Source organism: Pinus tabuliformis, chromosome 1_2, assembly GCF_031772625.1.
Source record: "Pinus tabuliformis cultivar Carrire ecotype Pingquan chromosome 1_2, CPIR1, whole genome shotgun sequence".
Taxonomy (NCBI): Eukaryota; Viridiplantae; Streptophyta; class Pinopsida; order Pinales; family Pinaceae; genus Pinus; species Pinus tabuliformis.
The window spans coordinates 413,988,923-414,061,011 of NC_142298.1; positions in this window are offsets into that span (position 1 = coordinate 413,988,923).

The window sequence follows — 72,089 nt, forward strand, 5'->3', positions numbered from 1 at the left end:
TTACAAGTCAATCATTGATATCCAGAGATATTTTGGAAAAGAATTGTAGGGATAAACTAAAATCAAAGGATATTGAAATATTTTTTCCTAAACTAGGTTTTATTGAAAATGACAATAGGACCATTTAATACAACTTAATAAAATTCTGTGAAGTCAAAAGATGGGGATGAATATATGTACGTCCCAAGTGAAATCCCGAATATTATAGGCACCATTATATAAAGATCATTGGGCCCTGTTAAAAATTCATAACCATATCAAAAAGTTCCATATACCCATCAAAACCTTTTCATCGCTTAACAAAGTAACATTTCTGTTTAATGCACGGGTGGTTTTATTAGTCCCTTCCGGGGACTATAAGCGATCGATAGATCGCTGACTTTGGGTTGACCGCCGCGATTTTTGCAAATATTTGGGATTTTTCCTAAGTTGAACTAAGGTTTACGGGGCGGAAGGGATTGGGGGTCTTATTACGCGCTTCGCATGGATCGAGGCGAATGGCACGTGGCGCGCGTGAGGGGCACGTGGTTGCATGCGCTCTGGTGGTCTGATCGGCGGCCAGGTGTCCGTCCTGGAGATTTGGGAATGTTCGGCCTATGTTTTACTGTCTTCGCGGCATTTGGGTTGGTATTGTTACTTGCTTGTTTGGCTCTGCAGTCTGTGCGATGTTTGGTCTGCGGTAGAGTTCCTGCCTGCCCGGGTATTGTTAGTTGCAGTCTGTGCGATTTTTCGTCTGCGGTGGAGTTCCTGCCTGCTCGGTGTGCCTTTGGTAAGTTCGGCTACTGTGTGGCCTGCATGCAAGAGTCGATGGTTAATTGAGCATTATAAGTTAATGGCATTCTGGTTGAATACTGAGGGTTTGTGTTGTGGTTAAATACTGAGGGTTTCTCTTACCTGCATGCAAGAGTCCATGGTTATTTGAGCATTATAAGTTAATGACATTCTGGTTGAATACTGAGGGTTTGTCTTAGCTGTGGTCGACATGCGCTGTGGTGATCTCATCGGCGGCCAGCTGTTCCTCCTCGAGATGCTGGAAAGTTCGGCTTGGGTTTTACTGTCTTCGCGGCCTTTGGGTTGGTATTGTTACTTGCTTGTTTAGCTCTACAGTCTGTGTAATTTTTCGTCTGCGGTGGAGTTCCTGCCTGCTCGGGTATTGTTACTTGCTTGTTTAGCTCTGCAGTCTATGCGATTTTTCGGCTGCGGTGGGGTTCCTGTCTGCTCGGTGTGACTTTGGTAAGTTCGGCTACTGTATGTCATTCTGGTTAAATACTGAGGGTTTTTGTTACCTGCATGCAAGAGTCCATTGCTATTTGGGTTTTACCCTGTTCGCGGCCTTTGGGTTATTATGATTACTTGGTTGTTTAGCTGTGCAGTCTGTGCGATTTTTCCTTTCTATTTGTTCTATTGTCTGCGGTGAAAACACAATGCGGTTCCTGCCTGCTGTGTTACCTGCATGCAAGAGTCCATGGTTATTTGAGCATTATAAGTTAATGGCATTCTGGTTGAATACTGAGGGTTTGTCTTAGCTGCATGGGTTTTATGCAAATTTGGGTAAATGTCTGCGGGAAGCTATGATTCTTAGTTGTATTGTTTAGAGGTTAAGTTCGGCTACTACATTATAAGTTAATGGCATTTGGATTATTATTGTGAATACTGAGGGTTTGTCTTCTGGTTGAATACTGAGGTTTTCTCTTACTTGCATGCAAGAGTCCATGGTTATTTGAGCATTATAAGTTAATGGCATTCTGGTTGAATAATGAGGGTTTGTCTTAGCTGTGGTCGGCATGCGCTGTAGTGGTCTCATCGGCAGCCAACTGTTTCTCCTCGAGATGCTGGAAAGTTCGGCTTGGGTTTTAGTGTCTTCGCGGCCTTTGGGTTTTACTGTCTTCGCGGCCTTTGGATTGGTATTGTTAGTTGCTTGTTTAGCTCTGCAGTCTGTGCGATTTTTCGTCTGCGGTGGGGTTCCTGCCTGCTCGGGTATTGTTCCTTGCTTGTTTAGCTGTGCAGTCTGTGCGATTTCTCGTCTGCGGTGGGGTTCCTGCCTGCTGGGTGTGGCTTTGGTAAGTTCGGCTACTGTATGGCATTCTGGTTAAATACTGAGGATTTTTGTTACGTGCATGCAAGAGTTCATGGTTATTTGGGTTTTACCCTATTCGCGGCCTTTGGTTGTTATTGTTACTTGGTTCTTTAGCTCTACGGTCTGTGTGATTCTTCCTTTCTATTTGTTGTATTGTCTGCGGTGAAAACACAATGCGGTTCCTGCCTGTTCTGAGGGTTGCTGTTACCTGCATGCAAGAGTCCATGGTTATTTGAGCATTATAAGTTAATGGCATTCTGGTTGAATACTGAGGGCTTGTCTTAGGTGCATGGGTTTTATGGAAATTTCGGTAAATGTCTGCGTGAAGCTGTGATTCTTAGTTGTATTGTTTAGAGGTTAAGTTCGGCTACTGCATTATAAGTTAATGGCATTTGGATTATTATTGTTACTTGGTTGTTTAGCTCTACGGTCTCTGCGATTTTTCCTTTGTATTTGTTGTATTGTCTGCGGTGAAAACACAATGCGGTTCCTGCCTGCTCGGTTAACTCTATCGCAAACGTTTGGTTGCGGTTCTGTTGTTCCAGGTGCGGCTTGTATCCCTCGACTGTGTGCTGTCGCTTTGGTAAGTTCGGCTACTGCATTATAAGTTAATGGCATTCTGGTTAAATACTGAGGGTTTCTGTTACTTGCATGCAAGATTCCATGGTTATTTGAGCATTATAAGTTAATGGAATTCTGGTTGAATACTGAGGGTTTGTCTTAGTTGCATGGGTTTTATGGAAATTTGGGTAAATGTCTGCGTGAAACTGTGATTCTTGGTCGTATTTTTTAGAGGTTAAGTTCGGCTACTGCATTATAAGTTAATGGCATTCTGGTTAAATACTAAGGGTTTCTGTTAGCTGCATGCAACAGTCCATGGTTATTTGAGCATTATAAGTTAATGGCATTCTGGTTGAATACTGAGGGTTTTGTGTGCAGACTTCGTTAACCAATTTCGTCATTTGCACATTTTCTCATGGTACTGGCATAGGCAGAAGGAATTCGAACGCTCGGCTTCGTTGCAGGTACGGTGTTATTCTACTAATTGCTTTTTGTCAATAAGTTAAACCTTAGATTAAAATGTCATGTTAGCTAGTTATAACCAGATTGGTTCTGATATGATGTTCAACTACCTTGTTCTCCTCAGAGAGAAAAAATTATTTTATTATGAAAACAAAATTACATTTATTATATATGTTTCTGCATTTCACAGATATCCTTAAGCATAGGAAGTGATAAAAGTATTGCTAGGAACATATCTTGTTTCATAAACAGTTTCCAAAAATGTCAATATGACAGCCCTATCATAGTCATTCTAACATATATCGGAGCTTTGAAGCGAGTTTTATCTCATAAGAAATTAGCTGCTAGATATGTCCATAAACAGTCCCATAAAAAATATAGATATAGAGATATGCTTAAGCATAGGAAGTGATAAAAGTATGGCTGAGAAGATATGTTGCTTCATAACCAGTTTTCAAAAATGTCAATATGACAGCCCTGTCATGGTCATTCTGACATTGTCTCATAAAGAATTAGGTCCTAGATATGTTCATAAACAGTGCCATAAAAATTATACATATAGATATTGACATTTAAAAGACATTCCATCAGCTCTCCTTCCACTCTCTGTTGAATGAGCCAAGCTCATGGTACCAAGTGTAATCTTGCTTTTGACAGTTCATCAGTTTCCATGTTCCTGTCTTTGTAAACATGTTCAAACATGATGTGTTAAATACTCTGTTTAAGCAAGTCGAATCTCCTGAAATATAGGTTGAAGTTTATAATTATCTAATCAATTTGTTCCATTCATCCAATTCACCACAGTTTGTGAATCATCAAAGATCTGTAATTTCTGGGCATCTTCTTTCACATGCCACAATTGCCAACAGTCTTGGGACAATTTGCTTAGGCAGATTGTTGTTGTGTTTGCCAAAGCTGTCCTTTGAACATATTACATGTTCATCATTTATATGGATCATACCTGCAGTGTCCCATAATGATGGATCTTCTTGAGAAGCGTTATGGAAGTATGCTTATGCACTACTTGTATCTGGTTCAGTTTCCAAAAATGTCAATATGACAGCCCTATCATAGTCATTCTAGCATATATCAGAGCTTTGAATCAATTTTTATCTAATAAGAAATTAGCTGCTAGATATGTCCATAAACAGTCCCATAAAAAAATGTAGATATAGAGATATGCTTAAGCATAGGAAGTGATAAAAGTATGGCTGAGAAGATATGTTGCTTCATAACCAGTTTTCAAAAATGTCAATATGACAACCCTGTCATGGTCATTCTGATAGGCTGATAACGAATAGCAGGAAACTTTTTACCTTGGAATATGTTAGAGTTGCAACCTAGCAGAAATCAGAGACAATACTTTTTATATTTTGACAGTTGAATTGGTGCACCACTTATGTAAAACTCATAAATAGCCTCATGGTCAATTTATTTGACAAATGCAATTGACAATGATGTTAACTTTCAGAAATATTCTTAAAGTTCTGTTGCATTTGTTCATTTTGTCTTTCCATTGCTTCCTTTTGTTAACTTCATTTTGTGTTTCGATTGTTCCCTTTTGTTAACTTGCAAAAATATTCTTAGAATTATGCTCCATTTTTTTCATTATGTCTTTACATTGTTTGCATTTCCAATTTCTTTGTTATTTACAAATATGGCTTGCTGCTAGAAATTTGATATTTGTTTACCAAGATAATGCAATAGCGTATTTTTTTAATATACATGCATTTTGTTCAAAACAGTCATGTTCAGTTTTTGCTAACTTCATTAATATTTTTTGCAAAGCTGCACAAGACAATTGCAAAAGCCAACTCTGGTAAGCAATTGCAAATGATGGAAGAAATAATAGATGTTGACAATTACAAATTCAGATTGCAATGCATTTTTCCTGAGAACATTGATATTGTATTAAAAAGAAATGGTCTTTTTAGACTAAATGCATTTTCACATACTGTAGGAGATTGTCTATTTGACTCGTTCAAAATGCTTCTACATTTTCGTTATACTTCAAATGAATTGCGAAATGGGTTAATAGACCACTTTCTTTTTTGCTTAAAGAACAATGACGTTGAAGCAATACAATCATATCAATATGAACTAGAACCTGAGTTCCTATACGAGTTACATGGTGTTAATGATATTGGTACATATCTTCATAAAATGCGTTATTCTACATCTACAAATATAAAGGAGTCTGAACGAGGTTTATGGGGTGATACCTTTTGCATACATTGGTTAGCTAAATGGCTAGATATATCAATTTCAGTTTGGTCATTGACAAGAAAAACGAGATATTTGCTCTTCAATCAACATGAAAATGCAATTCCATATTGCATTCTCTTTCATGATGCAAATCCTGTTAGTGGTCATTATGAACCATTGGTTTACCAAAAGTTTCCAATTTGCATTTGCAACCAGTCTAATATCTACCTATCACCTATTTGCAAAGATGTTGAAAGCAATTGGATGCACATTGCAAATAATATGCTTTTAAATGGACTAACAATTGCAAAGCAAGTGACATCTAATTGTGGTGACAGTCTCTTTAATGCAATTTGCTATTTAGTAGCAACAGAATTCAATGCAGAGTCTTTGCGACTTTACATTGTGCAATCTTTTTGCAATGCAGTTATGCATAAGAATCAAGAGGCATTGCATTGTTTAGAGCAATACCTAGTAGTTGATGCGATACACTATACAATGAATAGCAATTGGCAACAATATCTGATAAATATGGCAATGCCATATGAAAAAGGACAAGTGGAAGGCGAACCATTTTGCCTGCAATGGATATCTGTCATATTCAAAGTCAATATCCAAGTATGGTCCTGTGTTACTAATAGCTTTGTCAACTACAGTTGCGCTTATTCGAGATGCAATGATATTGTTAACATCTTGTCATTCATGACAAATACATCGCATATTCACTATCATGCAATGATACAAGAATATGTTCACAATTCTCAACAGTTGTCCATGGAAGCAAATGATGTTTGTAATCAATTGCATCATGAGCATGTACTAGAAAAAGAGCAATGTATATCTCAAGTACATTTTAGCAATAATATTGCATTTGAGATAGCATGTCATTTAGAGCAAATGCAACCAACTAAGGATTGTAGGCTGAATTATCACAAGCTAAAGCAATTCATACGTGCAAAACGCAAATGCAATGACAAATGCAAAAAACCATTTTCTAATAAGAAGTCAAGAAAGAAAAATGCAATACAAATTTATATGGAAAAAGTCGAAGACACGCCTAGGAATACATGTGCAGTTTGCAACAAATTGCATTTTGCAAAAAATATTAGTTTCTTCACTATAGATTTGCAAGAAAAGCATATGGATTTGACATTGAACGATAGGACCTTTAGCAATGAAAACATGTGTTTCTTGCAAAAAAGCACTCGAGAAGGGAAAGCTACCACAATTTGCAGCACCCGAACAAATAAGACGTAACATTTCATTGCCGACTGTAAATATATTTTCAGACCTAGAAGAAAGACTTGTGTCATTGAGAATTGCATTTGCAAAAATCAGACAATGGGGACATAGATGGTCACAAATTGGCTTAACACGATCAATTATCAATGTACCAGTTCATATGGACATTGTGCAAAAAGCATTGCCACAATATCTAAATGATACAATGACAATTGCAGTTGCATTGAAAAGAAGATTGCAATACAAAAATGCATACCAAACAGGTAAAGTACGTCCGATTATTGTCATGAAGGCATTGAATGAACTATGTTCTAGAAGTCTTTATAAAGCTAGCAACATTTGTATAAATGAGAATTGGGCCCATGTTTTACAAGAGGATAATGAATACATTTTACAAAATTCAAACAGTGACAATGAAAGTGATACAGATAGTGATGCAAATAATGAAACACCTACTGAAACATTGGTGCATGGATTAATAGAATCACAATGCATCTACGATCTGCAAGACAAGATTATTGAAGTGGCCCCTGCTGAAGGACAACGACCATTAGGCATCTTCAAGGACAAATATGCAGAAGAAATGAACTTTCAAACATTATTTTATGGCGATGCACGTGATCATGACATCACAAATAGGTTTAGTTACCAAAAAATTGTACAATGGGAATTGTTACAAGCAAGTGGTGACTTCCAATATCATACAACAAATTTGTTTTTCAAGACAATGCGAATAATAATTGATAAAGTGCTTTCTTGCATATGGGTGCGAATAAGAAAGGGACAACTAAAAGGCAGGAAAATATTAGCAAAAGATGTCAAGTATCGAGCAAATTTGGAAAAGTTATTGAAGTCTGACATTGGATACATAGATTTCAAAAACATTCGCATATCTTCTGACCATTTGGAACAAATTAGGAAAAACATATTTGCAATGATACGACAACTAGGCCCTCCAACTTTCTTTGTGACATTCACAAGTGCAGAACATCGATGGAAACCATTAGTAGATACACTTGTCACATTGTTTAGAAATAAAGCAAATAAAAATGCTATTGATATATTAGAAGATGATGACATTGACTACCTTATAAGAAAATATCCAGTCACATGTAGCCAATACTATAGACATAGAATTAATGCTATAAAGCGATTGATATCTCAAGATACTACATTCTTTGGAAAAATATCTGATTACTATTTTGTAACAGAATTCCAAAATAGAGGAACTAAACATGAACATGGACTGTTATGGATAGAGAATGCTCCAATATATGGAAAAGAAGGCAACTCAGAAATTGAGAAGTTTGTTGACAATTACATCACTTGTAATATAGATCATTTGGAGCCAGATGTTGCTAAATTGCATAAACATCTCCATACAAAAAGTTGTAAGAAGCGAAGAAATTCAAATTGTAGATACAACTTCCCCATGCCACCAATGAAATCAACAATGATCATTGAACCAACCAATGCAGAAAATACAAAAATTGTAGAGAAATCAATATCGTTTTTTGCATTCTTGGAGCAAACAAACTACAATGATTCAACAACACATGACGATTTCCTCCTAGAAATAGGGCTGCTACAAAATGAGTACATAGAACTATTGCAACATACAGTAAAGCAACCAACAATTTTCCTGAAACGAAAACGTTCTCACATTTGGAATAACAGTTTTGCAAATGGTATCCCTGCTTTATGGAATGCAAATACAGATGCACAATTTATGCTAAATGCATATGTTGCAGCATCATATTGTAGTTCATATACGACCAAAATTGACAAGTCTATGACAAATGCATTTAGAAGAATACGGAAAGAGCATCAAAAAGATGAAATTGATGCTATGCAAATGATTCATAAACTTGGAAATACATTACTCAATCTACAACAAATGTCAGCTCAACAAGCAGTGCATATAGCACTTTCATTGCCATTGAATTCTAGTTCAACGGAATGTATATTTGTGAACACGTCTGCAGTTGATGAACACACGTTTATGCTTAAACTGCCTATTCTTTTGAAACAAGAACCTGATGATTCAGAAGATGTTATGTGCCATTCCATTGTTGACTACTACATTGGACGACCAAGTTCCATTAGAAAAATCTGCCTTGCAGAATTTGTATCAAATTACAAGAAAAATGGCAAACCCATATCTAAAAGGAAAAAACCAAATGTTATACGATTTGTCAAATATAACAAACACAATGATATTGAAAACTTTTGTCGAGAGAAATTATTGTTATATATTCCATTTGAAAATTGTGAAGATACATTGAAACAAGAATTGCCTACATGGCTCTCTGCATATACATTACATGAAAAAACAATTCAAGTTAATGAAGCCAAATTTACATATAACATCAATCCAACATGGGGTGATTTAGAGACTGCAACAAATGAGCAAATTAGTTCTTTGAATACTAACGAAATGAATATGCAAAACCAAGAGAACAATTCCCATTATGAGGAATATGATTTGCAATCGGACTTGCAATTTCCAAAACAATTTGAAATGAAGAAAAAAATCAATATTGGATTTCAAATTACTGCCCATCCATTTTTAATGGAGAACAATGAATATTACAAACTTAGAAGAATCTTGAACAAAGAACAACAAGCAATTGTAAAAGACATTGCAATTAAAAAAAAAAAACCCCAAGGAACGAATTTACCTTTTTATTACAGGTGGAGCAGGTGTAGGTAAAACGCTCATAGCAAAAGCAATTTTCCAAATGCTTATACGAATTTATGATTCACAAAACACAACTGATCCTATGAAACCAAAAGGTCTAATATTAGCATACACAGGAAAAGCTGCATATAATGCAGGTGGAACAACAATCCATTCTGCATTGCTAATGCCTTTTAACAAGTCTCAACTGTTCTCGCTGAGCAAATAAGTATTGGACAACTTATCAAAGCTATATCAAGAATTGCAAGTAGCTTTCATAGATGAGATCTCGATGATTGGAAGTCGGTTCTTATATTCTATTGACAATAGACTCAGAAACATAAAACATGTCCAAACAAAATACTTTGGGAACATTGACATCATATTTTGTGGTGATTTCTATCAAGCGCAACCTATTCAAGACTCTCTTATTTTTGAACAACCAACAATCAACAATCAAACAATAACACATGATTTCTGGAAGGATAATGTCAAGTGCTTCCAATTGCATATGACGATGCGACAAACAAATAAGAGATTCATATCAGTGTTAAATAGAATGCGAACAAATTGTCAAACATCTGACGATATAACATACATGAATACAAGTTGCATGCGCCCTGTACCAAATGATCCAACATTTCCCTACTTATTTTACAAAAACAAAGATGTTGCAATGCATAACAAGAAAATGTTGATGCTAATGCCTGGCAAAGAAATTTTGATTGATGCAATTGATGAAAATGAGGAGAATAACGACAATTTCGCAGCTCATCAACATACGGCTATTTTGCCTCCACAGCTTTTGATAAAGTTGAACATGTTAGTTGAAATGTATGCTTGCAATTATGATGTAGCAGATGGGCTAGTGAATGGTGCAGATGGAATAGTTAAAGCATATACCCATACAAATAAGGTCGATGTTCTATGGATTAAGTTCCATGACCCTAATATTGGTCATCGACAATCTAGAAAACTAGGTCATTTGTACACTTCAGAGATAGCACATGATTGGACACCAATATTGCGAATATCAAAACCAATGCCAATGACATCAAAGATGGAGCCATTGAAAATACGAAAACAATTTCCAATTCAACTTGCATGTGCACACACAATACATAGATCACAAGGCTTAACCTTGGATAGGCTTGCATTCGACCCTACTAGAGTACAAGTGCATGGCCTAGTATACACAGCACGATCACGTGTCAGAAACATAGAATCATTGTATTTTCTTAATCCTCTTAAACATAGCAACTTCAAGGTCAAGCAAAAAGTAAATTCTGAAATGCAACGTTTGCAAACCACTGCAAAATGGCAACTAGAATATGACTGTTCATCAATACAATCATTGCGATCCATCTTTATTCTTTCATTGAACACTCGCAATCTTCATGCACATCTTACTGACATATGCAATGACTATGACACAATGCAATCTGATATCTTGTGCTTACAAGAAACACATATGTTGCTGCCTATGCAAAATGAATACTTCAAAAATTTCAATTGCATCTCAAGTTGCATTAAGCATGGAGTAATGATATTGATAAAGAAAAATATCATTATCCTTGAACATACCCATTTTGAAGACTGCTTTGTAGAACCATTGTTTGCAAAAATAAAAGTTCACACATTACAAATTGCAATACTCAATATATATGCATCGCCCCATGCAAACCTAAACAATATCCTCAACGTCATTGCAAAAGCCTTATACCAGTTAGATCTAAACAATATCACAGTTATACTAGGGGACTTCAATATTGATATGGTGCATTGCAATCAAAAAACAAAGCAACTAGAAACCTACATGCAAAACTACAATCTTCATTTCCTAGTTGACAAAACTAATAGCATGCACAAATCATTGATTGACCATGTTTGGGCAAATCTAGGCAATATAAAGTATAGAATTTTCGTATTGGATGCATATTGGTCTGACCATGATATAATATCTCTTGTCCTTGACCTATGATATACACATGAAACAGTTTACAAAATTCCAAATTTTGACATTTTTGCAATACCTCATTGGTTTTACCACATCTATTTTACTAAAGCAAACTACAATATCTTTTTGTGGTAAACAAAGTGATAACAACATACATACTATGGATTCTATTCTACATTTACATATATGGCGTTCTGTATTGATCAATGCAACTTGTGCCAAAGACAGCCTTTTCAATTAACCAACACAACTATCCTACCATAAATTTGCAGATATGACCTCATCTATTTATGCATGCAGATTCTGCTAGTAAAACCCTTTTCAATTGAACAGAACGACCAAGAAAAAAGAACAACAACATGCAACATAAACAAACAGAGTATATTCTTTTTTCCTTTCCTCTTCTATGGATCTTGTCTTCTTGTTCAAGTTTTACTTTTATTTGTTCTTTTGACTTGTACTAAATATGTCTTGCTATTCTATAACATAGCATAAATCTTGAAAAAGGAAATGAAACAATTGAAGAAATAGAATGCATAAGCCAATTAGAAAGCGCAAACCAACCACTTGTTTTCCAAAGGTATGTCTATGAGAACTACACAAAAATGGTAATCTGTATTTAGAATATTAATGTCTACTATATATGCATTCTACTTTTATTTTTACATATGTATGGTTCTATGGTTTTAATGTTCTTGTTCACATTTTACTTCTAGTTTGCACTAAATATATGTTACTATTCTATAACATAGCCTAAATCTTCAGAGACGAAACAAAACAATTGAAGAAATACAATGCATAACGCAATTAGAAAGGGCAAGCCAACCACTTCTTTTGCAAAGGTATGTCTATGACAACTATAGAAATATGTTGATTTGTATTTAGAATAATAATGTTCAGCAAGGCATGTTTATGACAACTATACAAATATGCCAATTTGTATTTAGAATGTTAATGTTTAGTATATATCCATTCTATCTTTACATATGTATGGTTCTATGCTTTTAATGTTCCTTGTTAACTGTTTACTTCTATATGCTCTTTGAAAGTGAACTAAATATATGTTCCTATTCTATAACATAGCATAAATCCTGAAAAAGGAAAACAAACAACTGAAGAAATAGACCACATCACTCAATTAGGAAAGGCAAACCAACCACTTGCTTTGAAAAGGTATGTATGACAACTATACAAATATGCTATTTTCTATTTAAAATATTAATGTTTACTATATATATCTCCTCTTTTTACATATCTATATTTAAATGTATATATGTCAGATTAGTGTTTACTATATATATCTTCTCTTTTTACATATCTATATTTAAATGTATATAAATTAGAAAATCTTGGACAAGTGAAGAAAGCACTAGTAGTAAGTCCCCCCAAACAATGCAGCAAGAAGACATGTACAGGTTACATATCACAATTTCTTTATTGATTGCTTATCACAAAATACATGTGATAATATCCACACCATATTGAACCACGCGTTTGCTTATGTTAGTCCAACTGAAACAATCAGAGCCAAACTTCATTCAACAAACGTGCAAAATGATACATCAAAAAGGTATGCATATGAAACACAACACTCTAATCTATTTCTAGTTATTCAGTCTTTAGGAGAAACATAGTATTCTACAAATGTTTATAGCAATTTCTAACTAGGCAATTTTAATAGGCAAAAACAGAAACTGCCAATTAAAGTATCAATTGAAGATCTCAATAGTCATGAAACTGGGCAGCTATTTGTTGGAGACATAATGGTTGTCTATAGTGCATTCCTTGATAAAGCAAACAAATCACGTCAAGTATTGCGAGCTGATTTGACAGATGCTCAAGGAATGATGACTATAACGTTGAGTGTACCTGCACATTTGGTGCAGCGACATGAACAGAAAATTTTGCAAGGCAACAACATCTCAATTACACACTTCAGGATATTGCCTAAAAGTGTTTATGATCGCGGTGACTGTGACAAAATAATATTGCTTAATGAATCAAGTATCATAGAAACTGTACCTGAAGTTTGCAAAGAATATCACTTCATTCCTAATACAACCATTAGGCAATTTGCAAACAAAAAAGAAATGTACGCAATTGGCACAATCGTTGCTGCCGTTACACTTGCCAAACGAGTTGGATTGCATTACATACTCCATATCAAAGACGGAGATTCTGAAAACGACAATGCAACTGTATGTATTCAGATGTTACTTATTCCTAATTGTCAGTAAATAACATGCATCACTTCAATAGATAGTTGTTGTAATTTGTCCATAGTTTTTGTAATTTGTCTTCTGCAATTGCAATCTTTCAATGCATACGAACAATGTAGTTGCATACTACTTTTTGTATTTTTCAATACATAGCAATTTCTGTTCTGCAGTTGCAACTCTTTGACACATATGAACAATTTTTCGTTTCAATGGAAAAACAATTGCAAAAAGGACACTTTCCGCTCATTCTTTTCAAAAATTTAACAAAAAAGGTAAACACAACAGAAATAATATTCAGAGCATCGAAGTCAACGTTCATGACTGAACTTAACACAGATGCACTCAACAATCTCACAAAACGAACTACATCTACCTATGCTATAAGTATAGCAATAATAATGTTTTTGCTGCATTTGCATTTGGCATGTAATAATGTAAATTAACGTTTGAATGTTTTATAAATAGGTCGAAGGTATTCTGACCACAACAAATCCATATTCAACTCCTTTCGAACCTGTTTGTGGAATATGTAACTGCCCAGTGAATTCATCCATAGCAATAGCCAATGCAACAATTTTCTGTTCACAATGCAATGATAATTGCCCTTTCCTCTACAAGCATTGTATAAATGCTGTAATAGAATCCATTACAAATAACTTTGTCCAGTGCATTATCAGGGAGCCCTTATTACATGAGTTACTTCCTGATTTAAAATCATTGTCATATGAGACATATTTGCAATAGAAAGCTACCACTGTTTACATCTTACGTGACTTCAAAATTCAGAGCAAGTTCACACTCAATGAAGATAGTGAACTATTACATGTCAACTAACAAATCGAAGGTATATCAACATATGCCTTAACATGTTTTCTCTCAAATATGTCCTCTCTTCAATTTACAGTGTTATCATTTTGTTCTAACTAACCGTTTGATATACAGATTACAAAATCCAGGAGCATGACAGCCTTCACATCCATAACAAATGCAAAAGTAATATGGACATGTTTCTTCATATTATGCTCTCACGATAATACAAGTATTTGACTTGCAATTTTGAGTCATTTACAAAGATTATGTAACGCAACAGTTGATGAAAAAAGGCTAGAAAGTCTTTATGCATATGTGTTTGCAGTGTTTCTATTTCTGTTCTCTATCTCAAATGGAATGCATTCTGCATCATGCTTCAAGCTTCACAACGAGAGATTGTCTTTTCAGCTTTTGTATGTATATTTTTGTCGCATCTTAAAAACTACCATGTTTGGTTTAAATTATATCATTGAATACAGCAAATGCAACATCAGATCAGCAATAATTTTGTATCTACAGCTGCTGACTACAAACACCAAAGATTCCATAGATTGATTAAATGACAAATTGTATATTGAATCGGCTAGTCATTTCTGTCTGCTCCTATGTTATGGCTGAATGCTATGTTAGTTTTTGTTTGTTTCATAGTGTAGCTAACGATTCAGGAAACAGGCCTAGAAAGTCTTTATACATGTCTATTTGTATTGTTTCTGTTTCTGTCTTGTATTTGAGATCGAACGCATTCTACAACATGCTTGAAGCTAGACTTTATAAATAGCATCAAACTATATGGACTTTAAAATGAATATATGTTGTTTGAAAATGCAATTATGACATAATGCATTTGTTATTGTTATTCCTTCCCCGGGACTATATGCAATCGATCAATTGCTAACCGTTGCTTGATCTGCATGATTTTTCATTATAATAACATTATAACCTTAAGCCAAATGAAAGTTTTGGGCTCGAAAGGTTTTGTTTTATATTACCTATGTTTCTGTTTACTGTTAGCTCTACAATTTGCTTAAATTTTTTCCATGTTCCTAAACACATCTGATTCAAAGTCCAACGTAGAGTTATATTTTTGAAACAAATGCTACAGGGTAACTGCTTTGCATAAAATCTGGTAACATTACGAGGAAAGAATTTATCCCACAGACCATCTGAATATGCCATATATCTGGAGACTGCTGACATGATTTGCAGTTTACAATCTGAACAATGCTCACATGGTTTCCAATCTACAACGCACAAAGGACACAATGGCTAATATACATTTCTGGTAGCTTCCACTCATTCCATTGGTATTCTTTCTCCGACTCAATGCTGAATTTCAAATCAGTAAGTTTATCTGAACCCATTTCATTTTTTATATGATTTGAAGTCCAAACCTTATTTCAGAAGTTTATGACTTTGTAGGTTCATGGTTTTGATCTCTCCTTGTGCATTGCCATGTTTAACTAGTTAGCATGAATATGAAGTTTGTGTTTTTTGTTGGTGGGGTTCCTGTTCTGCTTGTTTAGATTGACATTATTTTGAAATTTTGTTGTCTAATTAGCAGCACTGTTGCAATGACTTCTGAAATGAATCACAGAACAACTGCCAATATTAGAATATTACCAAGAAAACGCCTTGCTCAGTGTGCTTTCGAAACTAATCAGTTGGTTCAGGTATATACAATACTGACTTTGTAATAAATTGTTTTTGCAAATTAGAACAGATCTCGTCAAGATTGGAAAACTGGAACAAGCCATGTTAGAGATCTGTTTTACTCTTATACAGCCATAAGTATTGTAGAAGAAGCCTTAGTTTAGATAACTCCTTAACGTGTTTTCTCTCAAATATGTCCTCTGTTCAATTTACAATGTTATCATTTTATTCTAACCAACTGTTTCTTCTACAGATTACAAAATGCAAAAACATGCTGGCCTTGAAATTGTGTTGTTCCCTGCTCACATAAGGCAAGTACAATCTGCAACTATTTGATGGTTCTTTCTGTTTCCAACTATTTCAGGTTTTTTTGCAAATACCATATCCAGACATCTTTGTTTTATTTATGGATCAAGATATTATTAGATGTAAAATTGAGTTGAGATGTTTTAGGTTACACTTCCATGTTATTTCAGTCTTGCATAATTTGACTACTGTTTTGACTCAACTAGTTTATTTGCATCAGCAAGTGCAGTTGATGATATAAAGTGCAACTCGTGACAGAGCATCGTGATGATGTCACATGTGTTTATTCTTTCCCAAATATTTCTGTTAGCTTACCTAAGTTGTCAAATTTTTCCATCGCATGGAGCACCGCATCAAATTTTGTTGGATTTGGATATAGATAGAAATGACTTTTTTGCAATTCTTTATCTTCTAAAATAGAACGGCTCAGAGTTCAACGTGAAACTACGTTTATTTTCTGCTTCAGTTGATTTTACATATATGTCTCTAAAACTTTCCTACGTGTTAGTCTGGATTCTGTGTGCATTTTGTTTTAGTTTAATTGCATTCATTTGACTCGAGAATAAAAAAAGAAAGATCATGACACATAGTTATTTAGAAATAATAAATAAAATGATGCAAGCTTTTAAAATAAGCATGATAAAGAATGTCCAAGCAGCAAGTTTACCTCAACATATTTCATTTTTTATATCATTTGAAGTGCACTTCATACACAGTGTTGTATATGCAGAAGCTACCTTTGGAGTACTTGGGCAAGGGGACTTAAACCTTTTTATGAAACCCGTGCCTAAAATTTCTAGTCCGTTCTTTGCATTTAATTGCCTACATCCTCAGCATTGTGCCATATTTTCAGCCAATGTTTCTATTAGACCTCATTGAAAAGCACGTGCTACAAGCCTTGTTCCCAAAGTTTATGGCTTTGTAGCCTCACACTTTTGATCTCTCCTTCTGCATTCTCATGTTTAGCTAGTTAGCGTGAATCTGAAGTTTGATCGCAGATACAGTTCTGTAACCAGTAATAGGATTGCATATGATAAAGTACGTTTCAGCAACTTGATCTTATTTTGAAATTCTGTTGTCTAATTGGCAGAGGTGCTGCATTGACTTCTGATATGAGGCACACAACAGCTGCCAACAACCAATATTAGAATATTACAAAGAGAACAACTTCCTCGGTGTGCTTTCGAAACTGATCAGTTGGTTCAGGTATATACAATACTCACTTTCTAATAAATTGTTTTTGCAAATCAAAACAGATCTCGTCAACATTGCAAACCTGCAACAAGCCATCTTAGGCATGTGTTTTAGTCTTATACAGCTTTAGTCAACAAAGAAACCTTCCGTTCTAGGAGTAATATCAGAGTCGAATATTCATACATACATAACAGAATCACAAACTTAAAAAAACATTATGCACCAAAGTAAACATACACATAAATTATACAACCAAAAAACCTTGAATACACGCCATAGCTTCACCCAAGTCATCTCGCTCGAAATGCCGGTCGAAACCGACATTTACAGAAATTTCCATAAAACCCATGTAGCTAAGACAAGCCCACATGCCGCTCGAAACCAACATTTACAAAAATTTCCATAAAACCCATGTAGCTAAGACAAGCCCACACTATCACAGCAGGCAGAAATCACATTGTGTTTTCACCACAGATAATACAACAAATAGAAACGAAAAATAGGAGAGATTGCATAGCTAAACAACCAAGTAACAATAACAACCCAAAGGGCGCGAACATGGTCCGATTCATACCAACGTTACATAACCGCTTGGGAGTCACCGGACCACGTGCTCTTCACCTCGAACAATGCGAGGCCCCCAATAACACCCCAAAACCTTTCCACCCCCAAAACCTTGGTTCGACTTAGGTTATATTGCTCATAAAAGCCATGCAGGTAAGAGAAATCCTCAGTATTTAACCAGAATTAAATTAACTTATAATGCTCAAATAACCATGGACTCTTGAGGGAAACGAACAGACAATACTGCTGCACCTACGAACCAGGCAAGTCTGCAGAGCTAAACAACCAAGTAACAATAATAACCCAAAGGGCGCGAACACGGTAAAACCCAAGTCGAGTAACTTTCCAAGATCTCGACGAGGGACAATTGTCCGCCCACAAGACCACACAGACAAAAAATCGCACAGACTGCAGAGCTAAACAAGCAAGTAACAATACCCGAGCAACCAGGAACTCCACCGCAGATGAAAAATCACACAGTCTGCAGAGTTAAACAAGCAAGTAACAATACCAACCCAAAGGCCGCGAAGACAGTAAAACCCAAAGGCCACGAAGATAGTAAAACCCAAGCCGAACTTTCCAGCATCTCGAGGAGAAACAGCTGGCCACCAATCAGACCACCACAGCACATGCCGACCACAACTAAGACAAACCCTCAGTATTCAACCAGAATGCCATTAACTTATAATGCTCAAATAACCATGGACTCTTGCATGCTCAAATAACAAGCTCAATTGTTCATGCCTTGCTATGAACACACTTTATTTACTGATCATGTTTTGTTTGTATAGTCAAATTTCTCATGCCAAAGTTAATCTTCTTGAAGTTAGACCAGGAAAATCTGAATCACTGATTGAAATTTCAGGCAATCCACAGCAAACAAGTGCACCAATTTTGTATGCAGTTCTTGATCTCCCTCCAACATTTTCCAACATTTGCCAACAATTCGTCTGCTGTCCCTCTGTTACTACTTTTTGATTTCGATTTCTTAGAACAAAAGCAGATTCCTTGATTCAATTAAATTTCTATTTAAGATAATTAACCATAAATCTGTCTGCAAACACGAACCCCTGCAGTACTAACTATATGCTTTGTTTCAAAATTCAGTCAAATCGCAATATAAATAGTATTCGCAATTTCTCTGAGTTTGAGGAGCCAATTCTTCGTCAACGGACTTCTGCCAGATTTGAAAGGTACACAACATTTGCAAAATTTTGTCAATTGCTGCTATCATAGTGGTTTTGCTGATCACTATTTCTGTACTAATGTCCTTGGCATTGTATATCACCTTTGGCAGTGTGACAGCAGCTGGTCAGCTTATCACAAAAACTACAGTTGAAGTTGTAACATATGAACGCACAGTTGCAGCCATTCTAGGAAAGTCTGGAAATGATCTTGTTAAAATTTAGCAGTTAAGCTAGTATAAAGAAGCATAAATTTCTGCAAATTCCTTGGCATCCCCTTCAACTGAAATTTTTGAAACATGCAAACTTGGAATGAAGTGCTGTCATTGCTCACAAAATGAGATTGTATTGACAGAATGACAAAATGTTACAGCACAAATCCTATGTTCTTAAATGATCATCTTGTATCTGAACATTCATCTAGTCAAATGTTGTATTAATTATTAGTTGATAAAAATTGGCATTGGCAATTTTTATTTTGTCTCTATGGCTCTTGATTCATTATGCTAATGTTTAATGCATTAATTATTAGTTGATAAAAATTGGCATTGGCAGTTTTTATTTTGTCTCTATGCCTCTTGATTCATTATGCTAATGTTTAATAAATTGGCATCTTTATCTGTTATATATTTGATTTTATGTAGAAAACCAATGTTATAATTCAATTTGAACAAGTTCCATAAATATAAATTACTATCTGCTATATTTAGTTACTTGAAATCATTTATCTAATATTTGGGTTTGTTTGTTTCTAATATTTGATAGCCATGTTGCTCATGCTTTACCATCATTCACCATTTTCTATCTACTATATTTAGTTACTTGAACTCATTTCTTTAATAGTTGGGTTTGTTTATTTTTAATATTTGTTAACTACATTGGGCATGCTTTACCATCATTCACCATTTTAATGATGATTCACCATTTTGACCATGGATTAGCAAGATGACCATGCATTAGCATCACAACCATGTTAATTATGATAAACACTTTTTACTATTATTAATCATGATAAACATGCCAATTATAATTAAATTTCAATATCTCTGATCCAATATAAAAATATTATTATTATTTATTTTTATTTAATTATAATATCACACTCTATCTTTGATGTTTAAATAAATAATGCATTTTATAATTTAAATTAGCCATATAATATTAAATACTGCTTATCCATTCATATTTAATTATAGCTATTAAATTATTTATAGTTTTAACTAAGTATAAATTTCCTATAATATTTTTATTATTCAGTATTCATAATGCAAAGATTACACTTCCAATCACAAAGAAATAAAATTCCTTGAATAAAAAGATTCCCACATTGAAATGAACTCTTATCTATTTTTTAAAACAATATTAATTGAATATGACTTTCATAATTTATAACATGTAATATCATTTCTCCCAGTTGTGTTAACCTGCAATAATTAGCTTATGCCAAGGTAAGCCTTTCTTGTCACCACGTATAAAGTTTAATAACATAATAACTTTTAAAAAATCAAGCTGCCAAAACATTATTTCTAACTAAAAAATAGAGTAATTTGAAGTGATATAGTCAATCTCCATTCTTTTATTATTTTCAATTATCCCAATTTTCATCATTCTATATGTCATCATACCTCCTATGCTTATGCTATGCCAAATAAATGAATTATATTAAACTATACCCCCTTATTAAGATAATCACAAAATAGAAAAACAACTATGTTTAATGGCATATGTTTATCTGTGATGTAAGTCCTTTCATTATAGTTCGAAAAAATTTCAATAAAAAACTAACTTACTTAAATGGAACACAGATATTGCAGAAAGCAAGAGTACACAACACCAAAAGATAATGAATTTTTTCTTGCAGATCATGATCAATTTACATTTCAACTCGTAGAGTTTGAATGTTTTTTTAATTTTAATCTGTTTATTTTAGTTTTTAATTTATAAAATAAACTTATCAAAATTACTTTGCTATTGTACTTAGATCCTATATTTACTAACCCAAAACTATAAAAAGACCAAAAGTCATGTCCTTTTGCATCACAACAAATTATTAATTAAATGCAACAAATTACTAATTAGAAATTAGATGCAGGGTTTATTTTCTTTGCTAATTAGTAATTGGAGAAATTTAAAGTTCACACTAAAGTTATGATAAACAATATTTTTAAATAAATATATCTTTTGTTCTTTTGACCATGGAATAATTCCCCAATCATTGACATTAACCTGAATGGTATCACTTATGTCCAAACATGTTACTAGATATCTAATCTTTCAATCATGGGTCCAAGACTCCATAATTTTTAAATGCTTAAGTTCTTCTTTGACTTCCGACAATCGTTTATCTAAATATTGAACACTCTCCACCACGAATTTAATTAACAAATTTATATTCATAATAATGTTTATTTGCTCATTATCATTTTATGAATATTTCCATAATATTCAAATGTAAAAAAATAACAAAATTCTATCTTTTGTGCACCATGAATTCATTATTATGCATTTAAATATATTTTATACCCCATGCTTATTAAAATACATAACTTACTTTAACACTCTTTAATTCTTCATACATTATAATGCATTATTATTACCTTTTATAGTTTTTTCCCGTCAAGGTTTCCATGATTCACTCTTAAATTTCATTACATTTTAATTATTAATCTAAACATTTTCTAAATCATGACACATTGGAAAATTACATCTAAAACTAATCTTACATTTATCACAATTCTTACTTAACAAACGCAAAGTTCATTATATTTCACTCTTTGCATAAAGTCAAAAAGTCCATACAACAATTCGCTATTCAATTCACTAAATCTTAATACAAGTAAACATGCCTAAAACACACTAGTAATGCAAACTAGCTCTGATGATAATGCAAATTAAACACAAATTAAATCTCAACCGGCAGGGACTAGCGCCACAACAGTGGCTCCTTGTTTCATAACAAGAGGAAACAATGACATTTCTCTTTATTGCACGGGTATTTGCCAACCATAATTGAAGGAAGGAAGCTTTACGAAAGCATAACCTTGCATAGGGATAAGTATGAGAAGGAGAAAGGAATATGAAGTGTTTCCCACCACTAGTGCGTGGAACAAACAAGAGCATTATGTCTCAAGAATATACTTTTGTTTTCATCTATTTATCTCTATATTACCAAAGTTATATTTCACCATGTTCTAGCTTGAGGGATGAATATCTAATATGCTAAAGACCAACATAGCAACAATGTATAGGTACCATTTCCAAAGTTATTTGAACTTATTAATAAAAAAAATAAAGTAAATTTTAAATAAATTTTCAGTATTTTGTTTTTTAATAAAAAATTTATAAATAACTTTGTATTACATTTTCTTGGAAGATTTTAGGAAATTTCCATGTGCACAAGTTTTAAAAATTGAAAGAGAGCATATAAATTATGTTAAGAAACTTGTTGTATATATCATCTTTTCCATAGAGTTTTAAGGCTTAGGAATGTAAATTTAAATTGTTAATGTTTGGTATTCAAATATTTCTAATATTTTAACAATACTTCTCTATATATCCATTTATTATTAAGATAAATTGTTCTGAAAAATATGTTGAAAAGAGAGAGCTAGAGCTATAATGCAAAAAGGTAAAATCAATTTTCTTTTTTTTCCAATTTGAGTTTAAGTTGTTTGAAAATTCATATCTTTTTGAGAAAAATAATTTCTATATAGGTTTAATTCAATATTTAAGAATGTAAATTTGTATCACTTGTCTTGGAGTTCTAAGAACAAGTTCTAAGAAATTTCCATTTTTTTTAGTGTAAGGTTAATATGTGATGCACAACTTGTCAAAGCCCTAGGTCTTTATGTTATGGTTAGAATATGAATTTATTATTAGTTTATATCTTATGGATAGGTTAGTGTAGTGGAACCTACATCATGTCATTTATTTCCTATTTATAATAAAGAAGATTCATTTGTATATGCCTCATATTTTGTTTCATGTATTGGATTTATTATAAAAGGAGGTTTTATGATCAAAATAATCTATTATTCATTGAATTTTTATCATTTTCAAAGAGTTGATTCATAACATTTAGTATCAAATCTATAATTGTAGGGTTTTTTCCCTTCATTCATGGCATCTTTGCATTTTTTCTATATATATATTTTTACGGTAGTTTTCATTACTGAGATAATATGAAGGTATAGGCAATACAAATTTTAAGATTTGGTTTATTATGATTTTAGAGATATCACCTATGTCAGATAACCTTTATAACTAATCATAAAATCATCTTTAAATGAGTCACCTTGGAATTTTTAACTATAACTAAGTTTATGTATGATTTTAGATAGTGAAAATTTCAAAAGACTAAGGAGACATATTAGTGTGTTTGCATGAAAAAAATTAAATTTCCTTTTCATTATAATTTGGAAGATACGGTTTGTGGAGTATAGGGTTCATGAATAATTATGAAATCAATTTTAGAAGGGTCCTTTTGGAATTTTTTCTATAACAATTCTTTGGCAAATTATTAGACTATAATATTTCAAAAAAAAAATTGAAACATAGTGAGTTATGTGTGGAGAAATTTTCAAATTTCGAACCATTATATTGTATAAGTTATATCTAGTGCAAGTTATGCTTTTTTATTGAACCTAAAATTTGTTTCAAAGCAAGTCATTTTGGAATTTTCACTATGATTTCTTATAGTAACCTTCATCATATAAAATTTTCACAAGCGTAAGAAGACATATAGAAGAAATATAAATCAAAATTTTAGATTGAGAAGTACTCAAATTTCATATATACATTGGGACAAATATTTATCATCTAGACAAAGTCTAAATTAAGGTTTGAAAGGTACATAACTTACAATAGGCCTAACTTTCAATTAGAAGTCCCATTTCTTGGTGACTCAAAAATTGTGATAAAGAAAACAAATGAGATTATTAGTATTTTCTAATATGACCATAGAGGGTGCTCTAAAACTTGCTTCAACAATTAAACTTCCAAAAATGTCATCCATGTCTTATGACTAAAATGAAGAGTTACAAAGTAACTATCCAATTTGGAAAATCAGCTTAATCATCTCAATGAAAGGCCAAGTGCAAAATATTGAATTCATAAATACACCAATATAAATATAATAAAATATGGAAAAAATGATAGAAAATTTTTAATAGAAGATGAATCAAAAGTTGGAAGAAATGGAAAATGTTGAAAATGATGTTGTCCTTGATATCAAAGGGGAAGTATAATGAAGCAACAATGAGTCGAAGGATGTAATATGCTAACCCAATGATCTTGTTTTCACAACATCCTCATCAAATGGTGTCTATGTGCCTTGAAGTTTAGTGAGTTTTTGGAAAAGTTATGATGTTCAAATGAATCTATGGATAATATAGTTGTGTATTCCTATCTGAGAATTTCCCAATGGTGTATCATAGTTCAAAAAAATCCTCCTAGATGAGAAATTATGACAACATGAAATTGGAAGCTTCAATGAGGGTCAAAACACCAATTTTTAGTAGAAAACAACAAATTTATTAAATTTTGTGCATGTTTTGGAATGGATTGGGTTTTCCATAAGAAGTTCACAACATTGGAAACTTAACTAAGATGATGTTTAATGGATTAAACATCACACATCATTAAACGAATCTAAAGATAGTGATTGAGAGGAGGAAGATCTATAACAGACAAAGTGCAAACTTGATCACTACTTAATGACATGCGAACCCCCACATAGCTATGACACATCAAATCATTGATGGTGTTAACATGGACAAATAATAAAATGACATGTTAGCATGAATATGTCAACAAATAAGCATGTACCAATAATAACATAGCATATTGGCAATACATTTTCTGTTGGCCAATACAGGCGAATTGGCGACACATGGCACCACTCAAGGTGTGCCACATTGTAGTTGTTACGACATGGTCATGTTAGTGTAGGGGAGTCTAATGAACCTAGGGTCCAGGTGACATGGAATTATTTTATGAAGAGTTTGCCCCATTTTATATTAGCTCCCCCGCTCCTATATCTATGTCACAACCCCAAGTTAAAGTTTATGTAATAAAGGTTAATGAAGGAAAAATAAGACCAAGGTCATGGGACACATATTCCAAGCCGAATATTGGGAAAATCACTATAGTGGGCATCACATTTTGTTTATTAATGTCTAAAGAAATTATCAAAGGTAAAGAGGTAATAATTGGCATTTTATCTATGAAAATAAATGTAAATAGGATAAAACAAAGTTTAAGAGACAAATATTTTCATGAGAGATAAATTGAAGGAAAATGAATAGAATGGAGGCCTCACTGATAAAAAAAGCTTCTGAGAACTAGTTCACAACTTTAGTTAATGGAACATTTTGTTAGTCCAGTTTTGGGAGCTGTCTTTTATTTTCTTATTCTCTCATACTCTTTCACTCTTAGACAATCCTTGGAGCACTTTTGCATGCGTTGGATTTGGCGAAGCAAAGAAAAGGACAAGCAAGAACAAGCAAGGAAAGGCAAGGAGAAGGTAGGATCACCAACTTCAACAAGAATATTTTGTAGGTAACATGTTGCATGCGTGATCTCCTAGTTGTGTGAACGCATGGTACATGAATTTGTGTATTTGGTCCATTTTCTGTCATTGGCATGGGTTTTACTGGGTTTGATAGTGGTTTGCACCTTGCATTGCCATTTCCTTGATAGCCATGATGTGATGGGATTCATTTATTGATTGAGGTTTGGATTGTTGAAAGGTTTTAGAACAAGTTGAGGTGGTATCAAGAAAATTCCCAAGGGTTGGAGGTGGATATGGTTTTCTCTACGAATCCCTCGACAGGTGAGTCAGGACAGGAAACTTCCTCAAGGTATGATGAAGGAATTTTGAGGCATCCAATAGTGTTTTGGTTTTGTGATATCTTGACTGGTTTTGGAGAGATCGCAATAGTTTGCAGATGGAGGTGCTTTAACCTCTGGATTCCATTAGTTTTTTATGTCTTGGTTTATCCCATGAGATCCCACATTCATGCTTGGAATATGGCATTGGGGTGATTTGCTGAATCAAATATTTGGTTCAACTCAATCTATGGTCGAGTGGTATGTAGAAGTCCTTAACTTGGTTGGATTTTGCATAAGTTAATAAGAGCTATTTTTCTATTATACTCTAAGAGACTTTATACTTGTTATCATGTTCCTTTACTGGCTATTTTTCATGGCTAATATTATGGTTATCTACTAGTTATAAGCATGGATTTATAATATGTTCTAGCTATACCTCTTGTTATAGTTGATAAGTTGATGGATGGTTGATGAATGCATGGAATAACTAGTGTGGTTGTAGCTACTTGAGAGAGAATTAGACCTTCTTAGTGATTCACAACTAAAGAACCAAAAATTACACTCAAATATGCATTCATGAATTGTAGCTTACATGTTTATCATGTGTTTGAAGAAATTTCAAGTATGTTCTGGTTTGTCTAGGTTTTACTCAAGTTTGTAGGTTTAGCCTCATCATTATGTCATTTATCATTATGAGAAGTCTAAGTTAGTTTTGGGCAATGGTCTAGAGGTTGGCCTGGAGTTGTGGCTCATATCTCGGGACCACATCATCTGAACTAGGAAAGTTGGGTCATAATCGCATGGATGTAGTGTTGTGCATTAGGGAAAATTTTAGGGGCTAATATTTGCAAGTGGGCTAATTTTCCATGATTTTTCCAAAAAAAGATTCACCAATTTCCATTTTTTCCTAAAAATGATTCACCAAAAATTTATAATACAGTTTTTTTTTACCTTAACAATAGCCAAAATTCTATATATACTAATATAAAATCATTGTAAACATAAATATTTCTACAAAAATATCACCAAACATTTTACAGTTTTCATATTAGGGACTAATAAGATTCGCCAAGGTTTCTAAACTTTAATATAAACTTCCATCCTTAAAATTTTCCTTGTTGTGCATGAGGTTGGAGGCCTTCAACCACACTCAGGGCTTGTCATGCATGCGGTTGGGAGTCTAGGTCAGTGAAAAGGAGCCCCAACTAAGGGTTTGGTCACTTGGGGTGGTTCTTTGGCCCCTGAGTGTCTTATAGCCCTGAGAGATGTTGTGAGTTGTCACTCAGTGGCCAGTTTGCAGGCCCCACTTCCTTAAATACAACTTAGAGTTTGGCTCATGTCATAGTGTCCCTCTGCTTTATATTTACCCAGAGGGCTAGTAAAAGTACGTAAATGTGGGGGTGTGGGTGTTACAGTTTGGTATCAGAGTTTCCAGGTTCAAATACTTGGATTGGATGAGCGGGATGTGATTGTTATGCATGCATGTCAGTCATATGCATGCATTGTAATAGTTATGGTTGACATGTACGTAGTTGGTGTTATAGTGCATGATGTCAATGGGTCATTATGTTGGTGTCATTATTATCTCTCTCTCTCTCTCTCTCTCTCTCTCTCTCTCTCTCTCTCTCTCTCTATATATATATATATATATATATATATATATATATATATATAGTACTAATTTGGACTGATTTATGCAGATGAGATATCCTCCCTTGAACTTCACTAAGGTATTCTTATTATGTTTATATTTGGTTATCTGACATGGTATGTTTGCATGAAGAAGAGGATCAGAGATGAAAGGAAATGGTGGATTACATTTCACGTGAATCTCCTTGGATCATATGAGTAGCATAGAGATGAGTATTGTTCTAACATAGCTGATGCCTTGAAAATTCTGCAGGCATAAATCAGAATTGTAAAGAAGATAATGATATAATCATTCAGTCACAAGAAAAACTTTCCAGGGAATAGGAAAAGAAAGCATACGTCAATGTGGTCATCTTTCAGAGTTTATCAAACTTGTAGAGATAAGGGAAACCATGGATCAATTATGGACAGGAGGACGTGACTAATGGGGAATATAGTAGCAGATCTCATGGTGGGAATAGGTTAGACAGGGGTGACACTGTCAGAGGTGGAAAATGGTCAGATACAACTAGCAGGAGAGGTAGTCGTTATGGGTTCTATTCTAGTTTTGGATTAGATAGACACCATGGGAATCATTTTTATCAGATCATTACATAAGGAATGAGAAGAAATACTTACTAGATGAGTTCAAGAAAGCCAAGTCTCCTACATTTGATGGAGAGCTAAAGAAGTAGAAGGATGTAGAAGCTTGTTTTCATGGAATGAGGAGGTTATTCAAACTGCATGACCATACAGAGAACATGAAAGCATGGATAGCCATTTTTAATATTGAAAGAAAGGCAAACATTTGGTGGGAAGATGTGAAGTGTGTCATGCACATTAAGACAAAGGAGTTGAGGTAGCATGAGTTCAAAAGACTCTCTAGGAGGAAATACTTGTCAGAGAGATAGTATGGTAGTAGGGCTAAGGAGTTTTACAAATTGAAGATGGGATCTATGACAATTGAAGAGTATATGACTAATTTTATGGGGTTGTTGAGGTATGTGCCATATCTTAAGGATGAGAAGACAAAGGTTCATAGATTCATCGATGGACTACCATTAGCATTCAACGATCAGCTTGAGTACGTTGAGCCTCAACCATTCAAGGAAGTCATTAGGAAGTTGAAGCATTGTTATGAGCAGTCTAAGTGCAAGACTGAGCCTAAGCATGACTAGAAAGAAAATGATAAGACCAAAGGAAAATAGCCTCTGAAGCGGGAAAGAACTCAAGATACAGGTGAGAAAGAGAATGTGGCTCCGTATAATAAGTTTAGCATATTTGAGAAGGGGCATGGATATCATTTGGGAGAGTAGAATAATAAAGGTAGTGGTAGAGAAGTATTGTGATGTTGGATATGTGGAAAAGGTCATTGCAAGAATGATCTTCCATTGTATCAAGGTGGCATACCTCAGATCTTTAGTGCTCAAGAGGCATAAACCATTGGGATGTTGGTCAAATAATTCCTCGAATTTATGTAGCATTTGATAAAAATCAGGTAGATCACTAAGCATCCATTATTGAGATGGAAGGTAAACTATGTGATTGAGTTGTTTCCATCTTGAGTGAGCCTAGATCTAATTATAGTTATGTTAATCTTGACCTAGTGGATAAGTGTGTTTTGAGTAAGGACGTGCATGTAGATTCTTTGTTGGTGCAGTTGGTTACAACTACTAGGAAAAGAGTTCATCATTGGGTGTGATCTTATGCATTTGAGTTGAATGGTATGCCTACATTAGCACAACTGAATGTGCTTCCTTTGGGTTTGTACAATAAGATTTTGGGTATGCATTGGTTGTACTTTCACGGGACTAAGGTAGATTATTACGAAAAGACTGTTGAGTGCTTGGATGATGATGGAGAGAATGGTTACAACTATGCAGGAAAAGCGCAGTTACAAGAAAGGGTGTGTATTGTTTTCAGTGCATGTTTCTAGTGAAAAAAGGAAGGATGTTGAGGATGTTGAAGTCTTGAAGAGGTATCCAGTTTTGCAGCAGTTTTAGGATGTATTTCTAGCAAAGATTTCATATTTACTGCCTCAAAGGGAAGTGGATTTTTCTATTGAATTGGTACGAGAAGCAACACCAATATCAAAGGTACCTTATAGGATGAACTCTCCAACATTAGTGGAATTGAAGTTGCAGCTTAAGGAGATGATTGATAAGGGATACATTACGCCAAGTGTGTCACCTTGGGGCGCACTAGTGTTATTGGTGAAGAAGAAGGATGATACTCTTCGGTTGTGTATTGATTACATGAAATTGAACAAGGTGACGATCAATAATAGGTATCCTTTTCCATAAATTGATGACTTGTTTGATGAGTTGAATGGAGAAAAAATGTTCTCGAAGATTGACTTGAGATCAAGATATCATGAGGTATGCATCAAAGAGGAGGACATCTACAAAACTGTATTCCTTACCATGTATGGCCATTATAAGTTTTTGTTAGTTCCTTTTCATCTTCCTAATACTCCAACTACTTTCATGTGTTTGATGAATAGTGTGTTGCATCCCCAAGCATGTGATAGTATTCATTGATGACATATTGATATATTTTAAGAATGAGGAAGAGAATGGAGAACACTTGGAAACAATGTTAACATTATTTGGAGAACATCAGTTGTATGCCAAGTTTAATAAGTGCAATTTCTTTCAAAAAATGTTCATTACTTGGGCCATGTTGTTTCCAACGAAGGTATAACAATGGACCAAAAAATGATCACAGTTATCATGGAGTGGGAAACTCCTTGAATGTGGATGAGGAAAGATCATTCTTGGAACTAACAAGGTATTAGAGGTTGTTCATCAGGAACTTCTCATGGATTTCCTATCCTATTACATCTTTGCAATGAAAAGGAAAGAAGTTTGAATGGGCTGAGGAGTGTACAACTAGTTTTGAGTAGTTGAAGAATTTTCTTACAAATGCTATGGTTTTGGAGATTGTGAATCCAGACAAAGAGTTTATGGTATCTACAAATTCTTTCAAGAGAGGACTTGGTGGAGTCTTGATGCAGGAAGGAATGGTGGTATGTTATGAGTCAAGTAAGTTGAATGAGCATGACCAGATTTATGTGACTCATGATATTGAGTTGGTAGCTATTATTCATGCCTTGAATATGTGGATGTATTTTCTAATTGTTAGGTGGTTTATTTTGATGACCGATCATAGTGGATTGGGGTACAAGCTAGTTGGTTGGATACTCTCAGTGAGTTTGACATTAAGATCAGGTACATTAAAGGAAAGGAGAACAAGGTTGGAGATGCTCTTAGTAGAAGAGTACAAGTGAATCACATTGTAGTTGTAAGTTCTTATGGGACAGATTTCTAGGAGCATATCTTGCAGGTAGGACAACATGATGACATGTATCACCAATTGAGGCATATGTTACAACAACAAGGTGAAGGTAACAGGGATGAGGAGTGCCATCTCACGGTAGATGGTTTGTCCAGATTCAAGAACATGATTTATGTACCAAATGATAAAGAGCTTAAGAATCTTATCTAGAGGGAGTTTCATGTTAACTCATATTCAAGTCACCAGAGATATAAAAATACATTGAAAATTGTTAAGAAATTTTATCATTAGCCAAAATTGAAGAAAGAGGTAGTTAAGTTTGCTACGAAATGTTTGGGATTTTAATAGGTAAAATTAGAGTGTAAGCATCCAAGTGGTTTATTGTAGCATATTATGATTCCAAGTGGAAATGGGAGGTCATTTCCATGGACTTCATTATAAGTTTACCGAGGACATCAAAGCAACATGATTCTATCATGGTTGAGGTTGATAGGTTAAGTAAGGTAGCACACTTCATTGCAGATATGTCTACGAATTCAACTAGTGAGGTAGCTCATATTTTCATAAGGGTGATAGTGAAATTTCATGGTGTCCCTTAGAATATTGTGTTTGACGAAGATGCCGAGTTCACATCTAGATTTTGAAAAGAGTTTTTTACAGGTTTGGGGATAAAGTTGGCTTTCATTACAACCTATAATCCATAGAAAGATGGATAGACAGAGATGGTTAACAAGATTCTTAAGCTCAAGTTGAGGTTGTATGTCATGAATAAATAGAGGAAGTGGGAAAAATATCTTCCACTAGTCGATTTTGAATATAATAATGGGTATCAAGAGTCCTTGAAGATTAGTCCATTTGAGGCACTTTCTGGGTGATGTTGGAGTGCTCCTATCATTTGGAGTGATCCAGTGAATAAAGTGTTGATTGGAACAAATATGTTGGAAGAGATGGAATAAGAAATATAGGCTATTAAAAGGAGTTTGAATTGAGCACAGGACAAGAAAAAGAGTTATGCAAATTGGCATATGGAATTTAAGGAGTTTCAGATTGGGGAGCATATGTAGCTGTGCATCAATCCCAAGAAGAGATCCTTGAGAATTGGGTCATGTGTGAAGTTTTCACCTCAATATTACAAACCTTTCGAGATCCTTGAGAGGATTCGACCAATGGCCTACATGCTTGCACTGATTTCGACAATGAAAGTCCATGACGTTTTCAATGTTTCATTGCTTAATAAGTATGCCCAAGTTGGTGATCATGGGATTAACTAGTCTGTATTATAGGTGCAAACAAAGGGATAATTCTAACCAGAACCATAATGCATATTATGGCGGGAAACATCTCATGCTTGAAAACTGAGCAATCGAGAAAGTTAAAGTGTAGTGGAAACACTTTAACACTTTGGGCCTGATGAAGTGCATGGGAGATGGTGGATTAGATGCAATCTTTGTATCCTTCATTATTTGTCGAGTTAAGCGAATGAGTTTTGGTATATGTATCTATATATGTATATGGTTATAGATACCATAATGAGCTATGTTATAAAGCTCCAATAAGAAGTATGGCTACCACATTTGTCATGTTGGTCATGGTTTTTAGTAGTTGTTCATTGTAAGTACTGCATTGAGCTATGTTATAAAGCTATATAGGCAGTAGGTTTTGTTTTCAGCGGTTTGCTTATCATAGGTGTGATTGAACATTGAGGATGTTGTTCCCATAAGGGGGATGGGTTTATAACAACCCCAGGTTAAATTTCAAGTAATAAAGGTTAATAAAGGAAAAATAAGACCAAGGTCATGGGATGCATGTTCCAAGATAAATGTTGGGCAAAGCACAATAGTGGGCATCACTTTCAGTTTATTAATAGCTAATAAAATTGGCAAAGGCATTGGGAAGGGAAAATAGGTAATTATTGTCATTTTATTTATGAGAATAAAAGAAAATAGGAGAAAGGGAAGGTGAAGATACAAAAATTTGCATGAGAGGGAAACTCAAGGAAAAATGAAGGAAAATGAAGAAAATACAGACCTCGATAATAAAAAATATTATGAGGATCGGTTCACAACTTTTCTCAATGGAACCTTTTGTCAACTCAATTTTGGGAGTTCTCTTCTATTCTCTCATTCTGTCATACTCTTTCACACCTAGAGGAATCTTGGATCACTATAAAGTACATTGGATTTTGAGAAGGAAGGAAAAGGAAAAGCAAGAGAAAGCAAGGAGAAGGTTGGATCACCAACTTTAACAGGAATATTTTGCAGGTAACAGGTTGCATGTGTGATTTCGTAGTTGATGTGTTAATGTATGGAACATGAATTTGTTAATTTGGTCCATTTGTTGTCATTGAAATGGGTTTTTCTTGGTTTGACAATAGTTTTAGCCTTTCCTTATCATTACCTAGATACCCATGCTATGATGGGATTCATTTATTGGTTGAGCTTTAGATTGCCAAAAGGTTTTGGAACTTGGTGAGGTGGTATCAAGAAAATTCACAAGGGTTGGGGTGGAGATGGTTTTCTCTGATAATCCCTCAAGAAGTGGGTGTAGATAGGAAAATTCCTCAAGGTATGGTGAAGGAATTTTGAGGCATCCAAGCTTGTTTTACTTTTGTGATCTCTTGACCAGTTTTGGTGAGAGCGTGGTAGTTTGAGGGTGGAGGTGGTTTAACCTCTGGATTCCCTTGGTTGTTTATGTCTTGGTTTATCCCATGAGATCCCACATTCATTCTTGGAATATGGAATGGGGGTGATTGGATGAAAGAAATATTTGGTTAAGCTCAATCTATGGCTAGGTGGTGCTTGGAAGTCCCTGACTTAGTTGGAATTTACATAAGTTAATAAGAGCTATTTTTCTATTAGACTGGAAGAGCATTTATACTTGTTATTATGTGGATTTGATTGTTAGTGTGAAATTACTTGGAAGGTATACAAAAAACGTTTCACTTAAGTCACTAGGTGACAAGTGACCCTAAAAACAAGTTGATGGCTACTTGTGATTGATATCTATAATAAAAATTGAAAACCTACAACAAAACTATAGACAATCTAGAATAGAAAGTAGCAGTAAAAAAATCCAATGCAATAACCAAAATGGAAAGAATTAAATTTTTTTTATTTTTATTTTTATTAATAGCACTTGGTCAAGGAGATACATAGATGGGTCTATAAGTCCCCCTCCTTGGGATGGGTCCATTGATGTCCTTGATGCTTCAGAAAATGATATTCTCTCTCAATATGTGAAAAAAACCAAATAAGATGTGGATAAATCAAAATTGGAGCTTAAAGAAAAAAGACGATAATAGTGACGATGATTATGATCATGGTGAAGAACGAATGAAAACCCCTCCTATTTATATGAAAGTATTGAGTTAATCTTGAAAATGGAGAATAATAAAATAATATTAGCCAAACCAAGATCTAACCACTTGGAATACTTTCTTATATTTATTGGAGAGGGAAAAGACATTTAAAATGGTTAAATATCTTTATTTAGAAATAATTAACAAATGATATGATTTATTAATTATTTCGCGAGAATTAAGAATGGTGTGAAAGCAAAATAATTATTAAATAGTGATTTAATCATTATTCTAATAACAAAAATAAGGAAATTTAAATAAATATTGATTTATTTAGATATTCCTATGGGATGTAGTCAAATGTGACAAGGAATAATTATTTAAACAATGATTTAATAACTATTCCTAGAGAAAATTAAATAAATAATGATTTATCTGATTATTCTCATGGGTTTTTTATTTAAATTACAAAAATAATTTAATAAAACTGGTTTACTAAATTATTTTCCACTCACTATGATAAAATTAAATCTACATGGTGTATTTCAATCCACCTAGTTAGAAATGGCTAGATGGTCATTTTTTTTGTGATAACCTTGATGGTTGTTCGATCATGGTTAATATTTTGGTTATATGTTGGTTATAAGCATGCTTCTATAATATGTTCTAGCTATGGCTCTTCCTATACTTGATAAGCTGGGGAATGGTTGATGAATTCATGGACTAACTAGTGTGGTTTCAACTATGTGAGAGGGAATTAGACCTTCTCGATGATTAACAACTAAAGAATAGAGATTTACACTCAGATATGCATTCATTACTTGTATCTTACATATTTGTCATGTGGTTGATGAAATTCCTAGTATGTTACGGCCTGTCTAGGTCAGGTCTATGACTCAAGTTTCTATTTTTGGCTTTTTCATTATGTCATTTATCATTTTGAGAGGTCTCATGTAGTTCTGGACAATGGCCTAGAGGCTAGCCTGGAATTGTGGCTCAGCACCTGGGACCACACCCTTTGAACTACGTAAGTTGGGTCATAACCACATGGAGGCAGTGTTGTACATGCATTTGGAGGCCTTCAACCGCTCCCATGACCTGACATGCATGTGGTTGGGAGCCTAGGTTAGTTAAAAGGAGCCCCAACTTATGGTTTAGTCACTTGGGGTGGTTCTTTGGCCCCTGAGTGTCCTATAGCACTGAGGGATGTTGTGAGTTGTCAATTGGTGGTCAGTTTATAGGCCTCACTTCCTTAAATAGAGCTTGAAGGTTGGGTCATGTCCTAGTGGCACTTTGCTTCACATTTACCAAGAGGGATGGTAAAAGCAGGTAAATGTGGGGGTGGGTGTGTTACATAACAGATATCTATATATATATATATACATATACATACATACATATATATATATACATATACATACATACATACATACATACATACATACATACATATATATATATATATATATATATATATATATATATATATATATATATATATATGAGTTTAAAAGAAGGACTGCAGATGAGGTTCAAACGTGAAGTCATGGCCTTCATGGTTTAAGCGAAGAGCTTTGTTTTGTAGGTCACAAGTTTAATTCAGTTTGGCTTTCGTTGTGATGTGATTATTGTGTTGTTGTTGACATGGTTCTCTGTGATTGGTTTTTGGTAGTGAAATGGATCTCTATGTTAGTTGACGTGGCTCCTCATGATTGGCATATCAATTTTAACTGGTCAGTGGTTATTGTCATGGAATTATGTGATTGGTTTCTAGTAGTTTAACATGATTCTCTACGATTGTTGATGTGTTGGTTCATTATTGGTTTATGTTAGTTGACATAGATCTCTATGAATTTTGACGTGGAGATCTATGGTAGTTAACATGCCTCCATATGATCAGTTATGGGAGTTGACATGGAATTCAATGATAGTTGTGGTACTTGATGTGGCTCTCTATGATTGATGGATGTGGCTCTTAGTGGCATTCAATATAACTCTCAGTGATTGGTTAACACAGCTCTTAGTGGTAGTTGATGCAGATTTCTATGATTGGTTTTGGCGGTTGACATAGCTCTTTGTTCATGGAAGTGGCATGGCTCTCTTTGGTGGGTTACATGGGATCTTTTAATTGGCTTGTGATTGTTGATGTGATCTCTGATGTGGCTTTACATGACTAGTTTAGGGTAGTTGAATGGTGTTTAATCTCAATAGTTGCATAAACCTTTAACAATATATATAGTAGCATAATTAATAGAGAACATTGTGATTCTTCAGGAGCTTAAAGGTTCAAACTCAGTTGGACTGCCCAAAGTTTAATTTTTAATTCTACACACATATGTCCATTTTTTGAACTGCTAACCAGTTAGTGGAAAACATATTGTAAAACAATTATGACAGTTTATGCATTTTTTATAATGGACGTTGGAAAGTGTCATTTTTTAGAATAGTTAATCTTTCCAGTGTTTTTAAGGGTCAATTTAAGGGTAAATTGATTTTTTGAAAAAGGGTTTTGGTTGAATTCTTTTGTAATTTGATAGAGGGAAGTTGAAAAAAAAATTGAGATCAAGGAGGTCATGATTCTTATCAACATGAATGTATGAACATCTTTTTAACATGTCAAGTTGCAGATAAACAAAAGGTAGGTTGATTTGGTAATGATTTGATCTTGTGGATCTAGTTCAAATTATTACTAAACGTGGTCCAAAATAGGTTGACGAAGGTTGTGGGCACCTCCATCGAGGGTGGAATCTCAATCAAGTTGAAGCCTACTACAAGTCGGTGCCTGCACATTTTCGAGGTTGGTACGTAAATTAGGTTGCATCCTATTACAGGTTGGTGCTTGCACATTTTGGGGGTTGGTTCCTCCAACAGGTTGGTGGCTACAAATCTATTTGAACAAATTGAAGAAGACAAAAATAATTTGTGGTTTTCTCCTAGAAGGGTTTCCTCTTAAAATTTATTGTTCTCATGTGTTTATGTGATGATTATTACTCATGCATTGCTATATATTCAATTATTGATGAAATGGTTCTAAAATGATGAAATTTCCATTACATTAATTCATCCCCAATCCTATAACAAGTGGTATTAGAGTGGGTTCCTTCAGGAACAATTAACTACTAGAAGGCGGATCTAAGGAGTCATGGCAATGAAATATCAAGAAGAAGACATGGATATGGAGGAAAATTCTATCATGTTTTTGATAATTGAGTTATAATAATCCAAAAGAATGAAATTCTATCAAAAGAACTAAGATAAAAGGAGGAAGAAATTTCCCTACTCAAAATAGAATCAAATGTAGTAAGACAATCATCTAAAGGAATATCTTTTGACCAATTTCATCTTAAAATGGAACGAACTAAGGTCAAAATAAAAAACAAGGAGAAATCATTGTGGTACCAAACATTCTTTTATGATATTTTTATATATGCTACACATTTGGTCATAAGTTAGCTAACTACAAAATGTATGAAGAAAAAGGGTTTCTAAAGAATGGCTACTCAAGCAAATTCTCTAGAAGCATTTATGGTGTAAATAGAAGAAACTATTTTTCTTCTCTACAAATCCATGTTAATGTTGTATGAGCCATAATTTTGGACAAAAACCTTGGGATTGAGAAATAAATCAAGTGAAGGAAGAATGCGCCCTTAAATCGGATGTATGGAAGAATGTATAAGAAATATGTGGTCCCATGTTGCATGCTCAAAAACAAGGAATGAATGGTATGTTGATAGTATCTTATCAAGACATGTGACAATAAATCAAAGAAAATTAAGAAAACGCAAGGAGATAGATGGAGGTAAGGTAATTCTTCGAAATAATGCATCTGCAAAAATAACTAGAAAAGGAACTGTCAACATTGATAATGGAATGAAATTGTCCCAAGATGTGTTGTATGAGGAAGGATTGAAGCATAATATCTTGAGTGTTAGTCAAATGAGTGGTCAAGGGTATGATACCATGTTTAACTCTAAGAGATGTGAAATTACAAATTTGAATTTTGGTAAATTGTTACCAAGAGATAATAAGACCGAAGGCTATGTGTGCATCCTTAATGGATTTTAAATTGAAAAATGATGCATTGGAAGGATAGAAGAAAGTTGGCTATGGCACAAAAGGTTGGGAAATATCAATTTTGATAACCCGGTAAAAGTTACAAGAGAACAAGGTGTAAGGGACATGCTTGTAATTTTAAATACATACAATACCATCTGTAAAACATGTTAGTTTGGGAAGAAAACTAGAGTCTTATTAAAAAAAAAAACATTTAGCATCTAGGACACTGGAAATCATTCATACATATCTATGTGGACCAACTATGACATGTACTCTGAAGTGAGAAGGGTATTTTTATGTCTTTTGAAGATGGTTTCACAAGAATGACTTGGGTTAGTTTTCTAAAGGAAAATTAGAAGCCTTTGAAAAATTTAAGACTTTTGGGGGCCCTTATAGAAATTGAAATGTATTTGAAGATTGAATGTCGAAGTATTGATAGAGGAGGAGAATTCACCTCCCATGAATTCAATGACTTTTGTGAACATCATGGAATCAAAAGATAGTTCACTATCATAATAACTCCTCAATAGAATGGTGTAGATGAAAAAGAACATAACAATTTAGGATATGGCAAGATGTATTTTAGTGAGATGTAATAATATGATAGTAAATATCTTGAATAGGGATTAAGTCAAGATAAATAACACCAACAATACTTATGAATTATGGAAAGGAAGATTAACCACAATTAGACATTTCAACATTTCTCAAATAAAAGGCTACATTAAACTAAATGAAGAAAAAATAGGGAAATTGAAATCTAGAGCCAATGAAGGAACATTCTAAGGATATGCCTATTAAAGCAAGTGTTACAAGTTCTATAACAAAATAACTCATGAAGTCATTGAATGCATTGATGTGAAAGTAGATGAACCACTACCCCATAATAAAGGTATTCCCCAAGATCAACCTCATCCAGTTATCTTCCAAGAATAAACATTAGAAGAACATGAGGATGAACAATATGAATAATATCAAAGAGAAGAACATGATACTTTGTTCATGAAATCTCCATCTAGATAAGCATAGAAGAATCATTCGGAAAATCAAATTTTGGGAGACAAGGGTTCAGGATTCCAAAAAAATCTAAAGCTCATCAATGCACCAAATCAAGAAAATATAACCTTTTTATCTATTATGAGCCCCACAACTTTTTTGAAGACAAGTAAGATCAGAATTGGATTAAAGAAATGTATGAGGAGCTGGAATACATTGAGAAGAACAAGGCTTGGGAATATGTTCCAAGACGTGAAGGTAAAAATGTGATTGGAACCAAATGGGTCTATAGAAACAAAATCAATGGGAATGGATAACTTGTGGGGAATAAGGTAAGACTTGTATGCCAATGATATGCACAAGTTGAAGGTGCGTAGTTCGATTAAGTAATTACTCTAGTAGCATACCTTGAATATATTAGAATGTTTCTAGCCTTTTCTTGCTTCAAAGGATTCAAGGTTTATCAAATGGACACAAAACCATCATTTTTGAATAGGGAACTCAAAGAAGAAGTTTATGTTGAGTAGTCGAAGGAATTTCAAGTAGTAGAAGATAAATATTATGTATGCAGACTAAACAAAGAATTGTATGGCTTGAAACAAGCACCTAGGGGATTGCAAGTTAATCAACTAGGAAATGGAATTTTCATATCTTAGTCTAAGTACCTTTAAAAAATTCTAAAACCGTTTGGTATGGAAAAATATGCCTCTGTGAGCACCACCATGGTTCCAAGTTGCAAACCTAGCAAATATGAAGAGTCTCCTGAAGTAAACAAAACTATGTACACATCAATGACCAATAGCCTTCTTTATTTAACAACGGCATGGCCAAATATCATGCAAATAGTAGGACTAGCAGGCAGGTTTCAATCATATCCAAAGCGTTGGGAAAAATACTTGGGGGCGAGGGGTGAATCAATATTTTAATTCACTTGAACTTTCAATTTCATATATAGAATTATGTATATCATTGTTCTTAAAGAAAGTTTTGTATGTACACAAGTTCAGTGAAGGAAACCATCATATATCTAGTTTACTAATTTTCCATGTGTTCCATTAGATGTTTATGTTTAACCATTTCACCATTAAATGAATCATTTTTTAGTATGTAGTAAAGGATAGAAAAAATCACAACACATAAGCAACACACATAAAACACCATGATTTTAAGTGAAAACCCAATGTGGCAGAAAACCACCACTTTCGCTGTCTCTATCTTCTTTCTTATTATATAACTAAAATCTCCATTACATTTTGTACTGGTGTAGACTCTTACTACTACGCATCCACCCACATGTAGGAGGCTATAACCTCCTCTCCTTCTCTAGCTAGAACTAGAAGGGAGCTACAATCGCCTGAACTCATTTACCAACAACTACCGGAAGGGAGATCCTACCCCCTTACTGAAGGTTTCAACCCTTAGCTCCTTGTGGACCACTTTCCAGAGTGTTTCAGAATGGATCCACTTGTCAAGAAATCATCAAACAACTTGTAGGCCACTTTTCATCAAATTTTGATACTAGACCTTCATCAACAATAAGCCAAAACCAATATCCAAAATAAAATATAAAAATATAATTTTGAATCACTGAATCTCCATAAATCAACTAAATATATGAAGCATCAAACTACTAAATACAGAAACCAACCAGAACTACTAAACTTCAGAATATGTATGTGACTTTTCTTAATAGAACATGCGTATATATGTGCTTCCTCTACGTAAAACATGCATATAGATCTTAGATTACTGAGCACTAAATATTTTGGCTAACAAAATCATTGTAACATTTAGTCACTCATTGAATCAAGTATTGAACAAATCACAGATCATTGAACCATACCGATCATCATAACTGATCAATATAGGAATCAACCCAAACAACACTTCCAAATATAGATTAAGATGTCATTGAAAGACAACATAAAATAGAATAGACATCATCGCAAATTATCATAAAGCATCATTGCAAACCTTGACCAAATATGATTCAGAATATATACATGCTTATAATTAAGAAGATGAGTGTATATATGTGCTTATGATGTGGGACATCAATGTATAGATATCAACATACTAAAACATACATCAATGAATATATATGTGGCTACCTAGACATAGATCCACGTATGTACATGACTATTCATAAGAAAACCAACTTACAAATCTTAAATCACTAAATCATTCCTTTGCTTCAAACAAAACACATACTACACATACCTTACTATCAAATCATCAAGTTACTAAAAGAACATTCAAATCACAACATCACTTATAGCCATAGATCTATCATTAAACAGGAAAATCAAACAATCATATATTTCATCATGTCTACATATCTTTCAGATCTGAGCCTTCTTCTTGCCCTCTAGTGTACACCTACTTTAGATTAGATCCATATGAATAAACCATTCACTTTTACATACAACACCTTGATCTCCATTTCCTTATATAATTTTTTCTGTATGCAATACTTTAAGTAAATCCTTTGGTAATGTCGTTAGTATTTATTGAGGGGATCAAATGAATGTTTCTACTCCAATCACTATGGGCCAGTACCATGGTAATGACCCTTGGTATCCATATTTCCATGTGTTATATTCTGTACCTGGCTTTTACTCATAATACATGTGTATGTACGCGACCCTTCTTCATAGGAACCACATATACTTTCTCAAACATTACTAAATTTTCATTTCTCTATGCATATCCTTTGTAGCATCTGTACCACTCTGCATGAGTTCCAAAATCATCATATTATCATATTGTTGATAGCAAGTACATCTTTATTAGGTAGGTTTCCATCAATGATAATACATTAGCCATAATGCCAAAAATATACCCCTTTGGACTTTATGGCAACCACTTTAGGGTTTTCACACCACATGCAAACACCTGCAAATACACCTGCAAATACCGAGCCTTCTCTCCAAGTCTCCAAGTCACCTCTCCAAACACGAAGCTTCTCTCCCTTTTCGACATTAAGGGAAAAGGACTGAACCAGACTGAATGAAGTAATTCCCTTGTAGTGCTTATTGTTGTAGGTCTAATCTGTTGAATTTTACATACTGACCATGCTTCTATTGAGCATATGCTAAACCTTCTGAAGATATTTAATAGAGTACAATATTTTATGACTAAACCAAATATGACCTTTCCTATCCTCAATGACTCTATGCTCCCATGATTACATCAAACACCCAACAAATTTGTGTTTACATATTGGACCTAAATTTTACATGAATGTCCTAAAACAATGGGATTCCATACATGACATGACTTGATCCCAATAGTCCATATATGACTAAATTTCACAATGATTTACAACATGGGTCTTTTCATGACCTTTATATTACGAGAAAAATATGACACTTATAGCTAAGAACAGGGATCTCAATAACAATGTAGTAAGACCATAGCAGTCATGAACAACCAACATGAATATGAAACATAATCATCATATGAAAGCAATATAACCAACAAAATTATCATCCTCAATCATATAAGACAAGACAATGTAAGTAGCAATTTCTCTTTATCAAGTGCTTTAAGTAGTATAATCAATCAATAATATAACTACAACATAAGCAACCAAACATTCATAGGCACTCAAACATTCTGACATAATGGAAGAAACATATACACATATCTTCTCATCCATGAAGAGATATCAACAAATCATGAACTAAAAACACCATCATGCAATAAGAAATGCTTAAGAAATCATAATGTAAACAATGCACTATTAGAATCATAGCAAATTCTCCACCTAAACATCTGGAAACTTCTCACCATCAACTCTAATCACATCCATCTCATCAACCAACAAATACATCAAGAACCATCTCAACAACAACAACATAAAATTAGCTTATATGAATCAATCATCATTTTTTAAAACATCATAAGGGCATCAAGAACAGACTGTAGCAAACCAATGTCAAAACCATAATACCAATAATGAAATTATGGAAGCATATGGGAAGGCCCCCCTGAATCTATGCCACTCCATATTCATTACTAAGAGGCATATGCAACTATCTATCTCAAAATTCACGTATATATGTGACTGTCTTTCATACTATCCACATATATAAATTAAATTGCTGGTGTTTACAATATCATCTGTCACTGAACATGACATAACTATTAGAACGATTAGCAGAGTGAATATGCAAGAACCATTCCTAATTTTTGTCTAAGATATTTAAGGGAATCACATGAAAGAGGCTTGGTAAATAAATATGCAACTTGTTTCTTTGAAGGAACATACTCCAACTTGACCTTTTGTTCAAGAACTTTTTCTCTAAGAAAATGGTATTTGATTGGAATGTGCTTCATTTTTTGGTGAATGAAAAGGTTTTTAGAGATACTTATGGCATTAATGTTGTCACAGAGAATAGGTACAGGTTGAGGATACTTGACTTGAATGTCCTATAATGTTTGAATCATCCATAGAAGTTGAGTATAACAAGAGGCAACAATAACATATTCTTCTTCAACAATCGATAAGGCAACAAAAATTTATTTCTTATTGAACCAAGAAAGTAAGTGAGGTCCCAAATATAATGCTCCTCCTTTAGTACTTTTATGGTCATCAACATTACTCGCCCATTTTTCTTCTATGTAAGCATGAAGTGTAAAATATGTGTTTTTGGGATACCATAGACCAAAATTTTGAGTGCCTTGAAGATACTTGAATATTCTCTTGATTGATTTCAGATGGGTTTCCTTAGGGTTTGCTTGGAATCGTATAACTATCCCAACAACATGCATAATATATGGTCTTGTACCAGTAAGATAAAGTAAGTTTCCAATCATAGATCTGTATTCAGGTTGATTACCAGAAGGAGAGTCATAGTTTTGACTGAGATTTCATCCTATTTCCATTGGTGTTAACACATACTTACAGTATTCCATTGCATACTTCATCATAATCTTATTGAGATACTTGGTTTGAGATGGAAAGATGCCATCTTTAGTTTGATGAAATTGAAGACCAAGAAAGTATGTGAACTCACCAAGTAAAGAAATTTCAAATTGCTACTGCATAGCTGAAGAAAATCCTTGATTGATAGATTCAATATTGCTCCAAAATACCATGTCGTCAACATAAACTACTACCACCACAAGTTTATTTTTGTCATATTTTATATATGAATTGCTTTCTGCAGATCCTTTCTTGAACCCTTATTGTTGAAGATACATGTAGTTACATTTCCTTCTTCTGATGCTTCTCTGTCTTCTTCTCCTACAACTTCTTGGATTTGAGTAGGAAGAGGTTCATCATCTGCTTGTTCTTCCCTTTTGTTACCATACCAAAGCTCATATTGAGTTTTATCACTATTTACTCAAATACGATCCTTGTTAAGTATATACATGACTCTATGCACTACTTCTGCCCATAAGGTTTCAAGTGTTCCTAACTCATCAAGCATGGCTCGTACCATTTGTTGAACTGTTTTGTTCATGATTTCTTCCACTCCATTTTTTTGAGGAGTTTTAGCTATGGAAAACTTCCTTTCGATGCCATGAAAATTGACATGATTTGAAAATGCTATTTTTAGGTGGATAAATGTTGGGAAAGTCATGAACTGCTCCCATCCTGCTTGATTTGTATAGTTGAGAAAAGTTGAGGTGCCCCAACCTTTTGTGCCAAAGCCAACATTCTTCATATTTTCACAAAAAAGAGTGCTCTTTGTCGCCCTTTAGGATGTAGTCATTGCCTCGATTTTTGTTTACCCTGATTATGATATTACCTATATCAAAATTTATTACCATGCAATTATTTGATCTGAAAATGACTTCGGGCCCTTGATCACCATTTGACTAACACTTAACAAGTCATTTCTTAGCTCGTCAACAAATGATACATTCTCAACCTTGACCTTTTTCTTTAAAAACACAGATCCTTTCCCTTTAAGAGGTACATGTGAGTTATTACCAAAGGTCACATTATTTTATTTCTTTGTTTCATTAAAAGAGGCAAACTTATCTCTATCACATATCATATGTCTGCTATCAATGTACCATAGATTCTCTTGATCTCCTGCATACAATGCCAAAACACAATTTTTAGAGGAAACATTTTTCATTTTCCATACCTTGGGTGGTATTGTCTTCTATTGATGTTGATAAGATGAATTCCTCCTACTTTTGAATTGATTTTCTTCTTGACCAAAGTTATTACAAATAGAACATTCAATTTCATTATGAAGAGGTGAGAAAATATTATAAGAATATTTTCTTGCTTCAATAGAATTATGTTGTTTTCTTGCTTCTCTAGTCATAATCATTTTATAAGAAACATAATCAACTTGTTTGTGACCAAAGTTGTGACAAGTGAAGCATTGACCATTGAAATAAAAATACCTGGGAGTATAATACCTTCTCGAGTAGCTTGCCCTTTGTTCATGGAGATGTTGTTTTATATGAGAAGGATTTGATCCTTCATTCATTTTCTAAGTTCTATTATTCTAATGATTGTTTCCTTTTACTGGATTGACGAAGCCTCTTGTACCAATTTCAGAGGATTTCACAGGCTTTGATGTTTCACCATTTGGATTTTAACCAATACCTATATTAATTAGAGGAGAACGTTTCACTTTAATGATCTCTTCTAAAGTTTGAGATCCTTTAGCAAATCAAACATTTAGAACTTTTCTTTTCTCAAGTTCCTTTCTCAGATCCACAATTTCAATTTCTATGTCTTCGCAATGCCTTTCCTTTTCTTGGACTTTATTCATCAAATCTTCTTCAACTAATTTAGCTTCTCCTAGGAAACTTTTCAGCTAAGTTATTTCTTCAACAAGAGTGTTTTCCTTATACATACTATTTTTCTTTTCTTGGTTCTTGTTTATGACCTTGAGTTTATCAATTTCTTCTAGAGAATCCATAAAGACACCATCAAATTCATCTACACATTTTTCTTCTAATTCCATAAGTAATTGAAAATCATATTCGGATTCATCATCCTCATTATTGGAAGAATATTCACTATCTTCATGAGTATAGAAACTTTTCTTGCTATCAAAATTTATCTTAACATTTTTCTTTGGAATATTCTTCCCTTTCTCATTATTTTCTTTATAATCACATTTAGTCACATAGTGACCTACTCTTCCATAGAAAAACATTTAAATGGAATCTTACCTTTGAACCTGCCAGTTCCTACTTGGAGCTACTTTACAAAATTCACTTCTTCTTTGTCTGAAATATACCCTGTTTTCTTAGCCTCTTCTTTTCTTTCCCTTTGTTTGTGGATTTTAATGCTACTTGTGTAATTCCTAATGTATCCCCATTTCTCACCCCATTTCTCATCTCATAAGCTATCAAGATCCCATGAAGCTGTTCAACAGTGAGTTTCTTCAAATTCTGCATCTCTTCACTGGTAGGGACTTTAGAATTGAACTTTGAGGTTAGAGATCTTAAAATATTTTCAACAATAGTAGAATCCTTTATTTTGTCACCAATATTTTGCATTTAGTTAAAAATTTATTCTACTCTAACTAAGAAGCTTGCAATACTTTCGCCATCATGAATTCTAAGAATCTCATACTAAATTCTAAGCAATTGAAGTTTAGTGCTTTTTACCTTCGTGTCACCTTCATAGCTTTGGACAAGCTTGTCCCATATTGCCTTGGAAATATTCAGCTTCATGAATTTCACAAACTTAGATTCAGCCAAACTCCCAAGATAGCATTAACTGCCTTTGCATTGATCTCATATTGTTTCTTCCCTGCATCATCTATGGGAATAGATGTTGGGTATTGATATCCACCTTCAAAAATTTCCAAAAGATAAACTCCTATAGCTTTCAAACATGCACTCATTATGACTTTCCAAAATATGAAGTTAGTCCCATTAAACAAAGGTGGCTTAATAGAAGATATTCCCTCTTGATTGTTCATATTGACAAATCTCCTTTTAAGTGATCAATATTCTTCTGAGGGACCTACTCTAATACCAATTTTTGGGAAAAATACTAGGGGGTGAATCATTATTTTAATTCACTTTAGCTTTTAATTTCATGTACAAAATTATGTACACTATTGTTCTTAAAGAAATCTGCGTATGTACGTAGTTTCAGTGAAGGAAACCAAATTATATCTAATTTACTAATTTTTTATATGTTTCATTAGATGTTTATATTTAACCATTACATCATTAAATCAATAACTTTCCAATATTTAGTAAAGGACAAAAAAATCAAAACACATAAGAAACACACATAGAACACTAGGATTTTAGGTGGAAACCCAATGTGGGAGAAAACCACCATTGCCGTTGTCTTTGTCTTATTTCTTATTATATAAAGAAAATATTCATTACATTTTTTACTAGTACAAACTCTTACCAGTATGTAGGCACCCACTTGTAGAATGCTACAACCTCCTCTCATTCTCTAGCTCCTACTCAAAGGGATCTAGAACCCCCTAAACTCATTTACAGACACCTACTAGAAGGGAGTTCCTACCCTTTACTGAAGGGTGAAACCCTCAGCTCCTTATGGACCACTTTTAAAAATGTTTTAGATTGGATCCACCTATCAAAAAATCAGCAAACAACCTGTAGGCCACTTTTCATCAAATTTTGATACTGGACCCACATCAACAATAAGCCCAAATCAATATCAAAACTGAAAAACTGAAATACAAATATGAATCACTGAATCTATGGAAATCAACTAAATCTATGAAGAATCAAACTACTGAATACATAACCCAATGATAATAACTAAACTTCAAAATATGTATGTGATTGTTCTTAATATAACCTACATATATACATGCTTCCTTTACATAAAACCTGCATACAAATCTCTTATTACTAAATACTTAATATTTCAGCTAACAAAATCACTGTAACACTGAATCACTCACTAAATAAAGTAATGAACCAATCACAGATCGTTTAACCATACCCAATCATCATAAATGATCAATATAGAAATTGACCCATAAAACACATCCAGATATAGATTAAGACATCATTGACAGACAAAAACAAATAAAAAACATCATCAATAGTTATCACGAAGCAACACTGCAAACCCTTACCATATCTCTTTCAAAAGATATACACTCTTATAATTAAGTAGACCAATGTATATACATGCTTATGATGTGGAACATCCACGTACATATCTCAACATACTGAAGAATACATCATTGAATATAAGTTGACTACCCAAAAACAGATCCGTGTAGGTACACGACTATTCAAAAGAAAACCATCATACAAATCTTAAGTCATTGAATCAATCTTTCGTTATAAACACAACACATATTGGGCATACCTTACGATAAAATCATCAGATTATTGAAAGCACATTTAGATCACAACATTAGTTATAACCACAGATTTATCATAAACAAGAAAATCAAACGATCATATATCTCAATATGTCTTCACATGTTTCAGATCTAAGTCTTCTCCTTTATCTCTAGTGCACATTTGTTTCAAATCACATCCCATATGAATAAACCATTTACTTGCACACACAACACCTTGATCTCCATATCCTTATATAGCTTTTTCCTTAGCCAATACCTTAGGTAAATCCTTGGTAATGTTGTTAATCTCTTTTGGTGGGATCAAATGAAAATTTCCACTCCAATTACTATGGGTCAATACCATGGCAATAACCCCTGGTATCCAAATTTCCATGGTTCATATTTTGTACATGAATTTACCTCAAAATACTTACGTGTGTACGCAACCCTTCTTGAGAGGATGTATGTATACTTTCTCAAACTTTACTAAATTTGCATTTCTCTATCCATATCCTCTATAGCATTTGTACGACTTTGCATGAGTTCCAAAATCATCATATTATCACATTGTTGACATCAAGTACATATTTATCAAGCAGGTTTCCATCAAGGACAACACATATGCCATAATTCTAACAAAAAGGAGTCTCATGTGAAAGTTGTTAAGATAATATTTAGATAGTTGTAGGGCACTATGGATCATGGATTATGGCATCCAAGGGGAATAAACCTTACCCTGATGGCCTATACAAATGTAGATTAGCCCAGAAGTGTAGATGAAAAAAAGAGCACTAGTGGACGAGCATTCTTTCTAGGAAAGTGCTTGTTTTCTTGGATTAGAAAAAAAAAAAATCATTAACTTTATATATCCTTATGAAGTAGAATACATTGTGGAAACCTCTTGTTGTATCCAAATTCTATGGATGAAGAAAAATATGAAATATCTTAGAGAATGTAGTGATCAAGTTGTCCATATCATTTGTGACAATAATAGTGCAATTAATATCTCAAAAAATCCTATCATGCATTGTAAAATAAAGCATATTCCCATCAAGTATCATTTTCTTCCAGAATAATATGTAGATCGAGAAGTCTATTTGAATATATTCCAACCAAAGAACATATTGTTTATATCTTTACTAAGCCATTATTGAGAGAAATTTTTGAATATCTTAAACACAGGATCAAAGTGGTTTCTTCATTATAGGAAGGACTAACTCATTGATTTCAGCCAAGGATCAAAAGGGATGTCATCCAGCCTTTGACAAGAGGAAGATGTATATAGTAGGAATTATTTATAAGTAGAAGAGGAAATATTCACATGACATAGAAGAATATTCTCAGGGGGGGATTGATCTACAAGAAGATTAGGTCCACACAAAGATATAGGAATAGTTATGCAACATGGATAAGTAGCCATCCTAAGCATATCCCTTTGCCATTGATGTTAAAGGTGGACAGAAAATAGAAATTGAAGTAGTATGAGGATTTTGGAGAGAAAATAGACACTTAAGAAGATAGAATACATCGAGGAAGAAAAGAAAACTCAAATAGGAAGAGTTTCACGACTAGCATGATATGGGAAGTTCCCAACAATATGAAATGGGGAGTTCATTGCCATCAATGTATAGTGGTGTTGTCATCAATGAAAGAGGGGATATTTTAGGAGATAATGTTGTCATTGATGAAAAAAAATTTCCTTTATGTCAAAGGGGACGTTTAAGGAAGAAATACTAAGTCAAAGCATACAATATGCCAGCCCATGATCTTGTCTTGGAAAAGTCCTCATCAAATGGTTTCTAAGTTCCTTGAATTTTAATGAGATTTTGGAGAATTTATGGTGCAAAAATGAATCTACAAATGACATGGTTGGACATACCTCTTAGAAACATTTCCAATATTATATCACACTTGGAAAAACTTCTCGCATATGAAAAGCTACGATAGTTTGAAATTGATGCTGCAATGAGGGTTAAAACACCAAATTTTATTATAAAACAACAAGTTTGTTAAAATCCATACATTTTTCAAAATGGATTGGGATTTTCATAAGAAATTGGTAGTAGTGGACACTCAATTAATATTATTTTTAATTGGTTAAGCATCGCACATCAGTTGGTAGATCTAAAGGTTGTGATCGAGTGGAGGAAGTTTTAATGAAAACATAGTGTGAACTTGTGCACTATTTAATCATATGCACGCACCCACATAGGTATGACACATCAAATCATTTATGAAATCAACATGGACCAATAATAGCATGACACATTAACATTATGACATCAATAGATAAACATGGCCTAGTAATAACATGACATGTCAACAGGGTGACGTAGTGAAACTAATGAATGTCATGTGGGAGGTACAATTGGAATTTTCTATTTTCCAATAAGAGTTAATTCACATGAAACTTGTCACTTAGGATAAGAATAACATCATGGTGATGTCAGCATAGGGGTGTTTGATGAACCTTTAATGTGGGTCACATTGCAAAAACCTCTTGTTGTACCCAAGTTCTCTGGATGAAGCAAAATATGAAAAATCTTCAAGAATGTAGTGATCAACATGTCTCTATCATCCTTGACAACATTATTGCAATTAATATCTCAAAAAACCCTATCATGCACTCTTAAACAAAGCATATTCTCGTCAAGTACTCACTTTATTTGAGAACAAGTTGTAGATCATATAGTCAAATTTGAATATTCCAACCAAATAATATATTGTGGATATCTTTACTAAGCCATTACCAAGAGAGATTTTTGAATATCTCAAACAGAGGGTGGGAGTGGTTATTCATTATAGGATGGAATAACTCACTAATTTTAGCCAAGGATCAAAAGGGATGTCGTCTAGGCTTTCATAGAAGGAAGATGCATATAGTAGGGAGTCTTTGCAAGTAGAAAAGTTATAGAAAAGGGGAGATTCACATGACAAGGTGTTGAGTGATAAAATGTGTCTTTTTAACTCCTATTTATCCTACATTAATTATCAATCCAAGTAAGATTTTCTATTTCAAGAGTGTACACAGTATGTGGCGGAAATTTTATCCAAGAGTAATGTTTCTAATTTGCAGTACAGTGCTTTCAAATACAAGAGTAAACAGATGCTTTGAAATAAAACTTACTTGCAATTAAAAGAAACTCAATTCTCTCAAACTAAATCATTCACTCCAGAAATTAACAACAATTATCAGTCAAGGATGTAGTAGCAATAGCTCTTTCCTCTTTTAACTGATGTAAATGAAATCAAACATAAATAATATCCACAATTTGAGAACTCTGACAGTAATAGCCAATGTCCTTTACAGTTGTTGATCTCACACTCCACACCAAATGGCAATCAATTAAATCAATGATGCTACTAATAGAAATGGGATAAATATTCTAACTGTAACAATGCTAAAAGGCAAAACCAAACATTTGCAGAAAGGAAATGAACAACAATGCTATTTAGTAGAAATGAAGAACAGAACTTATGAAACTGTAATGAACAGCGAATTCAATTTACTGGCATGAACAATGAAGTTCTGTAATTGAAATGAACAGCATAACGATATAGTTGCAGAAAATAATAATCTTATTATGATTAGAAGGAATGAAAACACAATTTAGTTACAACATATATAATAAAACAATTATTAAATTCCCGAAACAAGGAATAGTAAAGCGATGTGATTCCAAGTAACGAAAATCAAACCAAAGCATCACACAACTGTGAATGTAAAGGAATGGTACAACGTAGCAAGTGGATCCACCAAGGCTGGGCCCTTAGCCGCTAGTGAAGCACCGCCGGACTACTTCATTATAAAAGAATGGAACAACAACTAACTTATGTATTAATCATATATAAAAATGTTTACAGCCAATCGTACTCTGTTTTAATCAATGAGAGTCGATCATGAAAGTGAAAATACAATAGTAAGTTCTGAATAATCATGATGAATTGATCCTCCATCCCATTCTTTACAAGCGTTGTCCCTTTTATAATGGCCAGGCCAATAAAATAGGGATAACATATAGACTTTGAAACAACGATCCCTCAGGATCAAGAGATCCTGAGGGATCCGCTCAATCTTCTAACTCCAGTCAACTCTTTGTCTTTTTGTGCTGATGCTGTGATATTTTCCGTTCTTATCCTTAACTGTGCACTCCAATCTTGATTTGCTTGTTTGGATACGTCTTCCTGGTGAAGGAACATCAATTAGTCCATTTTGTCTATTCCTCCAGAATGGTAATTTTCCATTTCTTCTCTTTCCTGCATGGAAAAAGACAATAATTAACTAAATTTCAATAATTAATAACTCCCTTGTTTTTGCTATAATTACTTGATATATTACCATCTTAGAATATAAAGGAGATATGACTAAGGGAAAAGATAAGAAAATAAATGTAAAATTCATACCTTTTCCATAGCTCAACACAAGGAAGCATATTCTCAAGGGGGGAATTTATTTACCAGAAGATCAAGCCCATAAAAAGATACAAGAAGAAATATGTACCATGTATAAGAATCCATCCATATCACATCCCTTTTCTAGTGATGCTAATGGGGAGGAAAAACAAGAATTGTTGCAGTAGAAAAATCTTTGAGATAAATCACACATTGAGTAAGATAGAGCAGATCTTGAGGAATAAAGGAAAACTCAAGAAGGAAGAGATTTGCAACCATAATGATGGGGGAGTTCCCAACAGTATTTCAAGGGGAGTTCATCACCTTTAATGTGTAATGGTGTTGCCATCAATCAAAGAGGGGGGGTATTTTTGGACATAATGTTGTCATTGATGACAACAAGTGTCATTGATGTCAAATGGGATGTTTAAGGATGTAGTAATGAGTCAAAGGATACAATATGCCAGTACGATGATCTTGCCTTGAAAAGTTTCTCATCAAATGATTTCTAAGTGCGTCAAAGTTTAGTGATTTTTTGAAAATTTGTCATGCTAAAATGAATCTATAGATGACATGGTTGGATAGTCCTCTCTAAGGCCTTTCCAATGGTATATCACACTTGGAAAATCTTCTCCTATATCAGAAGTTACGATAGTTTGAAATCGACAGTTGCAATGAGGGTCAAAACACAAAATTTTATTATAAAAAACCAAATTTGTTAAAATCCGTGCATGTTTCAAAACAAAATGGGATTTATGTAAGCAATTGGTAGTAGCGGATGCTCAATTAACATGATGTTTAATGGGTTAAACATCATACATATTTTGGTGGATCTAAAGGTTGTGATTGAGTGGAGGAAGATCTAAGGCAAACGAAGTGTGAACTTCTGCACTATTTAACGACAGGCACACCCCCACATAGGTATGACAAATCAACTCATTGATGAGATTAGCATGGAATACTAATAGCATGACACGTTAAAATAATGACATGAATAGATAAGAATGGCCCAATAATAACATGACAAATCAATAGGGTGACATGGCTATATTGATGAATACCATGTGGGAGGTACAACTGGAATCTTTTGTCGGCCAATAAGGGCAAATTTACATGACACATGGCACTACTTAGGGTGTGCCACATTGTAGCTATGACATCATGGTGATGTCATCATAGGGGTGTTAATGACCCTTGGGTTTGGGTCAAATGGAATTATTTTATGGAGTGTTGACCCAATGTTAGATTAGCCTCCCCACTCATACACACACACACACACAAATATATATATATATATATATATATATATATATATATATATATATATATATATATATATATATATCTGATTAAGTTTACATGAATGAGTGTTGAAAAGGTTTTACATCTGAAGGCATGGCCTTTCTCGTTTAAGAAAAGAATTCTTATTTGGAGTTTGGTAGTTCGATTCAGAGTGAATTTTGTAGTGATGTGATTGGTCTGTGGCTGTTGGTGTGGTTCCCTATGATTAGTTTCTGATAATGACATGGCTCTTTATGTCAGTTGATGTGGCACCTCATGCTTGGCACACATATTTTTGACTGGGTTGTGGTTGTTCACATGGAATTAGATGATTTATATATAGCAGTTGAAGATGACTCTCAATGACTATTAATGTCGAAGTTCGTGATTGGTTTCTGGTATTTGATAGGACTCCCTGCAACTATTGACATGGTAGTTCGTGATTAGTTAATGATAGTTAACACATCTCTTTGCGATTGTTTATGTGATAGTTTTTGATTTGTTTCTGGTAGTTGACATGACACTTCATTATTATTTTGTGGAAGTGAAGTGAATCTTTGTGGTGGTTCACGTGGCACCCTGTGATTAGTTGTGGTAGTTGATGTGGCTCCTTGTGATTGGTTGATGTGGCACTCAATAACAGTTTTGGTAGTTGATGTGGCCCTTAGTGGCAGATGAAGTGACTCTCTATGATTGGTTGATATGGATCTCAGATGTAGTTGATGTGGCTCTCTATGATTGGTTGTGGCAGTTTAAGTGGGTCTCTGTTTATGGAAATTAAATGATTCTTAGTGGCAATTTATGTGGCACCCTATGATTGGCCTGTGGTTGTTGTAGTTTATCTTTGAGATGGATTTCCGTGTCTAGTTTTGGATAGTTGAATGGTGTTAATATGAAGGGTTGTATAAACCTTCACCAAGGTCTACAATTGTGTAATTGGTAGAAAAAATTGTGATTATTTGGGAGGTTGAAGGTTCAAACCCAGTTGGGCTACCTAAAGTTTAGTTTTTAACTTTTCCCTATTTATGCCCATTCCGTCAAACTAGTAATGAAATCGTGGTAGAAATTTTGTAGAATAGTTTTCAATATTTATGCATTTGTAGAAAACACACTAGAAAGAGCCATTTTTTGGATTAGTTAATATTTATAATGTTTTTGAGGGTCAATTTCAGATAAAATTGATCTTTTGAAAAGGGGTTTTAGTTGAATTCTAATGTCATTTGAAAGAGGAAAGATACAATTTTTTTTGGAGATCAGGGATGTCATGATTCTTGTCAATGTGACTGTATGAACATGTTTTTGACATGTGAAGTTGTAGAGGAACAAGAGGAATGTTTATTTGGTTGTGATTTGAGCTAGTGTATCGAGTTTGAAATATTGTGAAAGGTGTTCCACAACAAGTTGAAGAAGAAGGTGGGTGCCTCCATTGAGGTTGGAGCCTAAATTGGGTTGGAGCCTCAAGAGGTTGAAGTCTACCACAATTTAGTGCTTGCACATTTTCAATTTCGATATAGGTTGTAGCTTATTGCAATTCAATGCTTACACATCTTTTGGGTTGGTACTTCTAGCTGGTTGGTTCCTACAAATTTGCTTTTGACGGTGGGTGCCTCCAATGGGTTGCTGCCTATAAATATATGTAATCAAATTGAAGAAGAAAAAAAGAATTTGTAGTTTTATCCTGCAATGGTTTCCATGAAAACGATGGTGTTCTCAAGTGTTAATGTGATGATTGTTACTTAATGCATAATTTCATACATTGCACGATGCATGTTATTTACTGATGCGCTTCTATATATTATATTATTGATGATATGGTTTTGATATGTTGAATTTTCCATTAAACTAATTCAACCCCATCCCCTATCAGTGTAATCTTTACTCTAACTAAAAATAATATTATAGAAGGTATAAATGTGAGGCTACCTAAAGCTGATAATTTAACCAAAGGGAATCATGAAAATGAAGATACTATTTAGGTTGAACAACTTTCCAATAGTAATTATTTTTGGTGGATTTAACTCCAATAATAGAGTTGCATATGGATGGTCACCAAAGGCTGTGAACCTTCCCAAGGTTGAATTAAAGAAGTTTGGTTGAAAAAAGGTCTAAATACCTAGGTCAGACTATTGAAATTGTAACTAGGTTCAATCTTCATAATGTATATTTTTATGATCTTGTAAAGAGTCAAAAAGAACTTATTTGAGTCAAAAGACAAATTATTATTGTCATGTCCCATTTGGACATTTAAAAGAGAAGGAATTTTTTCCTTTTTCAAATCCCAACTACCAAGTCAACCCTCCAAGGATCATGTCGGCCTGTTGAATAGATGTGTCCCTTCACATAGACACACAACTGTAAATAGGGCCTATTTTCTCTCCTCCACAAGGAAATTTGAATCCCACATATATCTAAGGCTTAAGTGAAGGGTGTGAGGTAAGAGCTTAGGCCTGAGGCCGAGTACATGTCTGAGGCACAATGTGAGTATGATGCACAACTATCTCTATGGTATGCAAGATATTTGATACTTTAAACAAAGAAATATATGACTCTTTCTCAAGAAAAGTTCTAGGTTTTTATCTTTGGATATTCAAAGATTATTCTCTGGCTAGTACAGAGGATGAAATTCAGGCTCTTATAGACAACAAATTTGTGGAAAATTTTGTAACAATGATGTGGCATATTGTGAATAGTTTTATGGGAATTCTTGTGCACATACATATGGAGGGATGACTTGACACTTTGGTAATCAGTGTCCTGGTTAGTTTATTAATGACTTGGGTATCTCTCATTTTGATATGATTCTATAAGGAAAGGATTGTTGTGTTTCCCCATTTTTGGGTTTTTCGTATTGGTATCTCTTGTCTCATTGTGATCTCTATTTTAATGATTTTGCAAGAGTATAATTGTTGGATGAAAAATATGTAAAGACTAATAGAACAATAACTTTTACAAGTAATTATCAAGAAATAGAAATTAAGTGCTTGCCTCTATTACACTTGGTTTCTAAACATTGTATCAAAGCTTATGGTTGAAAGATATTTTGGAGAAAAGATGAAACACTGAGATCAAGTTTTGAAGTAGATGAGGATCCATAAATTAAAAGGATAATCAAATGGTTGAATAACATCTGAACATTTTGTGGCATTTTTCTATTGCATAAACTAATTTCTGAGGAGCTAAAATCTATAAAGAAATACAATTTTTTTGTGACACAATCCTAAATAAAAAAATCGAGTTATCCGTGTGGTACCAAGCCTAAGCTATGGCACTAATCCAATCCTCCTAAATTCCTTATATAAATATTTATTTAAGATTTGTTATTGCCTCAAGTTCAAAGTATTTTATAGATCGAGGAAGTCTTAAATTATCATAAATATGAACCTTTATGGAAATACATCAGACCTTTGTGATACAATAATGAATTCTAACCTATATGGGATAGTAACATGATTGTGCCTCCCTCTGAAACAAAGTCCAATAATCAAATTCAAGGCATTGTGACAAAAATCTAATCTATATTGATTACAATACAAGTTTTCGACCTAAATATGAGCTACATTTTTGTTACATGGTCCCAATCTATTAAATTACATGGTTATGATTATGATCTATGTAACTAACATCTTTAATAAGTATATAACAATTTTTTTGTATGTATAAGGCTTGAGATCTATGGGTGATTCAAATCTCATCTTTCACTACATTGCTGTGAAGAGATCCAAGCCGTATATGATGATTAGAAGTCCTTTTCTAAAAGATTATGAGTTAAATTACCTCCATAAAATACAGTTTAGCTACATCCATGGAATCCAAATTACAATGGTATTGTTGTGACAATTATTCCAACCTTTTTATCTCCGAAGACCCTTTTTCGTGGCATATATGTATTATCAAAGTAGCAGTAATTGTTTTGAAGCTCAATTGTGACATGGTTTGTATATGATCAAGGAAGAATCTCTTTTTTGATAAGTTGATATGGAAAAGAGAACTAACATTGAAATATGTGACTTGTGATCCTTATCCATTATTTAAACCATGGAAATCAATGAAAATAGCTTGAGTTCCTCTTAAAGGTCATTTATCAAAGGTATAGTGTTACAAGCCAAGATATTGAATTAAAATGTTGTTAAGGGGATATGAAATTCTAAAATATTGATGCCAAAATATCTTTGGTATTGAGATCTACCATAAAATTATTGTAAGAAGAAAATTTTCTTGGCATGATTAAATCAAGGTTAACTATTGATTACTTTATGACATAAAGAATCTAGGGTATTTTCATTTGGGCACTTACTGATTGAGAATATAGGGTTTACAAAACCCTAGCAAGCTGAGAAGAGGTTGAAAAGAAAAATCTTATCAAGCTACAATCAGTGCATTGGTACATAAACCATAGTGAGGGTTTGAACAAGAAATTTCTATGGTTTATACTTTAGGAATTATAGTTTCTATTATAAGAGGAAATCTTAGCTAGTGCAAGAAGGATGTGACATCATGCTCATGCTTAGGATGAACATGGTGAAAATTATGAAGGTTCCAAGATTAAGAGGGAGCTAACTTTTCTTAGAAAGATAAGCATTCTATATCTTTCCTCTTTGATTAAGACTATTTTTATTATCTTTAACTTTTTATTAGTCTCTTATCAATGTACTCTTTGTTTAACTGTAATATTTCTTCCATATCCTCCAGTGAGGATTGTAGCTAAATGACAAGGGTTAACTAGTATTTGGAAACAAAAGAATGATATGGAAGAATGAAGCAAAGCTAGAGGACTTTCAAGATTTATAGAATACCTGAATATTGGAGGAGGAAATAGTTTGTGCCTAAACATACGTCAAGATCTAGTATATGGTAACATAAAAGTTAGAAGGTAAGAGGCACGGGATAATATTAAGATGCTTTCCTCAGTTAGAAGAATTACCCTAAAATTTTGAAAAGAATCTTCATGATTAAAGAAGGACTATTACTTTGCGATTGACTGAATGATTTGTTCTGATGAAAGAAGGAATCCAAAGCTAGAGGAAAGTTTATTGCCTTCAAAGAGATCTTGAAGCAGAATTTGATACAAAGGATATTGGATTGATACACTACTACTTAGGATTTGAGGTATGGAAGAAAACAAGTGAAATATTCCTTGGTTAATGAAAGCATGTGAACAACATCCTCTAGAAGTTTGGGATGATGGATTTTAAATCCATGGAATACTAATTTGAAAAAGTTTAGGAATTCTGATTCAAATCTTGTTGATCCATCATAGTGTAGGAAACGGGTTGGTTCTCCGATGTATTTTATTTGATTACTAGGTTGGACATGCATATAATAACAAAATTACTAATGATGGTTGTGGCACTAAGAACTACAAAGACACAATATATATGATCATTTGTACCTATGAAGAAGTTTGGACCCATAAAATGTTTGATGGATCATTGGATGGAATGTTGGATTTGACCATGATACTCTGTAATGAAAGATGTATGAATATTGTCAGAGAACTTGATTTTTCATGGAAGGTTGAAGCATATTATTATTAAGTACCATTATTCAAGATATGTTGGAGATGGGAGCCGAGAAGCTACAGTAGATCTCCACGGATGAACAAGTAGTTGATGAAAGGGAAGCATGAGTACTTCCATGACAGATTAGGACTTTTTTGGAAAATCCTCCGATATTGAGAGGGAGTGAGGATGGACACTTGATTTCTCCTTATGTCATGTACTACAACTGATTAGAATTAACACCTTATGTCAAGTACATGGACCCAGATAGGGAGAATGGTATATTAGATAAGAATCATGGAATGACATTCTTGAGTCATTTACATTGACACTAAATGAGGAAATGGTTTTGTGGTAGACATACTCTGAGGAACCTAGGTGGAGTATGTGCCTCAGAGAGGTGGTTGTGCGGTGTCCTATTGAAAGTCTCCCAATGTTGTGCTCTGATCGAGTGTGGAGATAGAGCTTACTTGACAAGGCCTTCTTAAATTGACAATGTTGGTTATGACAATGTTACAATTAATGAAGATTATCAATATAGATAATTTCTTATAGAATACTTCAACTTGATAATATCTTGATGAGTCATTATGAATGCCTTCCTAGTTACGAATGAGTGTAAAAATTGCAATTAGGTTTAGTTTTCATAATTTATATTTTTATGATCTTTTTTAGAGTAAAAAAGAATTTATTTGAGTCAAAAGAGAAATTATTTTTGTTATGTCCCATTTGGATGTTTAAAAGAAAAGGAAAAATTAGTTTTTTTCAAACAAACTACCGAGTCAACCCTTTAAGGATCAAGTTGGCCTGTTTAAGAGACATGTCCTTTTCCATATGCAAACAACTATAAATAGGGCATATTCACTCTCATTCACAACCATATTTCAATCCCCTATATTTGTGGGGCATAAGCAAAGGGTTTGAGGTAGAAGTTTGGGTTTGAGGTTGAGTATGGATCCGAGGCACAATGCGAGTTTGAGGCATACCTATCTCTATGGTATGTGAGCTATCTGAGGCTTTACACAAAGAAATCTATGACTCTTTTTGAGGTGAAGTTCTGGGTTGTTCTCTGTGGATATTCAAAGCTTCTCCCTATGGTTATAAGATACATTAATTCTATAATTCTATTTGTTGATCTGAAGATGATATGAAGGTTTTATGGTTGGTAAAGAGCATGAAATTTGGGCTCTTATTGAGGATAAATTTTTGGACAGTTTTGTAAAAATGATGTGGCATGTTGTGAACAGTTTTATGGACATTCTTGTGGACATGAATATGGAGGGATGACTTGGTAGTTGGGTAATTTTTATACTATTCAATTTATCTATGAATTAGATATATCTCATTTTAATTTGATTCTCTGAGGAAATGATTGTTGGGTTTTACCTTTGTGGATTTTTCCCTCGTCATTGACCAAAAAAATTGGTGTCTCTTATTTCATTGTGATCTCTATTTTAATGGTTGAAAAAAAGTTTAATTGCTTGATTAAGAGTAACTAAAGACTAATAGAACAATAACTTTCACAAGTAATTATCAAGCAAGAGAAAGTAAGTTCTTGCCTCTGTTATACTTGTTTTCTCAACAAAATAAATATAGAAATATTTTGAATTTCACAACATTAAAAATGAAAAACAAAGATTTATATAGAAAATTTATACTTTAAGGTTAAACCATATCAATATTATCAAAGGTAGTTAGAGGAAGAGGCATTATTATCGTTATATTTAGAGTTTATTTACAAGAAACTTATAAGAGTGATATGCGAGATCTTAGGAACAAGCTTACTCAATAAAATGGTACAAACCAAGAACTTTGGTGATATTGAAGATTACATAAATTAGAATTTTAGGTATTGGCCACAAGGGTGGATAATATAAGTGATGAACACATGTTGGAATATTACATGGGTTCATTAAAAGATGATATTAAACCTAATATTTTCTTAAAACATAATGAAAATATTATAGAAGCTATGTAATTTTCTCATCACTTTCAGCCAAGAATAGGGAGTACGGAGTAGATAAATTTTTAGGGTTTGTTACTTGCCAGATTAGTAGCATTAGCAAGGCCTTGTTATATTCTAATTGGTAGACACATAGGATATGTACACATTGTCACCTCAACACACTATTTTTTCACTTAAGATCAAATTACACAATATTATTGGGGGTATGCTAATACCTTGATTATTTCACCAACAAGTTGAGTAGTTTCCAAGAACACCATATATGATGAAGGCTAGGAGCTAATTGAAAAAAAGTGGTAAATTTGATATGTAAATAAATAACATATAACATGGAAACAAGCACATGAGAAAGATTGAAATACCTCAAACAAATACTACCTTTGATGTCAAATTGAGGTAAGGGTGTTGTTTACGGTGTTGGATACCACCAACATACAAGGGGTCTCCCCGATGTGAAGTCCCAATTAGGCCTCACACTGTTTGTAGTAGGAGACATATCTAGAGTATTTTCCCGACCACCATAACTGAAGGTTTTCCTTAGCTGCAACAAATAACATAATTTAACATTGTGAAACACCAATTGTGATTTGTTAAAGGAGACTTTCACGAGAGGGAAATAAAGAGTAAGTATCTAGAAGGAAAGTAATAGTATTATCCTAAGAGAAGAAAATGAGAGAAATGAAAGATTTGTTAATTACCTAAGAAAATAGTTCACATAGACACAACAATCATTAATGCAAATAAAACACACATTCAACAAGATAAGCGCCAAAGCCAATGAAGTAGTTCAATTTCTTTAGTACATATGAACATAATACATACCGTAAACATATAAAGAATAGTCCTACAAAATTCATAATACATGCATGAAAATGTGTTAGCTCAATGAGCTTCTGACGATTAGGTGAAATATTTAAGTACACCGTTACAATGTTGAGACACTAGCTCCAATAGTGGACTATTACATCACTTCTTTCTTCTCCATGGAATTATCTTCTCTCCTATGCCATGCTAGAGAAGCGAAGGTTAGCTCTCCAAAGCTTAAGACTCCAAAATTCCTTTTTTTCTTGAGTTATGAGGGTGTATTTATAAAATGAGGAATGGCCTTTCATATGCCCTATGACTCTTAAGTTACCCTCATGACTCTTGGACTCCTTAGTGACCTTCAAACTTATATTTACTCTTTGGTCCTCATGGTGACTTTTCATTTTCCACATGTGACTCTTGGACTTCCACACATATTTACATTTTTTCATTTTCTTGAAAATATATAATTACACTCCACATCATGTGGTAGGACACATTGACACATATGACATTGTGATGACACTTGTACAAGCTATAACTTAGCAATCATGACATGGAACTTCATGATGATGTGGCAATGCCAAGATCTTCTCTTTGCAGCCATGAATTTCACTTCTTTATGATGGAACTTCTATGTGCCTCATCTTCACCCTCCAAAGAGACATGGATCGATGTTGGAACCTTCTGATTTTTCATGAAATGTCAGCACCCTATCATGGTTGAGGAACTATCTGTGTCTTCATGTTGGTTCTTCTTTGTGTTTCTGCTTCGCAAGTTCTTCCTTGTAGCCTCCCCTTGACATATTCCTTGAGCATCACCTTTCCATGTTAAGATGGTACATCCACATATGAATTTAACTCATGAAAATACAAGATCAATCCATAAAACTTATATTCTACCTCTACTTTGGTCATGGAAGAGATTGACTATGATGAAACTATGCAAGAGTTGAGAAGGAGAGGATTCTTTGGGCACAATGCGTAGTTGCAGGAGGTAAGAAAGGAGTGATTTTGCACTAGAAATGCACATTGGGCCAGGGAAAGAGAAATAGCCAAAAATATGTGTGTAAAGTTAGAGGCATTGACTATGGGCCTAGGGATTGCAATTGAGCAAGAGAGAAGGAGGGAGAGCATAGTGAAAATTTATTCTACAAGGGTGATGGCAGGTTACATCGTTGACTGGAACTATGACATGCATTAGGAGAGAGAGCCTTGAGAAATTGTTCTGCGTAGTGGGGATGTTTAGTGAACAAGGGTTATTGGCTTGCTGACTAAAATTGAACCATGCATTATGCCTAGGCTTAAGGAAGAGTGCAATTTTCTTCAACAACGATCTAGGAGAAGTTGTATTGTCCACTAGAACTGCAACATGCATTAGGGAGGTAGGCAGTGTTCATTTTGGGCACAAATAGCAAGTGTAAAAGGTAAGGGTGTAATACTCACTCACAGTAATTTTGTAATTCACAATGCTTGAGGGGAAGGTTCAGGGTGTGTGCATTTTTGCACTACGTGGGTCAAGGAGTGGCTCCATTGTCCATTTTCAATGTGCATTATGCAATGAGAGGCAAGGAAAAGTCTTGAGCATAGTTTTAAAAGGTATGTAAGAAGAGACTAAGAGAGACTGCATTTTAACATTTTGTAATGGCTTGTGAAGGAGGAGGCCCTCTAGATGGTGTATATATTTGTGGATTTCAAAGGTTATGTGCATACTCTATTATGTTATTCATTGCAGCTAAGTCAAACCTTGAGTTATGGTGTCTGGGTTGATACTCCATATTGGATTCCTACTGCAAATGGTGTGAGTTCTAATTGGGACTTCACATTGGGAAGACCCCTTGTATGTTGGCAGTATTGAACACCATCAACAGGTGCATAGACCCAGTGAGATGATTTCTATTTGAATTTTTATTTACTTTCTGATAAAATATGACATGATTTCTTCTATCCTACACTTCCATCACCTATAAATGTTAAAAGAATAGATAAAACAAAAGTTTGGATTTCCTTTCAAGTCACCTAGGCACATGGAAACACACTAGGATCAAGCAAGCATGGGTGCTAATGCTACATATATGAAATGTTATTGAAATAATAACCCAAAAATGTATTTATGCAATATAATACAAAGTTACAACAATTTAAAGTAAAAATTACATAAATTGGAGGGATAATCCAACTAGGGTTAAGCATGTATTTCCTTTGAATCAAGATAAAACACCTTCCGATACTTTGGGAGGCTAAAATTAATTTTAAATAATATCAATATACAATTAAAACCAATCAAAAGTATAACTAAGGTTTATATAGTTAGATCTCGTGTTATTTGCTTCAAAACCTAAGTTGGGGCTTCACAAATCCTTATAGAAGGCGACTATAGTTTTATTCTAGAATTTAGAACACATTGAAAATCCCTTAACAATTGATTTAGACAAAAATAATCGACAAAAAATGGGTCTATTTGTCTATACCATTGGATGTGCTGAGATAGGAACTAAAACCAAGGTATCTACCTTAAGATGAGACTATTTATTGTACTTTTGTCTTTCATATTTTTTGTATTTAATATGTTTCCATTTTTATGTATTTTTCAAAAATATAAATAAATAAATAAAAAGAATAAAACTTAAATTTTGTGAAAATTGGTTGGTTGATTGTTAGATTTAAGCCAATTCCTTATCTGCACTAGGGATTTAAGGGGTCAAGATGAATTCCCTTCTTAAGTTGGTTATTAATTTTTTTTGGATTAGGGAAATAAGTTGTAACCCTAGAAGTTAAATTACCTTTGTGTCTAGTCAAGACAAGTGATGAAACTGAGCCCTAGTATAACTAGTCCCTCCAAGGTTGAAGCCTTCAACCATAAGATTAAATACAAGAAAATACCAAATAGGATCTCAATGCTAGGATGATATCTCTATTTATAGAAAATGTTCTCAACATCTATCCCCCATTTTTTTCTTAGAAATTTCTAAGAAACCTTAAAAAAAGGTTGAATTGTCATCAACGATAGACAAACTTGGAGACTATATCATAAAAAAATATCTTTATATTTATTAAATCCCTATAGAAGAGGTTGATTCCACTAAAAAAATTGAATTTCTATTAATGGAGGTTGATTTCCATTCGATTTGCAATGTTCCACTCCAAAATTGGTTGGATTGACTTGGAATAATATTTGGAGGATAAGAAAGGTCCAATGCCTTCCTTAAGTATCTCAACCTTCAATTGAATGTGAATTTATGACATCATACAATTACATAAAAGTGGACAGCTCCATTTGGTCCAATCTTTGCTTATTTCTCTGATTTCAGGCTTGATTAGCTTGCTTATTGTAATTAACAAAGTTTGTACTACACTATAATATTTAGAAAACTTGGAATATGAAACAATCCATTGAGGACAAGAAACATATACCTTATTTTATTTGTTAATAAAATAATATTTTATAAAAATTTAGGGTTCCTTTACCTTAAATTAAACTCTCCTTGTCTTATAATATTTTGGTTACAATACTTTATTGATGTTAATGTCCCAATAATTTTCTTTTTTTAATTAAATCTCCTTATCTTTATAAAGACCTTCATCACTTTCCCAAACCTTTTTAAAAAACACTTCCCTTAAGAGAATAACATTACCATATAACACAATGCTTCGTTAATCAATTTGACCAATTGATATGGTGCATAGGCATAACCTTTCAGATTGGAGGTCTTTTTTTTCTTCCGAAAATATTATTGGTTGCTAAGAGTCCGACAGATAGACAGACTAACAATTAGATGCATGGAAAAGGCATACTATTAGACAGTAAATATTAAAAGTATAATCCAACAACAAGGGAAATCGATCGAGACTAGATTTTTGGTTGCGTATGGTGTGGTTGTTGCAGTGGTAGCGACTAAGGCTAGGTTACTTTTAGTTAAAATTGAGAGAGCAATGGATGTTGACAAAGTGATAATAGGGCTAGGGTGTTGGGTGCTAGTGGATGAGGAACAAGATTTGGTGGATGTAGACATGGTGAAATCGGTAGGTGGAATGAGTGTTTTTTAGAGGGGGATCATTCCCACAGGTTTGTTTATTTATTCTTTTTTGTTTTAAATTTTCGATAACTTTTCTTTTTTTGTTTTTTTTGGAAATGACCAATGCCTTGGTAGTAGAATGGAGAACTTCCAAAAAAATTTTGTTTGGCTAAGTCCTAAATTACAACGAAAATGAACTTGATGAAGGGTTGATAGCTAAAGGCCATATCAGACTATCTTTTTATAGCGATTGAGTGCCATAGGATCCAATAGATATGATACCAATGTAACGAACAAACTTCGTACTATGCAGTAATCTTCAGAACACTTGGAATATGAAAACATCCTTTAGGGATAGGAAACATATATATTGAATAATGTATGAAAGAATTGATATGATATTTGTTTGTTACATATGATGGCCCAATTATATACCTAGGCAACTATCCCTTCATGAACGATCATGTCTTCAAAGACATGCATCTTCATATATTAATTAGTCATTATTATTATTTTGTTTATTATTTATATTTATATTATTTTTATATAAATTATATTCATAACAATTATCTCTTTAAAATTGGTCCATTGGAGTGTTATTTACTTGATATGGTCCCTCCTTTATTCATAAGAAGTGACATGTGAATTAAACCCCATGAATTCCCAAAGAGAATTCAACCCCATTTGATTATGAAATGACATTGACATGGAGATGAATTAGTTTTCCTAAAAGAGTTTAATATACCGCTTTCCTTACCTTGAAGAATGTGAATTTTTTCTTCATGGAGAGAAAAATAATCATGAATTGTGACACTGCCATGAAGAATTATGTTCATGGCAAAAAAGGTTTTCATGCATAAGAGAAGTAGTCCATGCATGGAATAAAGGCTAGAGGAACTAAGAAAATAATGAGATGGTTGTTTCCACTTTCACATAGTGTGATAACCATTATAAGGATTATAAAAAAGTGATCATTTAATGCATGTATCGTAATAAATCAACCTCCATGATACTTGAAATCCAACCAAGGACATAAGCATATACATCAAGGAAGGGAGTGGACACCTACCAGGGGACAGTTAATAAAGTTTTAAAACTAAGCACTGTGAAGATGAGACTAAGAAGACTGATAATGATCATTCACCAAGGGGCGATTATGATACACTTTTATACTTATCCCACATTCCCCACAGGGCCAAAAATGATACACATTTGTACTTATAAATGGGTAATAGGTTTCATAAGATAACCCTAGATCAACCTTCTCAAATACCATAGAAAGAAATGGAGGAAAGGAGAGAAAAAGGACTAAGATTTATTTGTAAAAACAAATGGTCAACATGAATATAATGATGAAGATGAAATAGAGGAATCTACACAAATGGATGAGGAATAAATTGCCAACTTGAGAAGGAAATAATCACCAAATTTTTGCACAAGAAATATTCAACTAGGTGAAAAATATAATCTCAAGCATTGGTAGGTTTTCTAACACTTTAAACCCTTAAGATTGTATATTACATCAATAATAAATTTATCATAGTGCTAGTTGACTCATGTACTACCAATAAATTCACTGACAAAATACTAGTAAAACACCTAATTGTTTTGTATATTCAATGACAAATTTTCAAGTTTAGGTTGTTGATGAGGGAGTATTAATCATGTAGGAAAATTCTAAAACAATTAAAATGAGTATGTGGGAATATAATTTGGAAATAAAAATGTATTCCATCCAATTGGCAATGTGGATGTTGTTCTAGGAATTCAATGGTTGAGATTATTAAATGCAATTTCTACAAAATCTAAAAAAATATTCATGAGATTAGAATTGGAATATATTCAATATGAACTCAAAGATTTTAGAATTTTGAGCTTATCAGTTCATAAACCCTCATAGAATGAAAAATATCCTAAACACAGTAGCAAGGGAGTTATGGTTAAACCTTATTCTATCGAAGTAAAACAAAAATATGAAAATATTCTAGAGGAAATGAGATGCACATTGGAAAAGTTCTATATCATCTTCTAGGAAATTCCTAAGTTTCTACCTCCATATAGATATCATTAAGTTCATCAAATAAAGCTAATATCTATAATTACTCCTCCTAATAAAATGCCTTATAGATATCCTCATTATCAAAGGTGGAAGATTCAGAAAATAGTATAAGACATGATGGATTTAGATACTATTCAACCTAGTAGGAGTTCAATTTTGGTTCCAATAGTGATGGTCAAAAGAATATAATTCTTCAAAGACGTTTCCTAATTATATAGATATAAAAAAATCCCGATCAAGGATAAATTCCCCGTCCCCGTTAGGTGACCTCCACGAAGTTTCTTATTTCACAAAGGTTGTTCCTAAATTAGGATACCATTGAATCAGATTAAGAAAATAAGGCATTCTTAAAACAACTTTTAGAACACACAAAGGGAACTATGAGTTTGTGGTCATGCCTTTAGTGTTGACTAATGATCCTTATATTTTTCAAACATTGATGAATATTTTTTTTGACCTCGTATTAGAATTTTGTGTTGGTTTTCTTTGATGATACACATATCTATAACAAATCATGGGAGGAACACATTTAACATATGGATAAAATTCTACAATTTTTCAGAATAATCAATTATATGAAAATAGATCCAAATGTTCTTTTGATAAAAAATAAGTATAGCTTTTCGATCATATTGCTTCAAAGTAAGGTGTTTAGGTGGACCTTTAAAAGATCCAAACTATTAAAAAATGGCTTATTACTAGAAACATTAATATTCATGAAGGATTTTCTAGACTTACGAGATATTATAGGATAACTGTTAAGAATTATGCATAGAAAACATTTCCACTCACATATATCTTGAAGAAAAATTCATTTGTATGTAATGGTGAGGCCAACATGATTAGATACAAGAATGATTGCAAAAGTATGTTGCAACAACATCACTGTCAACATATTTTGTAGCAACATGGTTGCAATCATATTATGTATCAATACAACCACAACATTTTTTGGAACAACAACAGAACTACAACATTTTTCTATAGCAACATGGCTACAAAACTATTTTGCATCAACATGGCTATTGTTGTATTCTGCAAAAACATATATATATATATATATATATATATATATATATATATATATATATATATATATATATATATATATATATATATATATATATTAGATTTTAAGCCTCTGTGGAAGTTTTTTGTAGTGTCAAGATCCGGATTATCCACAGTTTCTAGTTCATTTTGCCAAAATTTCAAACCCCAAAGGGGGTCCATCATCAGGACAAATCCTGATGATGGACCCCCTTTGGGGTTTGAAACGTTGGCAGAATGAACTAGAAACTGTGGATAATCCGGATCTTGACACTACAACATATATATAGATATATTTGGTAGCCACAAAATTGTGAATGTCTTCTACAACAACATTACTACATATGTACTCTACAACAACATAACTACAGACATATTATGCAACAACATAGCCAAAATGTTCATTGTAGCTACACAACTACTACATTTTCTATAGCAACAATCTAACAATTTATGTGATAAAATATCGTTTCATTCTACTCATTTAAATAATAAATTCCAATTTAACAAGATAATGCAAATAAAAGTAACTTAGATTCATTCTCAAGAAATTTTCCTTCCAACTAAGAGTTTAGTTCTAAAGGAATTCACAATGTAGAAATTACTAACACATAATCGTTTGACTACAATTGTACTCCATCGAGACCTTCATGGGAAATTCTTACAATAAGTTCTAGGAATTGCAGACAAAGATGCTAATGCAATTAACCGTGCAAACTTCATTTCCAAGAACTCTCATGTTCCTTTTTATTTAAATAGTTCTCATGGATTTAAGAGCTAAATGGTAACATCACATCATTTCTTAGGGGGAATAGTAAGTGCAACACTTTCCTACAACATCATCATCATATAAAATAACTCTTAACTTATATATGAATTCCTTAGATACACGTGAATAAATATATATAATTAACCTTTTTTATAGAAAAAAAATATCTAATTATTTAGCTTATAACTCATTAATTTTTGAGTTAGCTTCCAACCAATTTCCTAGATTTGTTGGAGTAGGTGCATCATACAACTTGAAATGTTGCAAAGAATAATTACAGTGGTGTAGAGTATACTATAGTGCTATAGAAGATACCTTTGGAAGTTAGTTTTCCACATAAGCCATACACATGATACAATAACCAATTTTACAACTCAACAACCAATATTTAACTCACATAAACACAAACATCCTTTTAGAATATAAATTTAGAAGTTCTATGAAGGCTTATTTCACTTACTCTTCACAATAAATTCAAACGTTTTATTTTGGAGGTTAGGACCATCAATCCATTTATGGTAGCCCATTATTAAATAAGTTTTTCAAAGAATTTCCACGTGACTCTAATACAAATATGATAAATAGTTATATTTCCAAAACATCAATCGTGGTAATTAATAATTTTGGTAGATTTTATTATTTTTAGCATAAGGTATTTACACAACAAAAATCACCATAGGTTTATATAAGGTATCTATTTTACCATAAAATTGTACACATTCAACAAATTAAAAATCCTTCATTACATTCCATTTTCAAAAATTATAAGGAAACAAATAATTTATATAACCATATACATCATTTTCATGACATCCAATAATTACCATACTACAAATTTAAAGTAAAAAGAACACTTACTATAGAACTAAATTCTTTCTACAAGTGATGAAGGATGAAATCTTTTCCACACATCCATAGGATCAATTTTGACTATATATTTTTATAACTTTCCACAACCCAGCCAAACCATGATGCCATTAGGGAAATTTTTTTCACTCAGAGACAAAGAATGAAAAAGGAAGGCCATCCTCTTTCATAACAAAAATCAATAGATGTTTTCCTTCAACCCTCTATTCCTATAGCCTACTCAAATTCATAGGTGGTTTATTAGATTGATATAAAATCACAAGGGAATCCTTTCATTGACCCAATGATGCCTCAGTGAGCTCCCCTCTCAGTGCCTCCATGCTTTCCTAGCAAACATCCAAAATGTCACTTTATATTCTATCTTGTGTTAAGGGTTTATTTTCTCGACTACAACATTCTAATTGAGGGTTAACTTATCCCAAAAAATTCTACAATAAATGAGAATTCCAAAAAATCTTGTTCGTGTGGGCCCATGCACCTCTGTACATTCCTCTTTCTGGGTCACTTGTGCATCTCTCCATACACATACCAATTTTTTTCTCTTGTGCACCCACTTGTGAAATTCCTCATTTGATGCTTACTTTGTTTTATTACTCATGCACCTCTACACATCCTCTCATTGTTTTGGGCTCATGAAAATGCCCATGGACTTCCCTTCTTACTATTGCTTGGTGTTGCTTACTTATTGATAAACACAGCTATGCACTTCCTTGCTTACGATTTATTCATGTTTCTTACTTTCTCATGCAACCTCTTGTGCACTTTTGAAGGCTTAATGCCCAATTCCTTGATGATCCTTCTATCCGCTTCTTTGAAATTTGTGGGTCAACAGTAAAGTATACTTTCCCATGCCTCATATGAATCTACAACAAAAACACATAAACTGCCACGCTGCCCT